This window comes from the organism of the source record quoted next, unplaced genomic scaffold (genome assembly GCF_019419815.1).
Source record: "Pyrus x bretschneideri cultivar Hongxiangsu unplaced genomic scaffold, Pyrus_bretschneideri_v1 Contig79, whole genome shotgun sequence".
Classification (NCBI taxonomy): Eukaryota; Viridiplantae; Streptophyta; class Magnoliopsida; order Rosales; family Rosaceae; genus Pyrus; species Pyrus x bretschneideri.
Genome location: NW_025999819.1, coordinates 700,160 through 772,248, shown reverse-complemented (window position 1 = coordinate 772,248; position 72,089 = coordinate 700,160).

Below are 72,089 nucleotides of genomic sequence, written 5' to 3'. Positions count from 1 at the left end.
AAAGTCGGAGATATGCTCACGAACAGGTTGTGAGCAACGGGTCATAAACTAGTACCTACACACAAGAGCAAACAAGATAAGTAACCCACTTAATAGACACGGCATAAAAACAAAACACATACACACGGTGCAAAAAAAAAAAAAAAAACAAAAAAAACAGAAACCAAACAATTTAAACAAGACTCAAGACAAGGGATTAGCAACTTTGCTAATCCCCGGCAACGGCGCCAAAATTTGATGCGATACGAATGTGACACATAAATTAAACCCTATTTGTGACAATTGTAGTAATGATGCAAGTAGGGATCGTTCTAACCGGGGATTAACTAGGGGTGCTAAACACTTGACTCAAATAAATAAAACTAATCTTTAAACACTTAATTCACTTAACGAAAACTCAAAATATGGGGGGGGGGATGAGCTTTTCACGAAATTCAACTAAAAATGCACAGATTGTAATTAAGGGCAAAATGTAAATATGAGTGTGATGAAAATATGGATGAATGCTAGCTAGAAGGTTCTTCTCCACACATGTTACACTTGCATACAAGATGATTTTCGGTTGGTCTTTCGATGAATTATGAAACTCAACACCCCGGGTTAATTAGGTCCGCTTAAATTAACCGTCAAGTTTTCCTTAAGTTAATGAATTGGATGATTGCATGCGACAACCCAAAGCATTCCCCACAAGTTCCCTACATGAATTGCATAATAGAGATACAACCAAGAATCATTAAGCATCATGAAAACTATAAGTGTTGACGAGGCATTCGTTACTATGATGAGCATGAAACTAGTGCCAAGAATTCATTTAACGCAATTGTTTATAAGCAACCTCCACTACTTGTGAATATAAGTTCATAACTATTAGGTGAAACTCACTTATATTCTAGCGTCATATTCATGCATGAAAATTAAGCGTGCACTCTCAATAAATGTACATAAATAAGTTATCAATCGAATAGTTAAACAAATTGAATTCACAACTCATGAACTTCCAACCAAAGGTAATCAATTCATATTGCAAGCGTAAACATGGTTTCGAATTACCCCCCAGCTAATGGGGGGTTTAGTTCCTCATACGTACAAAACAAAGATAAGTAAATTTAACCATTGAAATCGAGGAAAAGAAACACCTAAAAATTCCAACAACTCAAACTTGAATTGTATGAACGTTTAGGCACTCTTCTCCTCCTCTTTGTTGTCGCACAAGATCTATGGATTTTGGGTTGGTGTTTGTATGGAGGAATGGTTGGATAGTGTTTTGGAGGGTTGGGGAGTGGTGGAAATGGAAGAGAAGAATGCTGGAAATGAAGTTGGGGTGCACGGCAAGCTTGTTGTGTTTGTTGTTGTGTGTTTTGTTTGTGTGAATGCATGGGTTTTTATAGGAGGAATGGGAGAATATGTGGCTGTTTGTTTAAGAATGCATGTGGCTCTTATGATTGAGAGTGCATGTGGCTGAAATAATGATGGAAAAACAGCTAGGAGAAGAATGATTAAAGATGGAATGCATGTGGAATCGCAGCTAGGTTGGTTGGTGGAAAGCTGGAATTGCAAGGGGGGTGCACGACAAAGGATTTGTGTTAGGTGATGGGTGCATGTGTTGGCTGAATTAATGAAGGGAATGCATGTGAAAAACAGCTAGGGTGAATGATGATGAATGCATGTGGATTAAAGAGTGAATGGTGGCTGCAATAATGAAATGGAATGCTGGAAATGTTGAATGTTATGCATGGCAATGAAGGGAGAATGTGGCTGGAAATGAATGTGTTTGCATGTGAATTAAAGCTAAGGTGAATGATGAAGAATGCATGTGGATTAAAGAGGGAATATGGAGGAGAATGTGGTGCAATGAAGCAGTGGGAATGCTGGAAAGTTGAATGGGAGGCACGGCAAAGGGAGATAGTGGCTGAAATGGGTAGGTTATGCATGGCTTGGATGGATTTTTGGGAAGAGAATGGGCTAGGCCCTTTGTTGTATGTCCTAAAGTGCATACAAGGCCTTCAATTTCGTCCAATCCTTTTGCTCCAAGCATAAGCTATCCATTCCAAGCCCAATTTTGTTCCAAAGTGCCCCAAAATGCACCTTTTTGCTTCCTTAGCCATATGAACCTAGAAACACACGAAAATGGCATAAAGGACTAAAATAACTAAAGAAACACAACGTAAATGCATGAGAACAAGCCAATTAAGTCGCATAAATATGCTCCTATCAGGTTAAAATGTTCATAAAATTAATTTAGGATAGTTGATGCGAAATATATAAGCACACAAATTAAAACCCTCTTTTGACAATTGTAGTATATGTATAAGTAGGGATCGTTCTAAACCGGGGATTAGGAGGGATTGCTAAATCACTTGAAAACTGACTCAAAAACATAAAACAAAGGTTAAAAACACTAAACTAGACTCAAAGAACGCAAAACTAACCACTAAAACACTAAAACAAACCAAAAGACTCAAAACAGCAACAAAACACTCAAAACTACCTTAAAAACACAATCTGGGCAGTTTTGAACACCTAACCTAATTTGGACGAATTTGGGTTATAACTTGAATCAAAACACTTAGAAACACAAACTAAGACACTTTCTAACTAAATTGAACACTAAAGTAAAGGGGGATTTAGTTTTTGACGAAATTAAAACAAAGAGCACAGATTGTAATTAAAACAGATTGTAAATACGAATTTGATGAATATATGGATGGAATGTTAGCTAGAAGGTTCTTCTCCACACATGTTACACTTGCATACAAGATGATTTTCAGTTGGTCTTTCGACGAATCATGAAACTCAACACCCCAGGTTAATTAGGTTCGCTTAAAATTAACCTTCAAGTTCTCCTTAAGTTAATGAATTGGATGGGAAAGCGCATACAACAATTCAAAACATTCTCCAAAAGTCCTTTACGTGAAAAGCACAATAAAGATACAATCAAAGATCATTAAGCAACATGAAAACTATAAGTGTTGACGAGGCATTCGTTACTATGATGAGTATGAAACTAGTGCCAAGAATTCATTTAACGCGATTGTTTATAAGCAACCTCCACTACTTGTGAATATAAGTTTGTAACTATTAGGTGAAACTCCCTCATATTCTAGCATCATATTCATGCATGAAAACTAAGCGTGCACTCTCAATAAACATACATAAATACGTTATCAATCAAGTAGTTAAACAAATTGAATCCACAACTCATGAAATTCCAACTGAAGGTAATCAATTTATATTGCAAGCATAGACATGGTTTTGAATCACCCCCTAGCTAACTAGGGAATTAGCCTCTCATGTTCATAGAAAGAGTAACAAAATTGAAATTAAACATAGAGAACAAAAGATTGATTACACCTAAAACGCCCAATGATTCCACTTGAATTTCTGCACGTTTAAGCTCCTCTCTCTTCTTCTCCTTGCTGCGGCAGAGATGGTTTTGGGGATTTTTAGACGTGATTTTGGTTTTTAGATGGATTTATGGAGGTGAAGGGTTGCGGCAAGGGGTGTGAGTGGTGTAGGGAGTTTGGGAATGGTGGCCGGAATGGATGGGAGGCTACGGCAGGGATGTAGAGGGTTGATGGTGGCTGCGGATTTAAGGAAGAAAAGGGATGGTGGCTGCGGATTGAAGGAAGAAAATGGATGGTGGCTGCGGATTAAGAATGGAATGATGAATGAATGATTAGGGAATGCCCTAGGTTGTCTAAAGGGTCCGCTGAGAGGTAGAATATATAGGGTTTCAGAAAATAAAACCCTAAGTTACTTTTATTAACTAAAATTAAGTCAAAGGCTGCTAGAATTAGGAAATTAAATCAGAAATTAAAAAGGGAATTGGTTGCAAGGTGCGGCTAGGGTTTAATTAGAAAGGGAAATAGGTTTAAGTGCATAAATTTGGACCTAAATACCCCCTTGCACGGCAAGGGAAGGAGAGAAAGGGAAAGGCCACAGCAAAGGTGTGTAAGTGGGCTAGGGCATTTGTTTTGTGTCCTAAAGTGCATACAAGGCCTTCAAAGTGGCTAGAAAATAAGGATTTTCAAGATTAGGAAAGGTTACCAAAATGGGAAACCTAGGCTTAACTTTCCTACTTCAAGTAGGAATCCTTGTTGGAGTAGGAATCCTTGATGCGGAAATTATACGCACTCAAATTAAACCCTCTTTTTATCAATTGTAGTAAGTATGTAAGTAGGGATCGTTCTGGACCGGGGATTAGGAGGGATTGTTAATCACTTGGATTTGACTTCAAAAATGTAAAAACAAGTTTAAAACACTATTTGATGCAAAGAATGCAAAACTAAAAATAAGAAAGATTAAGACTAAGACTTAAACAAAATATGGGGGGGGGATTTAGGTTTGGACGAGATTAAACTAAAATGGATAGATTGCAAAGAAAACAAATTGTAAATACGAATTTGACGGAAATGAATGGATGGGAAGCTAGCTAAGGGGTTCATCTCCACACATGTTATACTTGCATACAAAACGATTTCTAATTGCTTTTCAATAAACCATGAATTCTCAACACCCCGGGTTAATTAGGTCTGCTTAAATTAACCGTCAAGTTTTCCTTAAGTTAATGAATTGGATGATTGCATACGACAACCCAAAGCATTCCCCACAAGTTCCCTACATGAATTGCATAATAGAGATACAAGCAAGAATCATTAAGTTCTTTGAAAACTATAAGTGTTGACGAGGCAATTGTTACTATGATTGCATGAAACTTATGCCAAGAATTTAATTAACGCGATTGTTTATAAGCAACCTCCACTACTTGTGAATATAAGTTCATAACTATTAGGTGAAACTCACTTATATTCTAGCGTCATATTCATGCATGAAAATTAAGCGTGCACTCTCAATAAACATACATAAATAAGTTATCAATCAAACAGTTAAACAAATTGAATTCACAACTTATGAAACGTAATTAGAAGTAATCAAATCATATTGCAAGCATAAACATGTATTTCGAATCCCCCCTAGCCAAGGGGGGTTTAGTTCCTCATACGTACAAGACAAAGAGAATTGAAATTAAACATTGGAATCGAGGAAAAGCAACACCTAAAAATTCCAACAACTCAAACTTGAATTGTATGAACGTTTAGGCACTATTCTCCTCCTCTTCGTTGTAGCATAAGGTCTAAGGGATGTTGTTGGTTTGGTGTTTGTATGGAGGAATGGTTGGGAAGTGTTTTGGATGGATGGGGAGTGGTGGAAATGTAGAGAATGATGATGGAAATGCAAAGAAGGCCACGGCAAAGGGATGAAATGGTGTGTTTGTGGTGTGTTGTGTATGAAATGAGGTGTGGGATGAATTCAATGCCAAATGAATGAAGTGTGTGTGGTTTATATAGGGAGAGAATGGATGGAAGAGCATGTGAATTGCAGCTAGGAATGATTAAAAGGGTGTTGCTAGGTTGGAAATGCATGTGGAATTGCAAGGAGGAAAGCTGGAAATGCATGTGGGAGTGCACGGCAAGGAGTGTGTTTTGTGTTGGAAATGCATGTGTTGGCTGATTTATTGAAGGGAATGCATGTGAGTGACAACTAGGTTGGTTGGTGATGAATGCATGTGAGTTAAAGAGGGAGAATGTGGTGAAATGATGAAGTAGGAAGGTGGAAATGCATGTGAAATGCTGGAAAGGGATTGGGAATGCACGGCATTGAGTGTGTTTTGGTGCTTGAAATGCATGTGAATGCATGTGAGTGCATGTGTGTGTGAATGGTGGTAGCTAGGGTGAATTATGATGAATGCATGTGAGTGACAACTAGGTTAGTTGGTGGAAATCTGAAAATGGCATAAGGGATGCACGGCTTTGGGGGAAGTTTTTGATTATTTAAAATGTGGATGCATGATGAAGAGTTAATAAATAATGCATGTAGGGTTAGGAAATAAAATCATAACTTAAAGGGGGAATGATTAAAGGATGTGGCTAGGTTGGAAAGGTGTGGAGGATGGATGGAATTAGGGGGAATGCACGGCAATGGTGGGGAGTTCTTTGGTGATGAATGCAATGATGAAGAGTGAATAAATAATGCATGTAGGGTTAGCTAGGTTGGCTTTGTTTGGGTGCATGTGTGTGTGAATGGTGGTTTTGCATGGCTTTGATGGATTGTTTGATTGGGCTAGGCCCTTTGTTTTATGTCCCAAAGAACATACAAGGCTTCAATTTCGTCCATCCTCTTTGCTCCAAACATAAGCTATCCATTCCAAGCCCAATTTTGCTCCAAAATGCACCTTTTTGCTTCCTTAGCCATTAGGACCTAAAAACACACGAAAATAACATAAAGGACTAAAATAACTAAAGAAACACAACGTAAATGCACGAGAACAAGCCAATTAAGTCGCATGAATATGCTCCTATCAATCCTCGTTGGAGTAGGAATCCTCTTTCAATTCGGGATTCATATTTCTTCAAGTCTTCAACTCATTCATTCCTCTTTTGCTCCAAAAGACTCCAATTTGCATCTTCTTGCACACTTTGGCTTTATTACCTGAAAACACACAAAAGTGACTTTAAACACTAAAATAACTAACGAAACACAACATACGTGCACGAGAACAAGCCAATTAAGTCGCATAAATATGCTCCTATCAATAGTCTACATAAATTTTTTAAGAAAAAAAGTTAATTTAAAAAAAAATAGCCTTAATTCATTCTTTGATAATCTGGGGCTAAAATTTTAAGCCAGAAGGGTTGGAGTAGAAAAGCTGTTTCTGGGCTAAAACCTAAATTTTCTGGGATAAATATTTTTAGGTTTTAGGTCACCATTGGAGATGGTCTAATTCTTCTAAAATTGTCCTCAATTGGACCTCCATCAACTGTGCAAACTTACAAACTCATAATCTTGCGTATGAAAAACAATCATTTCACCAATTACTCGCAAAAGCAATATCCATTCACAAAAATAGTACAACAATGTGTCTAAATTCAAACTACAATGTATGCAGATTTATCTACGAATCGTTGAATTGGAAGTGGATGGCAATACTCGCTTCCCTTGGTGTCCCATCTTCGCCTTGTCTTTGCCTCTCAGTGAAGGAGTCGCCTCGGAGTCATGATCAACATGGGCAAAACCTGTACATCCAAGCTCCAATGTTCCTTCTGTTGAAGGCTCAACTAGATCAAACATACTACTCTAGTAAGCTGCTTTTTTATTTTTTATTTTTCCACCTCAGTGAGAGTAATGGCTGGACAACAAGCTGTATTCAACAAAATCGGTGTTGCATAAGTTAGTACAATCAATTTTTTTTTTTTTTTCTAAATGCAGTAAGTTTATTAAAATTGGAAGAACTTGTTGAGGGATGATATGAAAAGAACATGTATCGTTTGTGAGCAAATATACCCATCTTCAACTTCTTATCTGACAAATTTATATTGGTGTCCCAACGGCAAATCAGGGGCAATAACTCAAGGTTTTCCGTCAACACCCTTGAGTTGTTTTTTACTTTAGGTATGGCCAAGTTTCAAATAACCAAATCTGCAAATTTGAAAGTGATAATGTAAATAAGTTGCAACAAAAACAAATGTACAAGTACATTATACTTATAACAAAAAGGAAAAATGAAATTACCTAGAATGCATACGGAAACCTCCTCAGGTTATAGGAATCTCGTATCCTAGCCCCCAATTTCTCTACTCTTTTTTCTTTATAATGTTGTACCGAGTTAAAGCAGTGATGGTCATGGTTCACATAAAAAATTTGGAAGGACGCAAAACCCCAGGGACAAGTCTGCTATTTTTCTTCATTGTATACCAACTCAAGCAGATGGTAGTCAATGGATGAGTCCTTCTCCTTCCCTAAAACAACAAAGTGGACAAAGTACAGTAGGCCCAACTAGTACATATCGTCTTTGTTTTGGCACCCATTGACTTGGTCCTCCAATTGTTTTAGGGTTTTCTTCTTTCTCCGAAATATGTCTCTCTAATACGACATTCATCTTCCTTTCTGTTGGGAGGATTCTTTGAACATTAGTTCGCTGATTAAACAAAATTCGCAGCTCTCGAAAGTCGCGACATCTTCCCCAAACAGGAAGTTTATGGAATCATTGGTCACACTATCCTTAATAGCTTTAAGGATAGCATAATGGTTGAGCTAGCCAAAATAAGAATGCTCGAATTTCTTGAGCTGATCCTTTGAAAATTGGCCTCTTATATTACACAGACACCCTAAGGTGTATGATAGACAAGAGATATTAACAGGAAATACCTCGTCTGGCAGACACACAAGTTCCAACGAAGGAGAAGATTTGACTTTCGACTTGTAAGATTTTCAACAGCGCCTTTGAATCCAACAAAGAGAAACATAAGGTTTTATAAGCACATCAAATTAATAACATAGCATGAACACATATATGCATAGTATATGCACATTATATGCTCAAATTCAACCAATTCATGAACCAAATTCAAGTAATTATGCCCAACATCTACACATGCACAAAAGATGTACCAATTCGTTAACCAAATTCAATTAACTAGTTTCCAGCAATATTGAAAGCATATGCATAGAATATGTACACGGTATGAACAAATGAAGATCGAACAAACCATGAGTAAAATTAACTTCAAAATACATGCAATTACAAAACCCTAAATACTAATTAATTAATTTCCCCAAATTAAGTGTACTAAACAGTCAATTGCACCCAAAATCCTAAATTCCCAATTTGGAAAAAACTAAGTTCAAATAATGAAAAGCCGATTCTAAACGTACCTCTTTTTTTTTTTTTTAATTTTTTTTTTAATTTTGATACCAACTCGCCTTGGCTGCGAAACTTATAGAAAAGATTGGAAAGTTGGTGTCGGTTGGAAAATAGGACAGGATTTGGGTTGCACCGTTTGGGGGTTAGGGTTCTTCGAGCTGGGGGTCGGGCGAGAGATTTTTAGAGAAGGAGTAAATGTTGGAAAATTGGTCAAAAAATTGGACAAGGATTTCAAATCTTGGCACTGGCAGAAATTGGGTTGTGCCATTTAAGTAAGGGGTTCGTCGAACTGGGGGTTATGGTTTTCGGACAAAGACAATAAATGTTGACTGGGTTGGACGAAATAACCCATTTATATGGGAGTGCAATTTGGTCATCTCATGTTTTAGGAAAATCCTATTTCTTTATTTGTTGTGCATGTCATGTGTGTGGCCTGTGCATATCCCAAAAATCCTATTTTGTTCCCAAGATTAAGGAAATGGCCCGTTTGTGTCAATTTCCCTACAAATAATGAGAGTAATGGAAGATAGTAAATAAAGAAAAGTTAGATACTTGTTAACTGTCGTTGGGAGCTTTTTGGATTGAAGGGTCCTAAAACCATGAATAAAGAGGTGGGCCAAAACCTTCATGTCGTCCATTTTTGAGTTAGCAAGAACTAGGCCCAAATCATCCTGAAGGAAAAGCAAGTCCTAGGGAATGCTTTGTTATTCTTGCAGTAGATCCTGAGTGCTTGGTCTAGTGTCACGTTGAATTCTTCTAGTGCTGAGAAAGTGCTTCCGGCAGCTTTGAAGAGATTCTTGTGGCTATTGAGGTATTTCCCACGACGCTAATGAAATGCTTCCCGCGACACTAATGAAATGCTTCCCTCTACAATTGGATGTTTCTGGGATTGATGAAGTTCTTTCTAGCGGCTTTGGGGAGCTTCATGTGGCTGTTGAGGTGCTTCCTGCAGCTTTTGGGGTGTTTCTCTAACAAACGAAGTCTGAAGGTATTGATCAAAATTATTAACCGAATAACAAATAATGTAGATTGGTATGTATATTGTACATCTAGATTATTGTTATTCAATCTATTTGTTTAGCTCAACAATATTTTTCATGCGAGGCTATGTTTTCTTGTTAGGTAAATTACATGACCCAACTCCTACATTACTCCAGCAAAACAGATTAAAACATATAATTAGCTTCATCATTTGTCCAGGAGACATTTAGTTGAAGAATGGAATGCCAAGGATTCTACCGAGTCCTAATGGAATTTGAATGAATTACTAAAGGATCATACTTAAATGTGGCACAAACAAGTCCTAGATGAATTAGAACCACTAAAGATCATGATGGGTTTTGATAAAATTTGAATCATTCCAAGAATTAAAACTTATGGCAGATCAAATAATGAATGAATTGGGTGTGTAAAGAGACTAGGTTCAGAATCCTAATTCAAGTCGAAAAGGCCAAGACTTGGTAAAAGTAGAGTTTTGGCATGAGAAAGGTTTGATGAGATAATGTCAAGTATATCCAAGATTAGGCCGAGAAATTACAATCCTGGTAGGATTCTACCACTCGGCAAACTTGGTTGGCACGAAATTCACCCCTACATAGAAGTGGTTTTGCAACCTAGAGATGACCTTTCACTTAAGACACAAACAAAGCATTCTACGAGAGCCCTTAAATACTAACTGCTTCACAAACCCTACGTCAACACATATTCAGTTTGGATAAACATCACTGGGTTCACAAATTGGCAACATATTCAGTTCGAATAAATATGATTACAACTGTAAAATTAGTCGGTTTAGGAGTACCTTCAATTTGGATTGACATCACTATTCCTAGTTTAGTTGGATATCTATCCAAGGCTCAACCGGTAAAAAATCTTTGATTCTTTCACCGAAAGAGGTCATTTCATCAGCTTTCAAGCGAAGTGAGGTATTCTATAGTCAGTTACTCACATGTGCATTTCAGAGTTTGACATTCTGACGGTAGAACTACTTTTAATATAAAAACACTTATCTCTTTTGAGTATCATTGTCCTTATAACCTTATTCATGCTCGGTTCATCTACATTCTCATAAATATAGTTAAAACAGCTGACCCTGGTGCAGAAGATTAAATTTCATAGCCAAAGGCATAACCTTATGTTCAACTTTTAGATCTCTAGGCCGAGAGTGTTCCTTCTTTCGCCGATGTTGCTCTGTGCAGAAGTCGATAGTGTGTTTCATCACCACACCGCCATATTCATCTCATTCGCTTAGCTGAGCTCGGTTGCGAAATGGCACCCCTGCATTAATAGAAGGACGTAGTGATAGGAGCATATTTAGGCGACTTACTTAGCTTGTTTTCGTGCATCTATGTTGTTAATTCATAGTTGTTTTAGTAGTTTAAGCCATTTTCGTGTGTTTTTAGGTTCATATGGCTAAGGAAGCAAAAAGATGCATTTTGGAGCATTTTGGAGCAAAATTGGGCTTGGAATGGATAGCATATGATTGGAGCCAAAGTGTTGGACGAATTTGAAGGCCTTGTATTCATTTTGGATATAAAACAAAGGGCCTAGCCCATTCTCTCTTAAACCAACCCCAAGGCCATGCATTTCCTTCCAATTCCAAAGCCCACAATCACTTCAAAAGCCATGCAAAGAACCATCCATTCCATCAAAAACAATCCATCAATTCACATGCAAAACCACCATTAACACACATGCACCCAAACAAAGCCAACCTAGCTAACCCTACATGCATTCTTTATGCAACTCTTCATCATTCCACCATTCATTCTTTATTCCACAAACAAGTCACATGCATTTCCACCTTCCTACTTCATCATTTCACCACATTCTCCCTCTTTAACTCATTTCATTATTCATTCACTTTGCATTCATTCAATTCCACCCCAAATGCACCCTTTATTCTTCATCATTGCAACCATGGCACATTTACACCAACAAAACAACTCCCATGCCATGGCCTACTCATATTCCCATTTCCTTTCCAACATCTCACATGCATTTCCACCTTCCTACTTCATCATTTCACCACATTTTCCCTTTTATTTCCACATGCAATTCTTCATCATTGCAACCACAAACACCTTAAACAAATAGCCATATACATCTCCACTCCTCCTATAAATACCCTTGCATTCATTCATTTAAAAATCATCTCATTCACAACACAACACACCACAAACACTTCCCTAGCTGTGAGTTTCTCTCCCTTAGAATCCAAAAACCATCTTCCATTTCCACCACTCCTCATCCATTTCCATAATTTCCCAACACTTCCATCCCCCCAACCAACTATCCCTAGACCTTATGCTACAATAAAGAGGAAGATAAGAGGGCCTAAACGTTCATACAATTCAAGATTGAGTTGTTGGAATGTTTAGGCGTTTCTTTGATTTCAATGTTTAATTTCAATTCTCTTTGTTTTGTACGTATGAGGAAATAAACCCCCTTTAGCTAGGGGGTGATTCGAAACTATGTTTATGTTTGTAATATGATTTGATTACTTTTAATTACGTTTCATAAGTTGTGAATTCAATTTGTTTAACTGTTTGATTGATAACCTATTTATGTATGTTTATTAAGAATGAACGCTTAATTTTCATGCATGAATTTGACGCTAGAATATAAGTGAGTTTCACGTAATAGTTATGAACTTATATTCACAAGTAGTGGAGGTTGCTTATAAACAATCGTGTTAAACATATTCTTGGCATAAGTTTCATGCAATCATAGTAACGAATGCCTCGTCAACACTTATAGTTTTCATGATGCTTAATGATTCTTGCTTGTATCTCTATTATGCAATTCATGTAGGGAACTTGTAAGGAATGCTTTGGATTGTCGTATGCAATCATCCAATTCATTAACTTAAGGAAAACTTGACGGTTAATTTAAGCGGACCTAATTAACCCGGGGCGTTGAGAATTCATGGTTTATTGAAAAGCAATTAGACATCGTTTTGTATGCAAGTATAACATATGTGGAGATGAACCCCTTAGCTAGCTTCCCATCCATTCATTTCCGTCAAATCCATATTTACAATTTGTTCTGTTTCCAAGTTTCCATTTTTAGTTTAAAGTCGTCCAAATCCAATCCCCCTTTACTTTATTGTTCAATTTAGTTAGAAATCAATTTAGTTTGTGTTTTTAAAGCATTTTGAGTCTTTTGGTTTGTCTTAGTGTTTTAACGTTTAGTTTCACATTCTTTGAGTCTAGTTTAGTGTTTTATCTTGTTTTTACGTTTTTGAGTCAGTTTCCAAGAGATTAACAATCCCTCCTAATCCCCGGTCCAGAACGATCCCTACTTATACTTATACTACAATTGACAAAAAGAGGGTTTAATTTGTGTGCGTATAAAACTTGCATCAAATTTTGGCGCCGTTGCCGGGGATTAGCAACTTTGCTAATCCCTTGGATTGTTTTATTTTCGTTTGTTTTTATTTTTCCAGATTCTTAAATTTGTTTTGTTTCTTGTTTTAGGTACTAGTTCATGACTCGGAGTTCTCATCCGATTCGTGAACATATCCTGGAGTGATTGGGTTCTTCGTCTGGCTGCAAGACGTAAAAGAAAGCGCTTCGTGGGAGGCAACCCATTACAGTGAATAACGCTTGTTCATTGATTTCCGAGTGATTACAAAAAAAAAAAAAAAACATGGTAGAAAGATGGAGCCTTTACAAAGGTTGTGTACGTGAGGCCCCACTACGTGGCAACACTCTCGGAGCAAGAGGCATCAGAGCAGGAGGCATCGGAACAGAAGGTATCGGAGCGAGAGGCATAGGAGCGGGAGGCACCGAAGATATATCATTCAAGGCCCCAAGCCTTGGTGGAACGCTGGATGACCCAGGAAAAAGGTGCCTCTGGAAGAAAGCTGCAAACCGTTGACGGTCATCAAGCTCGTCAAGCTTCCTCTTCATGCCTGTCGAATAATTGTTGGCAAGCACGTGCAAACTTTGGTTCTCGTACTTAAGCTGTTTGATCTTCTGCTTAAGACTCTCCACCTCCGCCATCAAGGATTCAACCTGACGGGAGCGAGCAAGAAGGCGTTGGCCCATGTTGGACACAGAGCCAGCACACTGAACACTCAGAGCCAGGGATTCTTGAACGGCCAACTCATCGGACCCACCTGAAAGCAGCTGACTGTCTTTGGGAGTGAGGAGGTTCCGAGCCACTATCGTAGCCGTTGTGGGATCCGTCATCACAGAGTCCTCATCTGTAAGAGGGCCATGGGAAGATAGGAAAGACGGGCACCATACCTTACCCTGACGAGGCGCGACCGGGTCACTGCTTAGACTCAAATCTAAGCAAATGTTCGATGGGTTGGATGAGCTAGCCGTTGTTCAAGAAGTTAAAAGAAAAGGGTTGGATGGAGGAAAATCTCGACGGGCCGAAGATGATTTTTGGGAAGTCTTCAAAGTGTGCAGATAGAGGTGATCGATCACCTCTATTAAAGGAGATGCGTTCATCGATTCAGAAATGAAGAGACACCACTCTTCAAAACCGGATTTCCCGGCGTAAAGATCGCCAGCTCTTCAGACGCAATCCAGGCTTTTCAGAAAGCGTGTGCAAATTTGTCAAAAGCTCCCAGCTTTTCAGAAGACGCGTGGAAGGCGAGAAATCAGCTGCACACTTTAGCCGACAAACGTGGGTGACAAAGCCGAAAGCTCCCGGCTTTCCAGAAAGCGAGTGCAACTTTGTCAAAAGCTCCCGGCTTTTCAGAAGACGCGTGCCACTTTGTCAAAATCTCCCAGCTTTTCAGAAGACGCGTGGAAGACATTGCCACATCCGCACTGCCATTTGCCATTACAATTCCTATATACATCAACCTTCATGGCAAGGCATACACCCACAAATGCATAATTTTCCTTCTCAGCCGAAAATGTAAGCTGCAACCAACCCTCTCAAACATGCTCAGATTTCTCCTTCTCTTGAGATCACACTTTCAAACATGGATGTATCCCCCAAAGAAGATACCAAATGCCTGCAGTACGAATGAGGAAGAGGAAACGGTGGATCGAAACATGTGGATTCATTCGCTGCCTCTTCGAAAGCAAAGGTATCTCATATCATCAAGGGTGAAAGCAAAGGTATCTCATATCATGCTCTTTCCCTGTCTTCTCCTTTGTCTTTGATATTACTTGCATGGCAAAGTGAAAGAAGCAATCAGCCGGCACTTGGAGTCTATCTGGACTCTATTCCCTGGTTGCTTACCTAGCTTTGCTGAGCTATCCTCTAACCCTCTTCAATACGAATTGGAGAGATTGAACAAAGAAACAGATAAGAGGAGGAAGCTCAGACCTTCAGGGGAGACCAAAGGAAGCCTGCTGCCCAGTTCAAGAGTAGCACAAAGGAAAATCAATGATGGGAGCAGCGTAGTTCAAGAGTAAGCCTGTGGAAACTCAAGATGAAGCCTCACTGCAATCACCAAGGAGAAGATGGAACGAAAACTCCATAACCAGATTTGCATCTCTAAACTCTTCTCTTTTTTAGATACATTCTGCCATGTTTAGTATGTTTAATTGCTGTTTATATGTTTGTTTGTGTTTAGTGTGGTTTTTAACATTGAGGACAATGTTTGTTTTAAGTGTGGGGGAGTTACTAAAGTGTTTTGATGCAAATTCGTAGGGTTTTATTGATGCGAGAATTACACGCACACAAATTAAACCCTCTTTTTGTCAATTGTAGTATAAGTATAAGTAGGGATCGTTCTGGACCGGGGATTAGGAGGGATTGTTAATCTCTTGGAAACTGACTCAAAAACGTAAAAACAAGATAAAACACTAAACTAGACTCAAAGAATGTGAAACTAAACGTTAAAACACTAAGACAAACCAAAAGACTCAAAATGCTTTAAAAACACAAACTAAAATGATTTCTAACTAAATTGAACAATAAAGTAAAGGGGGATTGGATTTGGACGCCTTTAAACTAAAATGGAAACTTGGAAATAAAACAAATTGTAAATATGGATTTGACGGAAATGAATGGATGGAAAGCTAGCTAAGGGGTTCATCTCCACAAAAGTTATACTTGCATACAAAACGATGTCTAATTGCTTTTCAATAAACCATGAATTCTCAACGCCCCGGGTTAATTAGGTCCGCTTAAATTAACCGTCAAGTTTTCCTTAAGTTAATGAATTGGATGATTGCATACGACAATCCAAAGCATTCCTCACAAGTTCCCTACATGAATTGCATAATAGAGATACAAGCAAGAATCATTAAGCATCATGAAAACTATAAGTGTTGACGAGGCATTCGTTACTATGATTGCATGAAACTTATGCCAAGAATATGTTTAACACGATTGTTTATAAGCAACCTCCACTACTTGTGAATATAAGTTCATAACTATTACGTGAAACTCACTTATATTCTAGCGTCAAATTCATGCATGAAAATTAAGCGTTCATTCTTAATAAACATACATAAATAGGTTATCAATCAAACAGTTAAACAAATTGAATTCACAACTTATGAAACGTAATTAAAAGTAATCAAATCATATTACAAACATAAACATAGTTTCCAATCACCCCCTATCTAAAGGGGGTTTATTTCCTCATACGTACAAAACAAAGAGAATTGAAATTAAACATTGAAATCAAAGAAACGCCTAAACATTCCAACAACTCAATCTTGAATTGTATGAACGTTTAGGCCCTCTTATCTTCCTCTTTATTGTAGCATAAGGTCTAGGGATAGTTGGTTGGGGGGATGGAAGTGTTGGGAAATTATGGAAATGGATGAGGAGTGGTGGAAATGGAAGATGGTTTTTTGGATTCTAAGGGAGACTCACGGCTAAGGAAGGTGGATGTGTTTGTGGTGTTGTTTTGTGTTGTGAATGAGATGATTTTTGAATGAATGAATGCAAGGGTATTTATAGGAGGAGTGGAGATGTATATGGCTATTTGTTTAAGGTGTTTGTGGTTGCAATGATGAAGAATTGCATGTGGAAATAAAAGGGAAAATGTGGTGAAATGATGAAGTAGGAAGGTGGAAATGCATATGAGATGTTGGAAAGGAAATGGGAATATGAGTAGGCCATGGCATGTGAGTTGTTTTGTTGGTGTAAATGTGCCATGGTTGCAATGATGAAGAATAAAGGGTGCATGTGGGGTGGAATTGAATGAATGCAAAGTGAATGAATAATGAAATGAGTTAAAGAGGGAGAATGTGGTGAAATGATGAAGTAGGAAGGTGGAAATGCATGTGACTTGTTTGTGGAATAAAGAATGAATGGTGGAATGATGAAGAGATGCATAAAGAATGCATGTAGGGTTAGCTAGGTTGGCTTTGTTTGGGTGCATGTGTGTTAATGGTGGTTTTGCATGTGAATTGATGGATTGTTTTTGATGGAATGGATGGTTCTTTGCATGGTTTTTGAAGTGATTGTGGGCTTTGGAATTGGAAGGAAATGCATGGCCTTGGGGTTGGTTTAAGAGAGAATGGGCTAGGCCCTTTGTTTTATGTCCAAAATGAATACAAGGCCTTCAAATTCGTCCAACACTTTGGCTCCAATCATATGCTATCGATTCCAAGCCCAATTTTGCTCCAAAATGCTCCAAAATGCATCTTTTTGCTTCCTTAGCCATATGAACCTAAAAACACACGAAAATGGCTTAAACTACTAAAACAACTATGAATTAACAACATAGATGCACGAAAACAAGCTAAGTAAGTCGCCTAAATATGCTCCTATCAAACTCCCCCACACTTATCTTTTGCTAGTCCTCGAGCAAAACAGAATAAAAACAAATGAACAAAAGGACACTAAACACGTAAAACACAACCTACACCTTCCAACAATCGTTTCAGGGATTTCCAATGCACATGACAAGTTAAAAATTATTATTCCCACAGAATTTTGCCATCTTTACCCTTAAGTACATTCTTAATCATAGTCACCACATACTAGTTCACAATTAAGCATTTAAAACCATGTTTTGAATGTAGTAACATGCCTTAGAGAATTTACTCAATTCCTTACAAGATATGCACTCAATTTTCACTCAGATTTTCTAACAACACACCCTAATCTAGTCATATGTGAGAAGATTGATGTAAACATGAAAACGAACACTCACATATATGTATCACAAAGAATGTAATTTTTGGAGTTAATAAGCATGTTTAGATTATGATCTCATGAATGGAATTCTACTACTTAGACGCGAGAACCAGTGACACCATATGCTCATACCAAGTTCAAACTCCACAAATTGAAACACATAACACTCAAGATTGAAGTCACGGGTTGTAATGGGGCTTGGGGCGTGTGGATAACAAAGAAGGGATATGGAAAACAAAGGTTCTTAAAGAAATAGTGAGCAAGGCAATTGAATCAACTTAGAATTCACTTTTGAATGAAAACTCAACTTTGGAACAAAAAGGGAGACAATTTAGGGCCAGAATTGGTGTTTTGAGCCCTTACTTCAATCACTCATTCTTTCATTTTTTTCAAGCTCTTTTTTCTTTCTTTCTTTTCTTTTCTGTTTTTCTTTTCTTTTGAAACTCAAAACATACTTAAGAACAAGCATTCCTTCTCCCACACTCATTTTCTTGCATAATGTAACTCAAAAGGAATTCATTTAAGTCATGCTCACTATCTTCTAAGAACAAAGGTGTGGATTGTCCTAAACTAGGCTAGGTGAGGATAATGTGGGTTGACAAAGAATAAAGGCTAAACAAAGCTCAACGGGGGTAAAACTTACAACATATACGAAATATGGGAAGTGAGGTTATTTGGCTATGGTGGCAATTACACAACTTCATCTTGAATATGTTATGTAAATCAATAACATGCTTTGAATGAAATGGGCATGAGTTCTAGCATTTGGAACTATATGATGAAACGCCTTCTAAGTAGTAACCAAGCAAAGAATAATGAGATCATGCAACAACTTTAGAAAACAAGAAATCACAGATTATACTCTCCAAAGAACGTTATAGGCTCAAGTCTCTCAGGGTTGTAGCGTTTGTTTGAGTTCCTTCCTTCAAGCATGTTACATAACTAATTTTTTTTTTCTTTTATGATTGCATGTGAAGTCATACATTATAACCATAACCAAGCATATACCAAGAGTAAATCAAACTTTTCTCCATGTTTATAACTCTTTTCAACAGTCATGCAATTAGAAACCAAATCCTTATCATTGTGTTGGAAGGTGACCTACGACACAAAAACGACTCAAAACACTCTTTTTAGGCTTTTCAAAACATGTTTTTCAAATTTTTATGTGATTTTTGAATTTTTAAGTCAAAACACACTAAACACACTTAAAAACAGCAAGAAACAACATTTGAAGTTATGGTGGATAAAACCCTACGAATTTGCATCAAAACACTTTAGTAACTCCCCCACACTTAAAACAAACATTGTCCTCAATGTTAAAAACCACACTAAACACAAACAAACATATAAATAGCAATTAAACATACTAAACATGGCAGAATGTATCTAACAAAGAGAAGAGTTTAGAGATGCAAATTTGGTTATGGAGTGTTCGTTCCATCTTCTCCTTGGTGATTGCAGTGAGGCTTGGATCTTTGTGATTCCACAGGCTTACTCTTGAACTGCGCTGCTCCCATCGTTGATTTTCCTTTGTGCTACTCTTGAACTGGGCAGCAGGCTTTCTTTGGTCTCCCCCGAAGGTCTGAGCTTCCTCCTCTTATCTGTTTCTTTGTTCAATCTCTCCAATTCGTATTGAAGAGGGTTAGAGGATAGCTCAGCAAAGCTAGGTAAGCAACCAGGGAATAAAGTCCAGATAGACTCCAAGTGCCGGCTGATTGCTTCTTTCACTTTGCCATGCAAGTAATATCAAGGACAAAGGAAAAGACATTGAAAGAGCATGATATGAGATACCTTTGCTTTTGCCCTTGATGATATGAGATACCTTTGCTTTTGAAGAAGCAGTGAATGAATCAGCACATGTATTTGTGGTGCTGTTTCCTCCTGGGTCATCTGTACTCCAGGCATCTGGTATCATCTTTGGGGAAGAAGAAAGAATGGAGTATTTCGAAAGGCTTTGCTGGGAGTGCGCCCTCAGAGGTGAGAAAGAGTTGGGCATTTTCTTCAGTTCTGTCTTGCCAAAAAAAAATGAAGGTCGACATATATAGGGAATTCAATAGCAAGTGGTGATACTGTTCTTTTACCGTTGTCGACAAACATTTTGATCCCGCAAATCCGGCTTTTTGGAATAATGACGACTCTTCGATCTTTGAAGATGCCTCTTCGATAAAGCTGCACGCGTTTTCTGAAAAGCAGATAAAGCGTCGCCGAACTTTGCGCTTGTCGGCTAAAGACGTGTAGTTGCGATGATGGCCTCCACGTGTTGAACGCGTTTTCGGAAAAGCCGAGGCTTTTTGAATCGGTGGACGCGTTGCCTTGGCTTTTTATAGAGCTATCGATCACCGCCAACTTACACACTCTGAAGATTTTCCATTCTTGAAACTCGTCTCCGGCCCTTTGAAAATCTACTCCGTCCACCCCTTCTCTTTTAACTTCGTGAACAATGGCTAGCTCATCCAACCCATCGAACCTTTGCTTAGATTTGAGTCTAAGCAGTGATCCGGTCGCGTCTCGTCAGGGTAAGGTATGGTGCCCGTCTTTCTTATCTTCCCATGGCCCTCTTACAGATGAGGACTCTGTGATGACGGATCCCACAACGGCTACGATAGTGGCTCGGAACCTCCTCACTCCCAAAGACAGTCAGCTGCTTTCAGGACGGTCCGATGAGTTGGCCGTTCAAGAATCCCTGGTTCTGAGTGTTCAGTGCGCTGGCTCTGTGTCCAACATGGGCCAACGCCTTCTTGCTCGCTCCCGACAGGTTGAATCCTTGATGGCGGAGGTGGAGAGTCTTAAGCAGGAGATCAAACAGCTTAAGTACGAGAACCGAAGTTTGCACGTGCTTGCCAACAATTAGTCAACAGGCATGAAGAGGAAGCTTGATGAGCTTGATGACCGTCAACGGTTTGCAGCTTTCTTCCAGAGGCACCTCTTTCCTGGGTCATCCAGCGTTCCACCAAGGTTTGGGGCCTTGAATGATCTATCTTCGGTGCCTCCCGCTCCTATGCCTCCTGCTCCGATGCCTCTTGCTCCGATGCCTCCTGCTCCGATGCCTCCTGCTCCGATGCCTCCTGCTCCGAGAGTGTTGCCACGTAGTGGGGCCTCACGTACACAACCTTTGTAAAGGCTCCATCTTTCTGCCATGTTTAGACACAATTGTAATTTATCGAAAAAAAATCAATGAACAAGCAAAAGTTTTATTTACTGTATTGGGTTGCCTCCCAAGTAGCGCTTGCTTTAACGTCGTACAGCCGGACGATGCTCCCTTGAAGGTTTATGGAACCCCACGGCATGGAGGGGTGCAACTCCAATCTGTCTGACGAACCACTTCATGCTTTGGGTCCTTGAATGGAGTGGGATAATGATCCTTTCTTATTGTCGTGTTTTGCTTTTCTATATCAACACGAATTCTCCCACGACGTTGAATTCGATTAGGTACCTGCACCACACGAGGTAACAACCTATTAGTTGAAATGGGAATCGAATTTGGAATAGGTGGCTTACCTTTGTACGGCAAAGAAGTGGTAGCACAATGGACGGATGTACAAGGGTTGTTCATGGCCAATTGTGGTGCTTTCAAGGTTGGAGCCGTGCATTCCTTGTGCTCTACTCCAAGTTCCTTCTCGGTGGTAGTTCGAGAAACATCCTTCTTGATCCTTGTTGAATACTCCGTCCCTATGTGTTCAATTACATTAATGGCACAACAAGAACGAACATCATTAGTATTCTCAATCGATTCAAGAATCTTAAAGTTAATCATATCATCACCAAAGGTCATAGTGACTGCTCCCTTGGCCACATCAATCTTGGTTTGAGCTGTTTTCATGAAAGGTCGTCCAAGTAAGAGTGGTGATGATGGAGAGTGTGCCGAATCTTCCATGTCTAGGACGTAGAAATCAGCCGGAAAAATTAAATGGTTCACCTGCACAAGCACATCTTCCAAAACTCCTTTTGGATACGCGTTAGAACGATCGGCCAGTTGTATAATTACACCATCTTGTTTTAATTCACCCAAATTCGTAGATGCATAAATAGAATAAGGCATGACATTTATGGATGCACCTAAATCAAGCATGGCATGTTCAAAACGATTATGTCCAATCACACAAGGAATCGTGAAACTACCGGGGTCTTTGCACTTGGTAGGCAGTTTACGTTGCAAAACAGTAGACACATTCTCGCTTACCTTCACTACCTCTTTGTTTGCCCTTCTTCTTTTTGTATTGCATAGGTCCTTGAGGAATTTAGCATACTTTGGAACCTGTTTGATTGCATCGAGAAGCGGTATGTTCACTTGTACCTTCCGGAACGTTTCAAGAATGTCCTTCTCGCTTTCTTCCTTTTTTTCTTGCATGAACCTGCGAGGAAAAGGTACATTGGGCAGATTAGGACGTGAAGTACATGAATTTGAATTTAAATTACCTGATTTGGGCGAGTTAGGGTGATTGGGGGCCTGCGGCATTGGGTTTTTCACTCTTTCCGTGGGTGAGCTAGACATTTCCTCAGGTTGTGTCGTCTCTTCATCTACTTTCTGGGCAGATTTGGGATTGTTTGGCTCGGTCCCAACTTCTTTTCCACCCCTTAGGGTGATGGCCTTGACGGATTCGAATCCTCCCTTTGGATTGACTGTGGTTGAGATAGGAAGCTTTCCTTGCTCTCTAATCTGTCCAAGGAACTCAGAAATCTGCCCTATTTGTTTCTTCATATCCATCATCTCCTTCTCGTTATTTTCTATCCGGTTGTTTTGATTTTGTAACCCCTGCGAAATAGAGGTTAGTAATTGCATAGCTTGATTACTTTCCAATGATGTACCTGAATGAGATGATGCCGAAGGTTGTTGGGATTGTTGGGGTGCATACGGCTTGGAATAAAAACCAGGGGGGTTTGGCCTAAATCCTCCTTGTTGGGCAGCTTGTTGTGGTTCCCTCCATTTGAAGTTTGGATGGTCCCTCCATCCGGCATTGTAAGTGTTCGAGTATGGGTTGTTTTGATTTTGTCCTTGGAAACCAATTGCATTGGCAGATTCCCACCCACCATTCTCGATTAGTTGAGGGCACTTGTCGGATGGATGCCCTTGAATTGAGCACACGCCACAAACTTGGTGTTCTTGTGCTTTTGGACCAATCACAACCTGAGAAACAAGAGAAGTAAGATTAGCAAGTTGTGATTGAATTTCAGAAATAGCACTAACCTCATTTACACTTTGTTGCCGTGGGGCTTCCCTTTGGCCCACTCCTTCATATTGTTGAGCGTTGAGCGCTCGGTTGGCTATGAGAACCTTGGCATCCCTTGGTGTTTTGTCCACCAATGCTCCTCCCGCTGATGCATCAAGCATTTGACGTTCGATAGGAAGGAGGCCCTCATAGAAATATTGAAGGAGAAGTTCTTCCTTCATTTGATGTTGAGGACATGAAGCTACAAGGCCCTTGAAGCGCTCATAATAAGCCGGGAATGTCTCACCATGATTCTGTTGAATACCACTAATTTTCTTCCGTAGGAGAATCACTCTCGAAGTAGAGAAGAATTTCTCCAAGAAAGCACGCTTCATACTCTCCCACGAAGTCACAGTTCCCGGGGCTAGTTCGTAGAGCCAATCTTTGGCCTTGTCCATAAGTGAAAATGGAAAGGCCTTCATCATCAATATACTCCCATCCACAGTGACGGGGGTCATGCTCGAACAAACCACCTCGAACTCCTTCAAGTGTTTGTTGGGGTCTTCCATAGACAAGCCATGGAACTTCGGAATATGGTGTAACAAACTGGGTTTGAGTTCAAACACCTCAGTCTTCCCCTCTGCAGCCGTGGGGTATTGGATACAAAGAGGCAATGCATTATCCAAACCCGAGGCCGAAAGCTCCTTGATGGTTCTATTATCTGCTGCCATGGCTTGTTCTCCTTCAAAAATCTGATCCGTGGGCTTTTCTTCTCCACCTACTTCGTCTTCTTCAAGCCCAGGTTGTGGTGGAGGTTGTGGTGGCTCTTGTTGACTCCTCGTTCTCCTCAAAGTGCGTTCAAAATCACCGTCAAAGTCGGAGATGTTCTCTATAATAGGCCGAGAGCTACGAGTCATACACAGTACCTGAAAAACAAGAAAACAAACAAACTAAGAATCTGAAATAAGAATGCACGAAAAACAAATAAAAATAAAGATAAAGACAAGGGATTAGCAAAGTTGCTAATCCCCGGATACGGCGCCAAAATTGGATGCGAGAATTATACGCACACAAATTAAACCCTCTTTTTGTCAATTGTAGTATAAGTATAAGTAGGGATCGTTCTGGACCGGGGATTAGGAGGGATTGTTAATCTCTTGGAAACTGACTCAAAAACGTAAAAACAAGATAAAACACTAAACTAGACTCAAAGAATGTGAAACTAAACGTTAAAACACTAAGACAAACCAAAAGACTCAAAATGCTTTAAAAACACAAACTAAAATGATTTCTAACTAAATTGAACAATAAAGTAAAGGGGGATTGGATTTGGACGCCTTTAAACTAAAATGGAAACTTGGAAATAAAACAAATTGTAAATATGGATTTGACGGAAATGAATGGATGGAAAGCTAGCTAAGGGGTTCATCTCCACAAATGTTAATTAGGTCCGCTTAAATTAACCGTCAAGTTTTCCTTAAGTTAATGAATTAGATGATTGCATACGACAATCCAAAGCATTCCTCACAAGTTCCCTACATGAATTGCATAATAGAGATACAAGCAAGAATCATTAAGCATCATGAAAACTATAAGTGTTGACGAGGCATTCGTTACTATGATTGCATGAAACTTATGCCAAGAATATGTTTAACACGATTGTTTATAAGCAACCTCCACTACTTGTGAATATAAGTTCATAACTATTACGTGAAACTCACTTATATTCTAGCGTCAAATTCATGCATGAAAATTAAGCGTTCATTCTTAATAAATATACATAAATAGGTTATCAATCAAACAGTTAAACAAATTGAATTCACAACTTATGAAACGTAATTAAAAGTAATCAAATCATATTACAAACATAAACATAGTTTCAAATCACCCCCTAGCTAAAGGGGGTTTATTTCCTCATACGTACAAAACAAAGAGAATTGAAATTAAACATTGAAATCAAAGAAACGCCTAAACATTCCAACAACTCAATCTTGAATTGTATGAACGTTTAGGCCCTCTTATCTTCCTCTTTATTGTAGCATAAGGTCTAGGGATAGTTGGTTGGGGGGATGGAAGTGTTGGGAAATTATGGAAATGGATGAGGAGTGGTGGAAATGGAAGATGGTTTTTTGGATTCTAAGGGAGACTCATGGCTAAGGAAGGTGGATGTGTTTGTGGTGTTGTGTTGTGTTGTGAATGAGATGATTTTTGAATGAATGAATGCAAGGGTATTTATAGGAGGAGTGGAGATGTATATGGCTATTTGTTTAAGGTGTTTGTGGTTGCAATGATGAAGAATTGCATGTGGAAATAAAAGGGAAAATGTGGTGAAATGATGAAGTAGGAAGGTGGAAATGCATATGAGATGTTGGAAAGGAAATGGGAATATGAGTAGGCCATGGCATGTGAGTTGTTTTGTTGGTGTAAATGTGCCATGGTTGCAATGATGAAGAATAAAGGGTGCATGTGGGGTGGAATTGAATGAATGCAAAGTGAATGAATAATGAAATGAGTTAAAGAGGGAGAATGTGGTGAAATGATGAAGTAGGAAGGTGGAAATGCATGTGACTTGTTTGTGGAATAAAGAATGAATGGTGGAATGATGAAGAGTTGCATAAAGAATGCATGTAGGGTTAGCTAGGTTGGCTTTGTTTGGGTGCATGTGTGTTAATGGTGGTTTTGCATGTGAATTGATGGATTGTTTTTGATGGAATGGATGGTTCTTTGCATGGTTTTTGAAGTGATTGTGGGCTTTGGAATTGGAAGGAAATGCATGGCCTTGGGGTTGGTTTAAGAGAGAATGGGCTAGGCCCTTTGTTTTATGTCCAAAATGAATACAAGGCCTTCAAATTCGTCCAACACTTTGGCTCCAATCATATGCTATCGATTCCAAGCCCAATTTTGCTCCAAAATGCTCCAAAATGCATCTTTTTGCTTCCTTAGCCATATGAACCTAAAAACACACGAAAATGGCTTAAACTACTAAAACAACTATGAATTAACAACATAGATGCACGAAAACAAGCTAAGTAAGTCGCCTAAATATGCTCCTATCATTTATCCACCATAACTTCAAATGTTGTTTCTTGCTGTTTTTAAGTGTGTTTAGTGTGTTTTGACTTAAAAATTCGAAAATCACATAAAAATTTGAAAAACATGTTTTGAAAAGCCTAAAAAGAGTGTTTTGAGTCGTTTTTGTGTCGTAGGTCACCTTCCAACACAATGATAAGGATTTGGTTTCTAATTGCATGACTGTTGAAAAGAGTTATAAACATGGAGAAAAGTTTGATTTACTCTTGGTATATGCTTGTTTATAGTTATAATGTATGACTTCACATGCAATTATAAAAGAAAAAAATTAGTTATGTAACATGCTTGAAGGAAGGAACTCAAACAAACGCTACAACCCTGAGAGACTTGAGCCTATAACGTTCTTTGGAGAGTATAATCTGTGATTTCTTGTATTCTAAAGTCGTTGCATGATCTCATTATTCTTTGCTTGGTTACTACTTAGAAGGCGTTTCATCATATAGTTCCAAATGCTAGAACTCATGCCCATTTCATTCAAAGCATGTTATTGATTTGCATAACATATACCAAGATGAAGTTGTGTAGTTGCCACCATAGCCAAATAGCCTCACTTCCCATATTTCGTATATGTTGTAAGTTTTACTCCCGTTGAGCTTTGTTTAGCCTTTATTCTTTGTCAACCCACATTATCCTCACCTAGCCTAGTTTAGGACAATCCACACTTTTGTTCTTAGAAGATAGTGAGCATGACTTAAATGAATTCCTTTTGAGTTACATTATGCAAGAAAATGAGTGTGGGAGAAGGAATGCTTGTTCTTAAGTAAGTTTTGAGTTTCAAAAGAAAAGAAAAACAGAAAAGAAAAGAAAGAAAGAAAAAAGAGCTTGAAAAGAAAAAAGAGCTTGAAAAAAATGAAAGAATGAGTGATTGAAGTAAGGGCTCAAAACACCAATTCTGGCCCTAAATTGTCTCCCTTTTTGTTCCAAAGTTGAGTTTTCATTCAAAAGAAAATTCTAAGTTGATTCAATTGCCTTGCTCACTATTTCTTTAAGAACCTTTGTTTTCCATATCCCTTCTTTGTTATCCACACGCCCCAAGCCCCATTACAACCCGTGAGTGTTATGTATTTCAATTGTGGAGTTTGAATTTGGTATGAGCATAGGGTGTCACTGGTTCTCGCATCTAAGTAGTAGCATTCCATTCATGAGATCATAATCTAAACATGCTTATTAACTCCAAAAATTGCGTTCTTTGTGATACATATATGTGAGTGTTCGTTTTCATGTTTACATTAATCTTCTCACATATGACTAGATTAGGGTGTGTAGTTAGAAAATCTGAGTGAAAATTGAGTGCATATCTTGTAAGGAATTGAGCAAATTCTCTAAGGCATGTTACTACATTCAAAACATGGTTTTAAATGCTTAATTGTGAACTAGTATGTGGTGACTATGATTAAGAATGTACTTAAGGGTAAAGATGGCTAAATTCTGTGGGAATAATAATTTTTAACTTGTCATGTGCATTGGAAATCCCTGAAACGATTGTTGGAAGGTGTAGGTTGTGTTTTACGTGTTTAGTGTCGTTTTGTTTATTTGTTTTTATTCTGTTTTGCTCGAGGACTAGCAAAAGATAAGTGTGGGGGAGTTTGATAGGAGCATATTTAGGCGACTTACTTAGCTTGTTTTCGTGCATCTATGTTGTTAATTCATAGTTGTTTTAGTAGTTTAAGCCATTTTCGTGTGTTTTTAGGTTCATATGGCTAAGGAAGCAAAAAGATGCATTTTGGAGCATTTTGGAGCAAAATTGGGCTTGGAATGGATAGCATATGATTGGAGCCAAAGTGTTGGACGAATTTGAAGGCCTTGTATTCATTTTGAATATAAAACAAAGGGCCTAGCCCATTCTCTCTTACACCAACCCCTAGGCCATGCATTTCCTTCCAATTCCAAAGCCCACAATCACTTCAAAAGCCATGCAAAGAACCATCCATTCCATCAAAAACAATCCATCAATTCACATGCAAAACCACCATTAACACACATGCACCCAAACAAAGCCAACCAAGCTAACCCTACATGCATTCTTTATGCAACTCTTCATCATTCCACCATTCATTCTTTATTCCACAAACAAGTCACATGCATTTCCACCTTCCTACTTCATCATTTCACCACATTCTCCCTCTTTAACTCATTTCATTATTCATTCACTTTGCATTCATTCAATTCCACCCCACATGCACCCTTTATTCTTCATCATTGCAACCATGGCACATTTACACCAACAAAACAACTCCCATGCCATGGCCTACTCATATTCCCATTTCCTTTCCAACATCTCACATGCATTTCCACCTTCCTACTTCATCATTTCACCACATTTTCCCTTTTATTTCCACATGCAATTCTTCATCATTGCAACCACAAACACCTTAAACAAATAGCCATATACATCTCCACTCCTCCTATAAATACCCTTGCATTCATTCATTCAAAAATCATCTCATTCACAACACAACACACCACAAACACTTCCCTAGCCGTGAGTTTCTCTCCCTTAGAATCCAAAATCCATCTTCCATTTCCACCACTCCTCATCCATTTCCATAATTTCCCAACACTTCCATCCCCCCAACCAACTATCCCTAGACCTTATGCTACAATAAAGAGGAAGATAAGAGGGCCTAAACGTTCATACAATTCAAGATTGAGTTGTTGGAATGTTTAGGCGTTTCTTTGATTTCAATGTTTAATTTCAATTCTCTTTGTTTTGTACGTATGAGGAAATAAACCCCCTTTAGCTAGGGGGTGATTCGAAACTATGTTTATGTTTGTAATATGATTTGATTACTTTTAATTACGTTTCATAAGTTGTGAATTCAATTTGTTTAACTGTTTGATTGATAACCTATTTATGTATGTTTATTAAGAATGAACGCTTAATTTTCATGCATGAATTTGACGCTAGAATATAAGTGAGTTTCACGTAATAGTTATGAACTTATATTCACAAGTAGTGGAGGTTGCTTATAAACAATCGTGTTAAACATATTCTTGGCATAAGTTTCATGCAATCATAGTAACGAATGCCTCGTCAACACTTATAGTTTTCATGATGCTTAATGATTCTTGCTTGTATCTCTATTATGCAATTCATGTAGGGAACTTGTGAGGAATGCTTTGGATTGTCGTATGCAATCATCCAATTCATTAACTTAAGGAAAACTTGACGGTTAATTTAAGCGGACCTAATTAACCCGGGGCGTTGAGAATTCATGGTTTATTGAAAAGCAATTAGACATCGTTTTGTATGCAAGTATAACATATGTGGAGATGAACCCCTTAGCTAGCTTCCCATCCATTCATTTCCGTCAAATCCATATTTACAATTTGTTTTGTTTCCAAGTTTCCATTTTTAGTTTAAAGTCGTCCAAATCCAATCCCCCTTTACTTTATTGTTCAATTTAGTTAGAAATCAATTTAGTTTGTGTTTTTAAAGCATTTTGAGTCTTTTGGTTTGTCTTAGTGTTTTAACGTTTAGTTTCACATTCTTTGAGTCTAGTTTAGTGTTTTATCTTGTTTTTACGTTTTTGAGTCAGTTTCCAAGAGATTAACAATCCCTCCTAATCCTCGGTCCAGAACGAGCCCTACTTATACTTATACTACAATTGACAAAAAGAGGGTTTAATTTGTGTGCGTATAAAACTCGCATCACGTAGCTCGCTCAGTAGTTACTCGACACGTAGGTTTTGTAATTTCTAGGTTCAACAACAACGTACCAAACATGACACACCCTGACCCAGAATGTCGATCGAAACTTCGAATCGAGCTGTGCTAGATGACATCTAGAAGGTGACAAATCCATAAAGTGAAGTGATGTGAAAAATATGAGTAAATTTAAACCTAATAGTGACTACATGCAAGAGTGTATATGTGAGCGGGATTGAACCCATTTCACACGTGATGTCAGAGCATAAGTAAAGTACAATAATAGTAAAATAAGAATTATACCATCAGAATTAATCTCCTATATCAACATTTGCCAGGAATCCTCGTTGACACGAGAGCTGTGCCACTAAATCCTAGAATGGTGAAAACAAGGATGAGTGGGCCTAAAAACAAAGCTTTGTAAAACCTCTTCGAAAACGTATAACCCCTTGGCGTAAAACAAGTATAGTTTCCAAATAAATATGCTACGTATAGTAAGAAAACACTTACTACAATTAGTTATATCTCGGCACTGTAGTAATTCACAATATTTCGCATATAAAATATATGACACCCAATGCTCATCGACATATGCTGACACACGAGTTCATGTAGAGATATTCAAACATGAATATTAGTGTAATAATGATTTACGCTCTAGTATTACAATCATGTGAAGATTGGCGCTATACGCATCACATACAAGTCTTAATTGCCTATAGCAATTTAGGACTTGATTGGCACCTACAATGGATCCAAGGTGAGTGTATCGGTGCGATGTAAACATACACGTGAAGAATAACCTTGGCCCCGGTGAGTACAAACACCAGTGTAAGTAGGGGTAGGCAAACGGGTACAAGAACCGCGTGTAGGGGTGGGTAATTTAGGTTCGGGGCGGGTCCAAAATTTATAAACACAAAACGGGGCGGGGCAGTTCGGGTATATGAAATTATCAGGGCGAGGCGGGTTTTGAAATATGAGGGAACGGGCCTCCATCCCGACCTGTTTCTTTTCTCATCCCTAGTCTTCTCGATCTCTCATCCCCGATTCCTTTCATTTCTCTCATACCTCGAGACCTTCTCCTAACTTGTTCCCAGCCTTCCACTATCCTAGCTTCGTACCCCACCACCATCATCGTCAGACCTCCATCTCTCCTAACTCGCTCCTAGCCTCCTGCCGTCCACTATCATCATCATTAGGCCTTGATCTCTCCTGACTCACTCTCTGGAAATCAGTCTCTCTCTGATGAACTCAAAGGGACAAATGAAGTCAAACAACTTGAAACGATGTCTCCTCTGTCCGACTTAGACCCATATCTGCAGTTCACGACGTCTCCTTCATCCTCTTTAGTTTTAAGGTATTACGTTTTAGGCATTTAGGATTGAAAATTAAATTAAGGTTTCTAGATTTAGGAATTTTGTTAGGTTCTTGAACCTTGACCTCTATAATGTTTCAATTTCAAATCTTTTATTGAATTGAATTTGAATTGATTGGGTTTGAAACTTCTGTTGAATTAAATTGAATTTGAGCAGGAGAAGAGGCAGATATGAGTTGGGCAGCGTCAAATCTCATTGTGCGTGGCTATTTGGAACTGGGTTTGGTGGGTTTGGATCTAATGGTGAGGTAGCATGGGTGGAGACAACATTGAGTGGCGGTGGTTCAGGTGGTGTTTTTAAGTTGCAGAAGAATACGAAGGAGGGGTGTTGATGTGATAAATAATAGCACTCAAATTAAACCCTCTTATTGACAATTGTAGTAAAGATGTAAGTAGGGATCATTCTAGGCTGGGGATTAAGAGGGATTGCTATTCTAATAAAAACTGACTCAAGAATACAAAACTAGGCTTAAAAACACTTAAATAAACTCAAAGACTCTTAACTAAACTTATATGACTCAAAAGAACTAAATGACTCAAAACAACACAAAACAATCAAATAGACTCAAACTAGACTCTAGGACTTACTTTGCACAAAAATTGAATTAGTTTTGACTCAAAACTCTTAAAAACACACAATAGGACAGATTCTAGCTAATTTGACACAACAAAGTAAAGGGGATTGGGTTTTTGACGAATTTAAAGTAAAAACAAGTAATTTAAAGGCTTAAGCAAAGTTTGGACGAATTTGGGGAAAACTATGGGTGATAAGCTAGCTAGAGGGTCCTTCTCCACACATGACACACTTGCATACAAATTGATTTCCAGTTGCTTTTTCAATAAACCATGAACCTTAACACCCCAGATTAACTGTGACATCACTAATTAACCCTCAGATTTTCCTTATGAAATCACAACTGAAAGTAATCAATTCATATTGCAAATATAATCATGGTTTTGAATTCTCCTCTAGCTAAAATGAGTTTAGCCTCTCATGTTCACAGCAAAACAAAGAAAACTTAATTTAAACATTGAAAACAAAGATTGAATACACCTAGAAACGCTCCAACAATCCAACTTGAATGGCCAAAACGTCCAAGGGTCTTCTCTCCTTCTTCCTTGCCGTGGCACAAGGGTGAATAGGTGTGAAATTGGGTTGTGGTGGATGGTTGGTTGAATGGTGAAGGGAAGTTATGGAATTGTGGTGTGGAAAGGAAAGATGATGGCTGAATAGGTGAATGTGAGTGAATATATGTGTGTATGGGTGCAACCAAAGTCTTAGGGAAGATGAATGAGACTTAGCTATTTTGTCCAAAAGAATTAAGGGTCAGAATCTAATCAAAATAAGTAAGATCAGAAATTAAATGTAATAGGAAGGTGACATACGGCAAGAAAAGGGAAGGAAATATTAAAGCTAGAAATTATGAGAGAAAGGGAATGTAAGGTGAGGCATTGACTAGGATTAAAAGGGAATGTGATCTTGGGACACAAAATAGGGACGGAACAACCCCCTTGCACGACAAGGACTTAGAATAGAATAGGAATGTGTTTTAAAGCTGAAATTAGGTAAGGATTTAGGCTACCTTGTGTGGCAAGGAATAAGGAAAGGGAAAGTAGGTGCGGCAAGGGCTAGAATAGTGCAAGGAACCTTTGGTTTATGTCCTAGAATGCATAGGAGACCTTCAATGTTGCTGGAACTTAGGGACATTTAGGATTAGGAAAGGTTAAACCAAAATAGCAAACCTTGGCTTAACTTTCCTACTTCAAGTAGGAAATCTTCTTTGATTAGGAATCCTTCTTTACGAGCAACAAGATTTGCCTTGGTTGGGATAAAATTATTGCACAAGTCTCCAGATGCACACTTTCACCTTTGGTGGGACATTGGCCTGCCAAACCTTGAGCCAAATTTGTGAAACAACCGTAAACGAGGATGAAGCACCATTGTTCATTGGTTGGATCCCCAATCTAGCAACGTGATATCCACATTATTGCTAGCCCATTGTGAGGTTAAGCCCACCCCTCCCTTTTCGTTTGTTTAAAAAAAAAAAAACAAAAAAAAGATTGTTTTATTCATACCTCATAACTTTTTTTATACCCTACTTACTTAGTACACCCCATATATGCTTTTTAAATAATAATTTTTCTTAAGACACCATACTTATTTTCCAATACTACCTCACAACCCACACTAAACAATACATACACCCCCACTCTCCAGTTGACACCACATCAATTTACTGTCAGCCAACACATCACGGCCTCGTAACTTGTGTTATTGCGGGGTGTGTCAGTTTGATGTGGTGCCAACTGGAGAGTGGGGGTGTATGTATTGTGTAGTGTGGGGTGTGAGGTAGTATTGGAAAATAAGTAGGGTTTTGTAAGATAAATTATAATTTAAAAAGTATATATAGGGTATACTAAGTAAGTAGGGTATAATAAAAAAATGCGAGGTGTGAATAAAACAATCTTTTTTATTTTTTTTTATTTTTCAACAAATGATATTATCTATACTAAGGAGGAGGGATAGGCTTAGCCTCACAATGGGTTAGCAATAATGTGGTTCAAATTCGCCTTTGGGGAGAATCGAACATAAGACCTCTCACTTACAAGTGACGACGAATACCACTAAACCATAGTACTAAGTGTCTACTTGATAGAATTATGCCACCTAAGCGTGAACATACTCCTATTCTGAGGTTACAACAATTAACTGAGGCATAGCCTAACTGATTCCTAATGCGAGTCATGGTTGCACTTAGGCAGAAATTGTTGTGATTCATGTTGCCTACTCTCTTGACAATCGTGGAGCCGGGGAAGAAGTAAAATCTTGGTTGGAGCATATGGATGATGTTCTTGAAGTTGTGAGATGTCCTGTGAACCAGAAAGTAAGCACAATGACTTTCTTTATGGTTAACAGTGCCAAGAGTTTGGTTGAAGACGGAGCGTCTCGACCTTTGAGCTGATGAGGTTTGGACTTACAATTTCTTCAAGGAGTGGTTTAAGAATAGTTTTATGAGCCTTGAGTTTCAAGCTATCAGGAGGCAGAAGTTCTTGGCTTTCAAACAAGGGGACATGGCTATTGAAGACTATGAATGAGAATTTTAGTGCTTGGTCGAGTATTGCCTTAGTATTCATGATAATGCCGATGAGAAGAGGAAGCAGCTTATTTTGTAGTCTTTAAGAACAAGCGATTAATCGGAAGAAGGTAAAACATTTAGCAAAAGGTAAACAAGCGAGCACTAGTGGTGGTGGAAAACAGTTTGGAGGATTTAAGAGTAAGTTCAAGGAAAAAAAATATTAAGGATACAGGTCTATGGGTAGAGTGAAGAGTAAGATGACTTTTAAGAAGAAGGGTTAGCCTTCTAGATCTACTACTAGTGGTGGATTTAACAATACTACACCTCGTGCCAGCAAGGATTCTAATGGTAGTGGTCGATTCTCTGGTAGTGAATCTTGGGGTGGGTTTTTTCCTAAAGATCCTATACCTCTTTGATTATTTGCTTCATGTACCATGAGGGTGAGTGCAGAGTAGGTGTGGGAGTTTGTTTCAATTGTGGTAAAATGGGACATTATTGGAGAAATTGCCTTAATCTGAGGCAATATTCGGGGATATCTTATGGGATGACTCAGCCACTTGAGCCTGAAGTTCCGGATAATCCATATCAGCAGTTTACACCATATCCTACTTATGGGTAGCGTTTATTTTAGCCCAATTCATATTCTTATCCTCATATTCACTAGTTTCCTCAGCCTGTTATGCCTTTAGTTCCACAATCTACTTTACAGTTCGTTCAGCAGAATACTTCTCAAAGACAGTCCAGTGGTGGAGCCTTTGGTAGTTGGAGTCGAAATAACCAACAGGGTCATGAGGTTCACACTCAGAGATCTCGTGACAGACGTACTTCTGGTGATTCGGGTGGTGCAGTGCAAAATCAGATGTTTATAATGAATCGTCAGCAGGCCGATGAGGATCCTAATGTTATCATCGATACGTTGAATGCTTTTGGATATCTTACTCGGGCTTTAATTGATCCAGGTGCTACTTATTCTTGTTTATCTCCTCAATTTGCTCGTATGGTGAATGTTCAGCCTACTCTTTTTGATTATGAATTTGGCCTATCTATCCTTACGGGAGAAACCATTCGAATAAGTTAGGAATTCAAAAATTGTCTGATCTTCGTGGGTGTAGTACTCATGGAAGCGGATCTTGTACCCCTGCATATGGTAGATTTTGGCCTTATCTTGGGTACGAATTGGCTATCGAGACATCACGCTCATATTGAGTGGACCCCTTCGAAAACTAAACGTTTTTACGTTATATATATATATATATATATATATGTTATATCGGATGCATATTACTATGTTGGTCTTTGATGAGACTTATGATAATATTTGACAATATTTTGATATTATTGGTGATTTATTTTCACCACATGGTCTCTTATATAGGTTGTGTAGCTTTCTCTGGCTGTATATTATGTGCAGGTGATATGTTATCCTAGTAGATGCTAGTGTGAACACGAAAGTTCCTTGAAACAAGAAACAGGAATAACGTGTACAAAATAATATTTTTGTGTTTAATGATTTTGGGGTTACGATTTCTTTGTAATTTGATCCTCTGATTCTATCTCCGTAAGATGTAGATTTGTTGATCCAAGGGCCGTCGAGGCTTGAGCTTGGATGAACAGTTGTAAGTTTCTTCAAGGGCCTTCGTGGCTTTGATCTTGAAGGTTGATGGAAGTTTCTTCAAGGGCCTTCGGGGCTTGATCTTGAAGGTTGATAGATAAGCGGATCTTCAAGGGCTTTTGGGCTTGATCTTGAAGAATGGGTGTCTGGGTTTGTTGAGGTTGTTGATCCAAAGGGCCGTTGGGGCTTGATCTTAGGATGAACGGATGATGAATGATGAACACTTTCTTCAAGGGGCCGTCAGGGCTTGATCTTGAATTGGTGGGAGTTCTTCAAGGGCCGTTGGGGCTTGATCTTGATGGTTGTGTGGATTTCTTCAAGGGCTTTTGGGCTTGATCTTGAAGGTTGATAGATGAGCGGATCTTCAAGGGCTTTTGGGCTTAATCTTGAAGAACGATTGGATGTGTGGATTTGTTGATGTTGTTGATCCAAAGGGCCGTTGGGGCTTAATCTTAGGATGAACGATGAACACTTTCTTCAAGGGCCGTCGGGGCTTGATCTTGAGTTGGTGGAAGTTCTTCAAGGGCCGTTGGGACTTGATCTTGAAGGAGGATTTGACGAAGAACGAAGAGTGCTTTCTTGATCCTTCGGGATTTTCTTGAGAGCTTTAGAACTTTAAGGCTTCAAGGTTTTGGTGTGTGTGGGGAGTATTCTCTTCCATTTTGGGAGTAGAGAAATGTATTTGTGAATTCCTTGATGCTTGATACCTTGATGGAGAAGCCTATTTATAGGCTTTGAGAATTAATCACCACCACAAAAATATTTCTTTTCCTTTCCAAGCACCATTGCCTAATTTTCCCACTTAATGCAATATTGAAATTGAAGTGGTGTAACTTATGGCCTAATTTCCCACTTAATACCATTTTAAACTTGAAGTGGTGTAACTTATGGCCTAATTTCCCACTTAACACCATTTTAAACTTGAAATGTGTATGCTTTGTCATTGCCCAAATGAGAAAAACTTGCTTTGATCCGTAATGGATTGAAGTGTGCTTGCCTTGTCATTGCCCAACATGAGAAGAAAAACTTGTTTTGATCCTCAATGGATTGAAATGTACTTGCCTTGTCATTGCCCAAAATGAGAAGAAAAACTTGTTTAATCCTTCAAGGGTATTTCTTCCTATTTTGTTGAGTCACACGCCATGTGTACAATTTGTACAACACGTGGCGTATGCCATGTATGCCTTGACACGTCAAAACTTTAATGCATTGGTGAACATTTGTTTTACTGAAATTTCAATGTCTACAAATGCCCCCACTTCAAGGCGGGTCGTAGACATGTGCTTGACACGTGTAGAAGATGCGTTTTGAAGTCCCTTAATGTAGATGTCAACCCAAGGGCCGTCGAGGCTTGATCTTGAATTGGGCTGGAAATTTCTTCAAGGGTCATTGAGGCTTGATCTTGAGTTCGACTGGAAGATTTTCTGGTTTCCTCCAATCGTTGATTTTCCACAGGCTTAGTCTTGAACTGGGCTGGAAATTTCTTCAAGGGCCATTGAGGCTTGATCTTGAGTTCGACTGGAAGATTTTCTGGTTTCCTCCAATCGTTGATTTTCCACAGGCTTAGTCTTGAACTGGGCTGGAAATTTCTTCAAGGGCCATTGAGGCTTGATCTTGAGTTCGACTGGAAGATTTTCTGGTTTCCTCCAATCGTTGATTTTCCACAGGCTGAGTCTTGAACTGGGCTGGAAATTTCTTCAAGGGCCATTGAGGCTTGATCTTGAGTTTTACTGGAAGATTTTCTGGTTTCCTCCAAAGACCTGAACTTACTCCTTTTATCTGGAGTTGAATTTGATTCAAGGGTGGAGAACACTTGATTTCGAATCGGGCTTGTGATTTCTTCAAGGGCCATCGAGGCTTGATCTTGAATTGGGTGTAGGATTCTTTTGGTCTCCTCCACTCGTTGATTTTCCTTTGTGCTACTCTTGAACTGGGTAGCAGGATTCTTTTGGTCTCCCCCGAAAGTCTAAGCTTACTCCTTTTTTCTGTTTCTTTGTTCAATTTCTCCAATTCGTATTGAAGAGGGTTAGAGGATAGCTCAGCATATGCAGTTGTAGCTTGTCTCCACATGCTTCAATGTATCATTTTCACTTGCCTTACTTACTCCCCTTTGCAGAAGTGGTCCCTTCTCTGGAAGTGTATCAACCGTTGAAGATGACTACTCGAGAGCAACGTTAGGTAAGCAACCAGGGAATAGCTTCCAGGCAGTCGGTAGACTGACTCCAAGTGCCGGCTGATTGCTTCTTTCACTTTGCTATGCGAGTAATAACAAAGACAAAGGAAAAGACAGGGAAAGAGCATGATATGAGATACTTTTTCTTTTGACCTGGATGATATGAGATACTTTTGCTTTTGAAGAAGCAATGAATGAATCAGCACATGCTTCAATCTACCGTTTCCTCCTGGGTCATCTGTACTCCAGGCATCTGGTATCATCTTTGGGGAAGAAGAAAAAATTGAGTATTTCGAGAGGTTTTGCTGGGAGTGCGCCCTCAGAGGTGAGGAAGAGTTGGGCATTTTTTTTTTTTTTTTTTTTTTGCAGGTCTTCCTTGCCATAAAAGATGAAGGTAGACATATATAGGGATTTCCCAATAGCAAGTGGTGGTACTGTTTCTTTACCATTGTCGACAACTGTTGGGTAATTGAACAGTAAGATTCACGCGTTCTCAACTTTGTCAGAAATCTTTGACAAAGTTGCCCGTGATTTCTGCAAAGCTGGGGTTGCATATGAAGGGTGATGACAAATCTGGAAGAGCCCAGCTTTTGAAATTCAGAGAGTGATGACTCTTTGATCCTTGAATAAGCGGCCCAGCTTTTGAGGTTTGGAGGGTGTTACCTCTTTGATTTCTGAACAAACGCTTCTTCGATTTTTGAGCAAGCGTCTCTTCGATTTCTGAACAAATGCTTCTTCAATTTTTTGAGCAAGCGCCTCTTTGATTTCTGAATGGCAAACAGTAGTGCGGATGCGGCTTTGTCAGAGATCTTTTGACAAAGTTGAACGTGTTTTCTGAAAAGCCGAGAAAGCGTCGCCTAACTTACGCCTTTTATCTGGCTTTTGAGATTTTGAAGAGTGTTGTCTCTTCCATTTTTGAATCGGTGGTCGTGTCGCCTCTCCTCTTTATAGAGGTATTGATCACCTCTAACATGCACACTTTGAAGGTTGCTCATTCCTGAAAATCATCTCCGGCCTTTTGAGTTTTAACTCCATCCACCCATCTCTTTTAACACCTTTGAAAAATGGCTAACCCATCGAACCTTAGCTTAGAATTGAGTCTCAGCAGTGATTCGGTTGCGTCGCGTCAAGGTAATGTATGGTGCCCGTCTTTCTTATCTTCTGACGGTCCTCTTACAGGTGAAGACTCAGTGATACAGAATGCAACAACAGCTACAATAGTAGCTAGGAACCTCCTCACACCAAAAGATAGTAGGCTGCTTTCAGGACGGTCCGATGAGTTGGCCGTTCAAGAGTCCCTCGCTCTCAGTGTTCAGTGTGCGAGCTCTGTGTCCAACATGGGCCAACGCCTGCTTGCTCGGTCTCGTCAAGTGGAATCATTGATGGCAAAGGTGGAAGATCTTAAGCAATAGATTAAACAGCTTAAGTACGAGAATAGAAGTTTGCATGTGCTTGCAAATAACTATTCGTCGGGCATGAAGAGGAAGCTTGATGAGATGCAAGAATCTCAAGGTCGAATGCAAAGTGACCGTCAAAGGCTTGCGTCTTTCTTCCAGAGGCACCTTTTTCCTGGGTCATCCAGCGTTCCGCCAAGTATTGAGGCCTCGAATGCTCTATCTCCGATGCCTCTTGCTCCGATGCCTTCTGCTCCGATGCCTTCCGCTTCTAGAGTTTTACCACGTAGTGGGTCTTCACGTGAACAACCTTTGTGAAAGCTTCATCTTTTTTTCTTTTTTTCTTTTTTTTTTTTTTTGTACGCACTTGTAATTTCTCGGAGATCAATGAACATGCTTTATTTTATCAGTGTATTGTGCTAAATACAGATAAAACATATACATCACCAAGATGTGTTATTTCCCTTTTTTTTTTTTTATTTTATTTTGATGATGTGACTGTACTTGAAGTTTTGAAGTTTCAAATTGCCTATGTACCCTTGGTTGAGGAGGGATCAAGTCATGACGTAGTTCAAATGAGTGATGGTTTTGATGATGATTTTGCCGTACACAGTTTATGCTCTTGCGGGCCAGGAGCGTGATACATGGAAGACTTATGCTGCTTGAACTTGTATTTGTCGCAAAGCTCGTCCACGAGTCGGTTGGAGAACTGCTTTCCGTTGTCAGTGATAATGTAGCAAGGCACCCCATATCGGTGGATGATATGCTACTTGATGAAACGAACAACAGTTTCCTTTTTTACTTCCCTTAAAGGGATGGCTTCAGCCCACTTGGAGAAGTAATCTGTTGCAGCTAGGATGTAAGCTTCCCCTGCAGATGAATTTGGCGTAATTGGTCCTACAACGTCCAATCCCCATGCGTCGAACGACCATGAAGCAACTGTAGGGTGTAATGGTTCAGGCGGTTGATGTATGAAGTTGGCGTGGAATTGGCAGGCTTGGCACCTTTTGGCGTGTTCCAGGCAGTCCTTCACCATGCTCGGCCAGTAGTAACCCATTCTTTTAAGCCGGAAATGTAGCTTTGGTCCAGACTGATGTGCCCCACACACACCTGAATGTGCTTCTTCCATGGCTAGATTAACTTCTTCCTCACCTAGGCATCTCAGGAGCACTCCTTCAAAAGAGCGTTGATAGAGTGTTCCTTTGTAGTAAAGGAAGCGAGGTGCTCGTCGACGTATTTCGGAACGGTGTCTGAGATCATCTGGAAGCTTTCCGTGCTCTAAGTAGTCGATCAGCGGCTGTCTCCACTCTTCAGCATCGACTGGAAGTACTGAGATGACATTTGTATCATCTAGTGACATTTCATTAACGAGCGGAATCACCCATCTTTGGAAAACTGGCACGTCTGCAACTTCATCTTTTCCTAGTGTCATACTCGAGGCTAGATTGGCGAGAACGTCTGCCATTTGATTTTCCTTTCTTGGCACATGTTCCAGTGTCACAGCTTCGAACTTTTGTAGCAGTTGGGTCGCTAGCCGGAAGTATGGGACGAGATTATCTTTCCTCACCTCATATTCAGTTAAGAGTTGATTGATTATGAGCTTGGAATCGCCATATACCTCAAGAGCTGTGATTTCCATGTTGATCGCCATTTGGAGCCCGATGATCAATGCTTGGTACTCAGCAACATTGTTGGAGCATAGCTCATTCAGTTGGAAGGAGTAAGGTAGTATTTGCCTTTGTGGCGACATGAATACTACTAATGCCCCCGCTCTGTCTGCTCGTGCGGATCCGTCGAAGAACATCGTCCATGTTGGGAAGATGTCGATGTAGAACACCTCCTCGTCAGGCAAGTCGTCTGAGATTTTCCAATCAGCCGGGATTGGATGATCGGCAATGAGCGTTTGGTGCTATTTGCAGTTTTAGCTCGTACAGGCAATGAGCGTTTGGTGCCGTTTGCAGTTTCAGCTCGTGCAGGCAAGGAGCGTTTGGTGCCGTTTACAGTTTCAGCTCGTGCAGGCAAGGAGCGTTTGGTTGCTGTTTGCAGTTTCAGCTCGTGCAGGCAAGGAGCGTTTGGTTGTCACCTTTTAGGCTCGTGCGAACGAGGAGCTTTGGTTGTCGCCTTTTAGGCTCGTGCGAACAAGGAGCTTTGGTTGTTGTTGTGGATTTGTCAAGCGATCTGGGAGAGGCGTTCCTTGCAATCTTCATAGGAAGGAGCCTTGACCGAGTAATTGAAGAAGTCTTCTGGGAAGAGGTCGCACATTGTGATGGGGATGGACGATCTTTGTGTCGAAATTTCATTATCTCCAGCACTTTCACATTGTTCTGGAGGTTGACAAGAGCTGTTTCGCCCTATTTTCGACTGATAAACTTGTGGACAAGATGGTTGCTGCTTGTCCAATTTCTTCGAAGCGATCTTCGAACTGCATTCCTCACAATCTTCATAGGAAGGAGCCTTGGTCGAGTATTTGAAGACGTCTTCGAGGAAGAAAAGATCCCGCAAGAACGATCTTTGTGTTGTAATTTCATCATCCTCAACATTTTCATGTAGCTTTGAAGGTTGACGGTAGCTGCTTTGCCCCCTTTCCGATTGGTGCACTTGTGGAGAAGACATATGTTTCTCATGCAGTTTCTTCGAAGCAACATGAGTCCATCCTTCAATTTCACTTGACTTGGAGCATGCCCCCAACAGTCGAGGTGAAGACTTTGAGTTGAAAGAGCCAGAAGTGACATCTTTCTTAGGGATTTCATCTTCAGTGCCGTCCTCTTGGGTTTGTTGGCATGAAGATTTGCCAGTGTGGACGATGATGCGCCTCCTTACCTTCAGTGGTCCTTTTGTGTCGACCTATAGGATTGCTTGGCGCTTCATCCTTGAAGGAATCAAGCTTCGAACGTCGCATTTTTCTGCTAACCCATCGAACTTTTCTTCCTTTGGTGTTGTCTTCCTCTTTCCAAAAGGCTTCTCATTATCTTCAAATCTTTCCGAAGCTGATCGTCGCAGAGGAGAGATAGCTGTGTTGCTTTGTTTCTTAGGCTTTAACAACCTTTCAAAGACAGAGCTTTGGGATGTTGGCGCGCTAAGCCTCTTGAAGACAGAGGTTCAGCCTTGACTACCAATGCGATTAAGCGCTGAAATTCTGGAGCTTGAATGGCTCATCCTATCGAAGACCGACGTCCGAGGGGCGGGTTTAGGCTCTTTTTGGTCTTGTTCAATGCTCACGCTGATGTGTTGAGCGCTAGCTTTCTTCACTTTGCTTGAAATCTTCACAGGTGCATTTGGTGTGAAGCCAAGTTCGGCTTTGTTATTGTCAACTCCGTAACCATGCTCCTTCAACTTCTTTTGAGTTTTGGTGAGGTTACGTTCTTTGTCATTGACGGTGTTTGAAACCTTCTTTCCAAGATTTGAAGAGGAAGCAAAGTCATGCCTAGCCTTTGACATGAGTTCGTAGGCATTTGGGTTAAAGCCTTCTTCGGTCTTCTTAGTTGGAAGAGAGCTTGGTTTCATTTTGACGCCATGCTGTGCCTCCAGACGGTTGATGAGTCCGGCGGTTTGCAAGTTTTTCTCCTCTGCAGTCCGTGTGAGCTTTGTGATTGCTTCATTCATCTGAGCCAGCTGCTCCTCGATTGAAGTTACTCCAGTGGTCATGACTTGCATGGTTGTACTGTCGCTCGAATCAGCGTCGGAGAGTAGGGACTCTGAGTATTTCCTCAGGTTTTCCCCTCTTGATGCCCTTAGCGAGGCTAGGGTGATCACATGCTCGTGCCTCAGGTGCTTTTGTTCCTTTGACAGAGTTAATGCAGGGGCGGAAGCCGCGGCAAAAAGAGCTCTTGCCTTACTTCGGGTTATGGTGCCCGAAATATCACCACTTGCGGCGATGATGTTCTTGTTCTTTGCTTTGATTGCAGGAACAGCTTGATCATTTCTTGATGCCATTTGCGTTTTTCGATGATTTGAGGATAGAGATGAGAGGTAGAGATGTCCCACTGGGCGTGCCAAATTTGTGAACACGAAAGTTCCTTGAAACAAGAAACAGGAATAACGTGTACAAAATAATATTTTTGTGTTTAATGATTTTGGGGTTACGATCTCTTTGTAATTTGATCCTCTGATTCTATCACCGTAAGATGTAGATTTGTTGATCCAAGGGCCGTCGAGGCTTGATCTTGGATGAACAGTTGTAAGTGTCTTCAAGGGCCTTCGTGGCTTTGATCTTGAAGGTTGATGGAAGTTTCTTCAAGGGCCTTCGGGGCTTGATCTTGAAGGTTGATAGATGAGCGGATCTTCAAGGGCTTTTGGGCTTGATCTTGAAGAATGGGTGTCTGGGTTTGTTGAGGTTGTTGATTCAAAGGGCCGTTGGGGCTTGATCTTAGGATGAACGGATGATGAATGATGAACACTTTCTTCAAGGGGCCGTCGGGGCTTGATCTTGAATTGGTGGGAGTTCTTCAAGGGCCGTTGGGGCTTGATCTTGATGGTTGTGTGGATTTCTTCAATGGCTTTTGGGCTTGATCTTGAAGGTTGATGGATGAGCGGATCTTCAAGGGCTTTTAGGCTTAATCTTGAAGAACGATTGGATGTGTGGATTTGTTGATGTTGTTGATCCAAAGGGCCGTTGGGGCTTGATCTTAGGATGAACGATGAACACTTTCTTCAAGGGCCGTCGGGGCTTGATCTTGAGTTGGTGGAAGTTCTTCAAGGGCCGTTGGGACTTGATCTTGAAGGAGGATTTGACGAAGAACGAAGAGTGCTTTCTTGATCCTTCGGGATTTTCTTGAGAGCTTTAGAACTTTAAGGCTTCAAGGTTTTGGTGTGTGTGGGGAGTATTCTCTTCCATTTTGGGAGTAGAGAAATGTATTTGTGAATTCCTTGATGCTTGATACCTTGATGGAGAAGCCTATTTATAGGCTTTGAGAATGAATCACCACCACAAAAATATTTTTTTTTCCTTTCCAAGCACCATTGCCTAATTTTCCCACTTAATGCAATATTGAAATTGAAGTGGTGTAACTTATGGCCTAATTTCCCACTTAATACCATTTTAAACTTGAAGTGGTGTAACTTATGGCCTAATTTCCCACTTAACACCATTTTAAACTTGAAATGTGTATGCTTTGTCATTGCCCAAATGAGAAAAACTTGCTTTGATCCGTAATGGATTGAAGTGTGCTTGCCTTGTCATTGCCCAACATGAGAAGAAAAACTTGTTTTGATCCTCAATGGATTGAAATGTACTTGCCTTGTCATTGCCCAAAATGAGAAGAAAAACTTGTTTAATCCTTCAAGGGTATTTCTTCCTATTTTGTTGAGTCACACGCCATGTGTACAATTTGTACAACACGTGGCGTATGCCATGTATGCCTTGACACGTCAAAACTTTAATGCATTGGTGAACATTTGTTTTACTGAAATTTCGATGTCTACAGCTAGGATTATTTATTTTTATCGGTAGTGAGCTAGCTGGTTAATGCTAGCATGGTTAGCTGGTTGATGCTAGCATACCTTGCTTGCTAAACTTAAGTTACTAGACGCTAGTATGATTGCTTGAGCAAGGGTATGATTTTTGAATTAAGGAATGGGTCATAACAAAAACTCTATATGTTCGTCCCACGGACTCGTTCTCTTTCATCTCAAATCTCCAACTAAATATATAATAATTTAACTTGAGTTCAATGTAATCTCTTGTTTGCTATGTATAAATGTATAAAATATAGCTTTAGTTCTTGGGCAATCACCGCCATTTCAAGGAAGATAATGATTGCCATTATTAATTCAAGTACATCTTGCAAAACCTAGCTTTTCTTGTTTCTCAATTACACTACTCTATAAGTTTATCGCACAATCAGTTTCTCGACCTATTCTAAAATGAAGCAAGCATATTGAAATCAAATGGGATTTTTCGTCAAATGGTTTGATCAATAAGATTCTCAAACAGGTTAAGTTCAGCCATGAAACCCCTATTTGGAATCATCCAATTATAACGAGAATAGAAGAGAATTTCATCACCGTAAATTTGGGGGTGCATTTAGAAAATTTATTTTTTAAAATAATCATATTAGCTCCAAATAGTCATTTTATAATTTACAATTTCTTGGGTGGTGTGTTGTATTGAACGTTATGTAGAGCGCTACTAAAAACCCTATGTTTAAATTTAGTTATTGTTTTTTATTTGCATTATTTTCAATTACAAATAAACCTTGATTCGTAATTCGTTTTCGACATAAAACTAGCATATGAAAATAAAGATACCCACTCAGAAACAAAATAGTCATTTCATATGTCTCGGGAATGCAATACAATATGTTAAGGAACGGATCATAACACGAACTCTGTTTGTTCGATAAAAGATAATTGTGTGATCGTCCCACAAACTCATTTTCTTTCTTCTCAAATCTCCAACTAAATATATAGTAATTTAACTTGAGTTCAATGTAATCTCTTGTTTGCTATGTATAAAAGTATAAAATAGAGCTTTAGTTCTTGGGCAAGCACTGCCATTTCAAGGAAGATAATGATTGCCATCACTATAAGAAAAAGGCCTTATTGCGCGTCAGATAGCACGGCCCTCGCAAATAACACAAAATATGCGCGCTAGATGGTGAAGCAAAAATAATTGCGACGTTGGCATTAGTTATCACATCCCGGCCCAGGACGGATCACTTTCCGGACCCGCTCCACTCCCGTAACACGATATTGTCCGCTTTGGGCTTACCATTCCCTCACGGTTTTGTTTTTGGGAACTCACGAGCAACTTCCCAGTGGGTCACCCATCATGGGATTGCTCTAGCCCCCTTCTCGCTGAACTTCGGAGTTCCTACGGAACCCGAAGCCAGTGAGCTCCCAAAAGGGCTCGTGCTAGGTAAGGATGGGAATAGGGCGATGTGGGATGTCACAATCCACCCCCCTTAAGGGCCCGACGTCCTCGTCGGCACACACGCGACCAGGGTTAGGCTCTGATACCAAATTTGTCACATCCCGACCCGGGGCGGATCACTTCCCGGGCCCGCTCTACTCCCGTAGCACGATATTGTCCGCTTTGGGCTTACCATTCCCTCACAGTTTTGTTTTTGGGAACTCACGAGCAACTTCCCAGTGGGTCACCCATCATGGGATTGCTCTAGCCCCCTTCTCGCTTAACTTCGGAATTCCTATAAAACCCGAAGCCAGTGAGCTCCCAAAAGGCCTCCTGCTAGGTAGGGATGGGAATATACATTAGTAACGTCGCAATTAAAGTTGTAAAAAGATTAGAAATAACAATCTGTCGTCTTCAACATAGGGTTTGCGACGCCCTGAAACTAGGCCTGGCAAACGGATCTGTCGTATTTGTGTAACAACTGTTATCTTAACGGGTCGTGTCGTGTCACACCCGTAATCTTAATGGGTCCTTAACAGGTTGGGTCACTTTACCCAACGGGTAAAGTGACCCGACCCGTTATGACCCGTTAAGAAAAAAAAATATATTTTTTTAAATTTGCACATACCACACATTGTCACATAAATATTACTTCAAAACATTAAAACATTTGTCGTTTAAGTACTATATCTACACTCAAAAATAAGAGCCTAACAAAAAAATAATACATACACTACTAATCTATTACAAATATTAAATGTGCAAGGATATGCAAAATGAAAGAGTTTTTGATTTCAAGATTGTAAGTCTTTCTCAAAAGTTTACACGTCCATTTACAAAATCTTCAATTTATATCGATCATCATGAAATTGTATTGGAACTTTGGCTTGATCTATTGCCTTCAAGAGTTATGTTGAAGATGTTTTCAGTAAGGTTTTCCACGTCACAACTCTGTTCCGCATAAACTAAGTATAGAAAAACCAAACATTAAAAATCATTCAAATTATGAGAAGTTTACCAAAATAATTATGAAAAGAAATAAAATAATAATACTATACCATATAAAAATATATTACCTCCTTTTCCAAATAGCCAATCTCGTGTGCACAACAAAGCTTGAATTGTTTCTGGTAACAATGAACTACGATAGTGATCTAGTACTCTACCCCCAATACTAAATGCATATTCTGATGCAACAGTTGAAATGAGAATTGTTAACACATCTCGTGCTAACTGAATAATATTACTTGATCCCTGAATGTTTGTTTTTTGCAATTTTTTGCTAATGTGATCTCGAAGTATATACAAACAAGTATGACGGTTTGGATCGTTGAAATTAGTTTTGGAGAATTCGTATCCCATCAAAATGATAGATTGACTAACACTTAGAGTTTATTTATATTTTCATTAAGTATAACATAAGATTTTGTGGTATCCACTTGTGTAAATATTTTAAATTGAAGATCAAATTCATTCATTGTATTCATATAGGATCAAGGAGTGTAGCTGTAAAACATCATCAAAATTGGAGTTAAAATAACCATTAAATCGTGATTTTTCGTTTATAACCGTCGAAAAACTTTGTCCCGTTACTTGATCTATGAATGTTTGTCTTTTGTGATTTTTTGCTGATGTGATCTCAAAGCATATACAAACAAGTTTGACGGTTTGGATCGTTGAAATTAGTTTTGGAGAATTCGTATCCCATCAAAACGATAGATTGACTAACACTTAGAGTTTATTTATACTTTCATTAAGTATAACATAAGATTTCATGGTATCCACTTGTATAAATATTTTAAATTGAAGATCGAATTCATTCATTGTATTCATATAGGGTCAAGGAGTGTAGTTGTAAAAAGTCATCAAAATCGGAGTTAAAATAACCGTTAAATCGTGATTTTTAGTTTATAACCGTCAAAAAGCCTTGTCCCATTACTTGATCTCTGAATGTTTGTTTTTTGTGATTTTTTGCTGATGTGATCTCCAAGCATATACAAACAAGTTTGACGGTTTGGATCGTTGAAATTAGTTTTGGAGAATTCGTATCCCATCAAAATGATAGATTGAGTAACACTTAGAGTTTATTTATACTTTCATTAAGTATAACATAAGATTTGTGGTATCCACTTGTGTAAATATTTTAAATTGAAGATCGAATTTATTCATTGTATTTATATATGGTCAAGGAGTGTAGCTGTAAAAAATCATCAAAATCGGAGTTAAAATAACCGTTAAATCGTGATTTTTCGTTTATAACCGTCGAAAAGATTTGTCCGGTTACTTGATCTCTAAATGTTTGTTTTTTGTGATTTTTTGCTGATGTGATCTCCAAGCATATACAAACAAGTTTGATGGTTGGGATCGTTGAAATTAGTTTAAGAGAATTCGTATCCCATAAAAACAATAGATTAACTCACACTTTGAGTTTATTTATACTTTCATTAAGTATAACATAAGATTTTGTGGTATCCACTTGTGTAAATATTTTAAATTGAAGATCGAATTCATTCATTGTATTCATATAGGGTCAAGGAGTGTAGCTATAAAAAATCATCAAAATCGAAGTTAAAATAACCGTTAAATCGTGATTTTTCGTTTATAACCGTCAAAAAGCTTTGTCCCGTTACTTGATCTCTGAATGTTTGTTTTTTGTGATTTTTTGCTGATGTGATCTCAAAGCATATACAAACAAGTTTGACGGTTGAGATCGTTGAAATTAGTTTCGGAGAAATCGTATCCCATCAAGTTCCAATGGTGTGTGTGCGTGTATATATATATATATATATATATATATATATATTTATTTATTAAGTAGATTTAAATCTATTTATTTTGTACGTATAATTGACTGGTACACGAAGTAGTACATCTCGTGTGTCATTATAAAAATAGTGAGATATGTCATATGTGTCATAAAAAGTTAATAACTTAAAAAAAAAAAAAAATTCTCACCACTTCTATTAATTTTCATTTTTCCCTCTCTTTTTTGTTTCCTTTTCAACTTTTCTTATAATTTTCACTTTTCCCTCCAGCATCTTTCCCTAATTCCCTCACTTTTTTGTTTTCATTTCAACTTTTCTTATCATTTTCATTTTCCCTCCCTTTTTCTTCAAAAAGGGCGGCAGGAATGGAATGGAATCAAATCCATGGATGCATCATGCATATTAATTAATAATTATTATAGTTTTTATAAAATTTAATTCAAAATTTAATATATATATATATATAATTATTATAGATAGTTAATATTTTGGAGGTATAATTATTATAGTATATATAATTATTATAATTATTATAGACTTTATAGTTAATTTAATATATATATATATATAATAGTTTTTAGGGGTATAAAATTGTTAAATTAATGTATATAATTATTACAGTATTTTTTTAGGGTTATAAAATTATAAAAATAATATTCTTTTTATCGTGTATCGTGTTACCCACGTGTATACCCGAATCAACCCGTTATCTTAACAGGTGCTTATCGAGTTACCCGATAATGACCCGATTCGTTATCGTGTCAACCCGAACACCTGTTAATTTCGTGTCGTGTTGTGTCGGGTTATCGGGTCGTGTCAGGAGTTGCCAGGCCTACCCGAAACGACGGAATTAAATTCAGCGCTCAAATTTTTATATACGTGCTCAATTTTCAGATGAAATTGCTCGGCGCACATTTCCTTTTCCTTTCTATCCGAAAAAGAAAATTCTTTTTCTCTCCCTCAGCTGTTTCTTTTCCCTATTCGACTGAATGTATGGAGATCCTCTCGCCCTAATCCATCCAATTAGAGATTCAATCGGAGATTCTAGAGCTTAATCGGAGATTCTGGAGCACAATCGGAGTTCTTGTAAGCCACTACAATCATCTCCATCTTCTCTCTTTTCTTATTCAATAACTTTTGTGAAGTGATTCTAGGGTTCCTCTCAAATTTGGAAGACAATTGTTTTTATTAATATTGGATTGATTTTTCTAATTGTTGTTAATATATTTACCTGGAAAGATTATGTACTTGAGATCCCCTCTTTTCTTATTTCCAATTTTTGTTGTCGTTTGGTTTCAAGTGAGTTTTGAGAAATACAAGGAATTATTTTTCGTTGCAGTATGGGTTGTAACAGAATTTGATCTGGAACTTAGTAGATTTTTGATGCGAGAATTATCCGCGCACAAATTAAACCCTCTTTTTGACAATTGTAGTATGGATGTAAGTAGGGATCGTTCTGGACCGGGGATTAGGAGGGATTGTTAACCACTTGGATTTGACTTCAAAAACGTAAAAACAAGATAAAACACTAAACTAGACTCAAAGAATGTGAAACTAAACGTTAAAACACTAAGACAAACCAAAAGACTCAAAATGCTTTAAAAACACAAACTAAATTGATTTCTAACTAAATTGAACAATAAAGTAAAGGGGGATTGGATTTGGACGACTTTAAACTAAAAATGGAAACTTGGAAACAAAACAAATTGTAAATATGGATTTGACGGAAATGAATGGATGGGAAGCTAGCTAAGGGGTTCATCTCCACATATGTTATACTTGCATACAAAATGATGTCTAATTGCTTTTCAATAAACCATGAATTCTCAACGCCCCGGGTTAATTAGGTCCGCTTAAATTAACCGTCAAGTTTTCCTTAAGTTAATGAATTGGATGATTGCATACGACAATCCAAAGCATTCCTCACAAGTTCCCTACATGAATTGCATAATAGAGATACAAGCAAGAATCATTAAGCATCATGAAAACTATAAGTGTTGACGAGGCATTCGTTACTATGATTGCATGAAACTTATGCCAAGAATATGTTTAACACGATTGTTTATAAGCAACCTCCACTACTTGTGAATATAAGTTCATAACTATTACGTGAAACTCACTTATATTCTAGCGTCAAATTCATGCATGAAAATTAAGCGTTCATTCTTAATAAACATACATAAATAGGTTATCAATCAAACAGTTAAACAAATTGAATTCACAACTTATGAAACGTAATTAAAAGTAATCAAATCATATTACAAACATAAACATAGTTTCGAATCACCCCCTAGCTAAAGGGGGTTTAGTTCCTCATAACTTTGAAATCAAAGAAACACCTAAACATTCCAACAACTCAAAACTTTGAATTGTATGAACGTTTAAGCACTCTTTTCTTCCATTTCTCATACGTACAAAACAAAGAGAATTAAAATGAAACTTTGAAATCAAAGAAACACCTAAACATTCCAACAACTCAAAACTTGAATTGTATGAACGTTTAGGCACTCTTCTCTTCCTCGTTGTTGTAGCACAAGGTTTAAGGATAGGTTGGTTGGGGGGATGGAAGTGTTGGGGAATTATGGAAATGGATGAGGATTGGTGGAAATGGAAGATGGTTTTTGGATTCTAAGGGAGAAAGGAATGTGTTTGTGGTGTGTTGTTGTGTTGTGAATGAGATGATTCTTGAATGAATGAATGCAAGGGTATTTATAGGAGGAGTGAAGATGTATATGACTATTTGTTTAAGGTGTTTGTGGTTGCAATGATGAAGAATTGCATGTGGAAATAAAAGGGAAAATGTGGTGAAATGATGAAGTAGGAAGGTGGAAATGCATGTGAGATGTTGGAAAGGAAATGGGAATATGAGTAGGCCATGGCATGGGAGTTGTTTTGTTGGTGTAAATGTGTCATGGTTGCAATGATGAAGAATAAAGGGTGCATGTGGGGTGGAATTGAATGAATGCAAAGTGAATGAATAATGAAATGAGTTAAAGAGGGAGAATGTGGTGAAATGATGAAGTAGGAAGGTGGAAATGCATGTGACTTGTTTGTGGAATAAAGAATGAATGGTGGAAATGTGAGTGAATGATGTGCATGTGTGTGAATGCATGTGTTGATTTAAAGAATAGGTATGCATGTGAATTAGTTTGGAAAGAGGTGGGTGTGCATGTGAGATGAAATGCATATGTTTGAAATGTGTAGATAATTATGAGTATGATAAGTGATAAATGAATGATATGTGGTGAGTGATAAGTGAATGGAAATGATAAGTGATAAGTGAATGGAAGTGATAAGTGAAAGGTTTGATAAGTGATAAATGAATGATATGTGGTGATAAATGAATGATATGTGGTGAGTGATAAGTGAATGGAAGTGATAAGTGATAAATGGACTAGTTTAAAGGGCTAGGGTTTAAGTACATAGAATGGGCCTAAAATAGGTTGGTTTGCATGGCATAATATGTTTGATTGGGCTAGAGGTTTTCCATGGCTCAAAGGATTTGTTTGATTGGGCTAGGCCCTTTGTTTGATGTCCCCAAAGAGCATACAAGGCTTCAATTTCGTCCATCCTCTTTGCTCCATGATTAAGCTATCCAATCCATGCCCAAAAGTGCCCCAAATAGCCTCAAAATGCACTTTCTTGCTCCCTAAGCCCTTAGAACCTGAAAACACACAAAAGAAGCATAAAGGACTAAAATAACTATGAATTACCAACATAGATGCACGAAAACAAGCTAAGTAAGTCGCCTAAATATGCTCCTATCAATTTTGCTAAAATATATATTTTTAGTTAAATTCAGATTTGTGTTTTTTTTCAACTGGGTTTTAAGTTTTAGTAGAAACATAGAACCACTTTAGGTGTAGCTAATGTGATTGTTTAGTGTGGATGCAAATTTCTTCCTTCTTGATCTTAGACAAAATTACACCTACAAAACAAATAACACTTTAGGTCAAAGCCAAGAGCCTCATGAGCCCACAATGAATTAGGATGGGGGGGCGGGCAAAACACCTTAGGTCAAAGCCAAGAGCCTCATGAGCCCGCGATGAATTAGGGAGGGGACTTTGGCTGAAGAACCTCCGATGCCAAAGTTAGAATTTTGAGGGAAAAGTGTTTGGAGAATTTAGAGAATTTAGCAAGAGAATTGGAATTGAGTTTTGGAAAGAATGAGGTAGTATTTATAGGGGTGTGGCCGGCCCCTTTAGGAGGAGGAGGACCGGCCACTTGGTTGGTATTTTGGGTGAGGTTCATGATTTGTACTAATTAGGGATAATAGAATAATTTCCTAATTGATTAGCTAATTAATATGATAAAAGAGGAATGATTTGGGAGTTGCCTTGTGTAGAGGATTTGATGAGGATGGATGAAATAGGTTTTGAATTATTACCTATTTTGGGCACTTTTGACTTGGTTAAAGGATGATTGCTCACTGCTTGCGCATAGGAATCCCGGTGTGCCTCAAGGGTAATTTTGTCCTTTTCACCCAAAAACCCACGTGTTGCCTTGTAATTATTTTTGGCTCCACAAATGCCCCTACACCTGTTGGGCTGTTAGCAAGAAAGGGCATCAGGTGTAGAGATCTCTAGCTGTGATGCAGATTTTCAGGTGGTCATGGAATTAAATTCTTCTAGGAAAGGGAAATAAATCACCTATAAATTGTATTTAAGCCTACCTTAGGTAGGGGATTAAATCAACTTCGGAGGGCAGTTATTTATTACTAGAAGAAAAAGAGAAAACTAGAGGATATTTGTTCCCCCTCCCCTAGCATTCTTCTTTGCTTGCCTGTGCAAAGAATTGTCTTTCGTTGATTTCTTTGTCTTCTCCGTGCCGCATCAATGTAAGAAAACTTAATTCTCTTTGTCTTCTTTTTGGGTAGTGTTGTCGTGGGGCAGCCGGTGGGGTGGTGCGGCACATCGGCTGGTAGGGGACAGGAATTAGCTTGGCCTGGGCCAATGAGGTGGCTGGCATGGGCCACAGTTTGGGCTGCCTCGTCTAGGCTGGTTGCCAAAAATAAGGAAACTGCTTGAGTTTGATTTCTCAGCTGCTATAGATGGAGCAATCAGATAAGTGAACTATTGAGTGCAAAGTGGCTGCTGCCCCATGACCATTCGCTGCTTAGTTGATCTCCAAGCATTCGATCTTTTGAGCTATGTGGCATTCTCGCATTGGAGAGCTTACCCAGATGGGTGTCGGAGAATTAGTTTACCCTCTTACACTGGAGAGCAATTGGTTTATCCTCTCGCACTGGAAAGCAATTAGTTTACCCTTTCGCACTAAAGATCAATTAGTTTACCCTCTCGCACTAGAGAGCAATTGGTTTACCTTCTCGTACTGGAGAGTAATTAGTTTACCCTCTTGCACTGGAGAGCAATTGGTTTACCCTCACACTGGAGAGCAATTAGTTTACACTCTTACATTGGAAAGCAATTGGTTTACCCTCTTGCACTAGAGAGTAATTAGTTTACCCTTTCGCACTGAAGAGTAATTAGTTTACCCTCTCGCTCTCTCACTGGAGAACAATTAGTTTACCTTCTCGCACTGGAGAGCATGGAAGTCGTTGTCATGAGTGCAGCTGAAGAAAGCTGGACTACTGGATAATTAAAATAATCCTTAGCCTGCGAGGTCTTGTTTGGCGATCTGCTTGAGACTTTGAACTGCTTGTTTGGCAGGAGCCACATGGAAAGATTGATGAGGCTGGGAGCCATGATGTAAGATTAGCACAGTTATGAGCCATGATGATAGATAAATAGTTGCTGGGACCATGGAGCAAGTAGGCGCGGCTATGAAATCAGGGCTTGGGCTAGGTTGTGTATAGCAGGAGGAATTAGACCACTAGGTCCGTGATGCTCAGCTACTGATGATGTGTTGCTTCAAGATTGAGTCGTCTAGAGTGTTGAGAACAAGACCTGCCCCCAGTTCTTGATAGTTGTGTTGGTGTGTCCTTTTGGTACTTGTTTGCCCCCATGCGTTATTAGGCTGAGCTGCTGCATTTGTCAGAACAAAAGTAGTCTTTGTATCCGGCAATTTATGTGGGGTAGTCCCGTTTTCTCGATCTTGTCATTGAAAGATGACCCATTTATGTTGGTCATGTCTCATCAAAACTCATTGTCAGTAGCTTCATTACGCTGGAAATCGCATAATCACTCGATTAGGAGCCTCTTTACTTCTTCCTAAATTTGCCTTTATTAGGGTAGTAGAGCTCTCGGTTGCCATTGGTCGTGTAGGCTGTTTTTCCATGTGTTCGGCTTGTCTATGCCTCGCCTGCGGTGCATATGGTATGTTCCTAGTAGACGAGCGGGCAACTCGCAGGCTGCTGCTTGAACTTGAGTCGAATTGAGTGATAGCTTCTCTCTGTCCGTTGTGCTGCCTACTTCAATGTGAGGTAGATTATGTTCCTTGCGGGCTTTGCCATCAATGAACACTTCGCCTGGAAGGTTACTCATGTTGATTATCTGAGTGTGGCCTCAACCGTGAGTGTATGTTCGTCAGTGGGCCTAATTGAGAGTGCACACTCATCCGTGTGCTAAGATGAGAGTATACGCTATCTCGGGGCCCAATTGGGAGAGCGTTCAGTTTGTGACTAGTCAAGTGGTTGCTTGTTGGGACGTTGCTGGAAAGGTTTGTTATCTGCTCGTCCTACTTTGGTACACCTCGCCGGGGCACGTTGTATCTCAGTGCGCTGCAAGAGCTGATTCACCAAGGTTGTCTGTTGTGTGAGGGCACTCGTCAAATAACTTGTCAAAGCAATTGTTGTTCTCCATTTGGGTTGGAATAGCTTGGGCGGAATGCGTCTCGTTGAGTAGCGGAAGTGTAGTGGATTTCGGGTGCAAGATTTGAGTTGGGAAATGCCAAAATTTCCCTTGTTTAATTGTTGGTCTAGAAATTTGGAGTGGGGACGGTTGAATTGGTCTTGGACTAGCTTGGGCAGCTTGAGACACCACAGGAGTGGGCTGTGGGGTGTGTGCATGTTGGGCCTAGGCTCCCACTGGCTTTGGGCCCGTGAATGCTAGGCTGTTTCTCTTGTCACAGCTATTTGGGCTTATGCTGCTGAGGTAGTGGCTCGGGCCGGCTCGCGCTAGGCCTGGCTCGACTGCCTTGCAGCATAGGCTGTAGATTGGGTCATGTGCCAAGTGGATGAGGCTTGGACCTGCGCTGCTGGGGCAACGGCTTGGGCTGTTTCTAGCACCTGGGCTTGCTGGTACAAAGTGGCATGGGCCTAGGCTTATGGCTGCCTCATTGCTCGCTACTCACCGTGGGCTTGCTGCCATGGAGCTGGCCCCATCCCTACTGTTATGGTGGTCCCTGTGGCTGCCATGGTGATGGTGCTCTGTGGTGGCAAAGTTAATCATTTTGCCAATGCTTGGAGCCTCGTGGTGGGGCTACATCTCATCCTCTATCATTTGATCTGGATCTTTGAACGTAGGAAGTTTCGTTCGTCGTGGTTTTTGAAAAGTTGATCATTTTCCATCGCTTGGAGCCTCGTGGTAGAGCTACGTCTCATCCTCTATCATTTGATCTGGATCTTTGAACGTAGGAAGTTTTGTTTGTTGTGATTTTTGAATTTCCCGTCATTGTATTTTTTCCTCACCTCTATTTAAAGAATTAAAAAAATTCTATGAATAAGAAAGTATGAAAAATTTACAAACGAACAAGAAACGAGAAACTTTGAATGCGAGAGTTTTCTTCGAGCGTGTGAATCAAAGTCTCAATAAAAGCACCAATTTGTGGATGGGTGGGGGCTTTGGCCGAAGAACCTCCGATGCCAAAGTTAGAATTTTGAGGTAAAAGTGTTAGGAGAATTTAGAGAATTTAGCAAGAGAATTGGAATTGAGTTTTGGAGAGAATGAGGTAGTATTTATAGGGGTGTGGCCGGCCCCTTTAGGAGGAGGAAGGCCGGCCACTCGGTTGGTATTTTGGGTGAGGTTCAAGATTTGTAGCTAATTAGGGATAATTGAATAATAAATCAATTAATTAGCTAATTAATAGAATAATTTCCTAATTGATTAGCTAATTAATATAATAAAAAATGAATGATTTGGGAGTTACCTTGTGGAGAGGATTTGATGAGGATGGATGAAATAGGTTTTGAATTATTTCCTATTTTGGGCACTTTTGACTTGGTTGAGGGATGATTGCGTACTGCTCGCATATAAGAATCCTGGTGTGCCTTGAGAGTAATTTTTTCCTTTTAACCCAAAAATCCACATGTTGCCTTGTGATTATTTTTGGCTCCACATTTAGTTTTGGATTAGTTTGGAAAGTTGTTTAGCTTTTGCGTAGCTAATGGGACCTTGTTGTGTTGAATAAGTTTGAAAACTTGTAAAACTACAGGGAATATGAGTTTGGTAAATTTAATGAGTCTTTGAGTCTTTATAGGGTACAATTTCCCGCACTTTTTCATTTGGAATAAATCTGCATTTATTGGAAGTATAAGTCTTGTCCTACCTACACACTTGTATCCCTTAATTTAGGGTGATTTGATCTTGTTGTCTTGTTGTCTTGTTGTCTTGTCCTTCCCGTGTTTCATGTATATAGATCCTTGTAATCTTGTAGAGAAATATAATGAGAAAAAACATTCTCTTCCATATTTTCCACATGGTATCAGAGCCGGAACCTTAACCGGCCTAACTCCATTGTTGTCCCTTCTCTTCTTCTGCACATTCGTTTCGATAATGGCAGAAGATAATCTTTTTGGCTCAGAAGTTGAAAGCTTCACAGCTCCTCGCCCTAGTTTTCCAGAAGCTGAAGTTAACCCAAACCAATGTTTGTGTTCTGTGTTGTTAAATGAGTTTAACTATCTTCCATGGTCTAGATCAATATCTCTTGCCCTTGGAGGAAGATCCAAACTTGGATTCGTCAATGGAAGTATTGAAGCACCTGACGTCGCATCGCCGGAGTATGAAGCATGGCTATGCAAAGACCAGCTGGTCATGTCGTGGCTCCTCAACTCCATGGATCCTAAGCTGTCTGAAATTTTCAATTTTTCAGAATCCTCTAGTGCTCTTTGGAAGGCAGTCAAGGACATGTATGGAAATCAAAACAATGCTGCTCGAGTGTTCCAACTTAAGAGGAATCTCGCAAGTCTTCAACAAGGTGATAAATCCTTTGTTCATCATCTCGGTTGCATGAAAAACATGTGGAACAAACTAGATATGTATCGACCACACACTATCGATGTTGCCGTACTGTTAAAAAGGTCCGAGGAAGACAAAATCTTTCATTTGCTTGCAAGTTTGGGTTCTGAATATGAAGATCTTAGAAGCCATATTCTAATGAATCCCGAACTTCCATCATTTGCAAGTGTTTGCACTACTATCCAACGAGAAGAAGTACGCAGAAAAGTCATGAATGTTGATGTAAAACCTAGTGTGTCTGAGGCTAGAGCTTTTGTGACAAATCACAAGTCATTTGGAGATAAAGTATACAAGGGAAAAATGCCAGATCTGAAGTGTCTACATTGTAATAATGTTGGACATCTAATAGATCGATGCAGGATATTGCACCCTGAGTTGAAGCCAAGGTTTGAGAACAAGCCTTTAAGAGATCATAAGGGCTCACACGCTAGACCACATACAAACAAGTACCATGCTGCTGCTGCTACATCCATCGGTGGGTCGATGAACTTTACAGTCAATCCGGCTGACTTGTTGAATAAGTTCTCAACCTACCTTCAAACCAGAAAAGGAAGCACAGGTGAAACGTCGACTGGGGAAAGTCAAACTGCTCTTCTTGGACAGTTTACAGGGTTCTTAGCTGAATCTGGTCATGTACCTCAAGGAGACATTCCAGGTATCATGTGTGCTCTTTCAACTGCTCTAAATGTTAGTCACTCTCATGATTTTTGGATTATAGACTCAGGTGCCACAGATCACATGACAAATCAATATTCAAAGTTATACGATTTTGAAAACTACACTAAACCATCACTAGTTTCTATAGCAAATGGTAGAGGTGTGCCAGTTCTAGGTAGAGGGAAAGTTAAACTGATCTTAGAAACTGTTGAGTCCACAGTGTTATATGTTCCATCCTTTCCTTTTCAATTATTGTCCGTAGGAAGGATTACAAATTCTCTAAACTGTCGTGCAATTTTTTCCCCCCACAATGTTGTTTTTCAAGATCTAGCCACCAAGAAGCTGATTGGTGAAGGTCACTACCTAAATGGGCTGTACTATTTTTCAGAGGACCTCAATGTTCCAAAGGGGTTCCAAGTCAGCTCAAACCTAGAACATCGGTTGTGGCATCAACGCCTAGCACATCCCTCAGAATCTGTGTTGTCTACGTTGTTCCCTAGTTTATGCAAATCCTCCCTTGTATGTGAAATTTGTCATTTGTCAAAATCTACTAGACTCCCATTCAATTCTTCCATGTCTAGGACTAGCAAGTTTTTTGAGATGGTGCACTCCGATGTTTGGGGACCTGCACCTCTAGAGTCTTTTGATGGTTATAGGTACTACATTATCTTTGTTGATGATTTCTCAAGAGCCACTTGGTTGTACCTCCTAAAATTCAAAAGTGAACTTATGGATGCTTTCAAGGACGTTATCTTGTCATGAACCATTTTTCGTCCCAAATCCACATACTAAGGTCTAATAATGGCACTGAATATACATCCAAAAATATGACTAACTATTTGAGCACCCATGGAATTATACATCAAACAAGTTGTGTAGGTACTTCTCAGCAAAATGGAATTGCCGAAAGGAAGAATAGGGACCTACTTGAAAAAACCAAGGCGCTAATGTTGCAAATGAATGTGCCTAAGAGGTTTTGGTCTCAAGGAGTTCTTGCAGCCACCTACCTTATCAACAGACTGTCTAGTCGTGTTCTGGATACAAAATCACCATCTGAGGTTATGCAAAACAAAAAAATTAATCTTTCCCATCTGAGAATCTTTGGATGTACCTGTTATGTTCATATTCAATCCCATCACCGAGACAAGCTTGATCCCAAAGCTGTCAAGTGTGTTTTCATGGGATACTCCTCCACCCAAAAAGGGTACAAATGCTACAATCCGTGCTCCAGGAAGATGTTTGTCTGAAGAGATGTACGGTTTGATGAAAACCAACCATATTTCAACAAATCATCAGATCAAAATCGTCAGGGGGAGCACTTCCTAGATCTCTTCCCATTGCCAAATCCAGTCGAACCAAGTGACTGTGTCCATTCACTACCTCACAACCGGGACTCTCATGCAACCCTTAATGACAACCTGCTTATTGGAGACGACACTGAAGCCTCAGAAGCACAAGTAGTTCCCCATGACCATAACACAACATCTATACAAGAGAGTGGAGCTGAACCTATTGTGATCCCAGCTCAACCCCGCAGGAATTCGACTCGAGATCGACATCCACCATCAAGGCTGCAAGACTATGAAACTTACCATGCAAGGTACCCTATTCACAAGTTTGTAAATTACTCCAAAGTCTCTCACTCTCATGCAGCCTTCCTCAGTAAATTGTCCTATGAAAGTGAACCAAGGAACTTTCAAGAAGCCAATCGTCAAGTTATGTGGAGGCTAGCCATGGAAGAAGAACTCAAAGCCTTGAATGAAAATAAAACCTGGAGTGTAGTTCAACTTCCCAAAGGCAAGAAGGTGGTAGGTAGTCGGTGGGTCTATAAAATCAAGTTTAATTTTGATGGCTCAATTGAACGACACAAGGCAAGATTGGTGGCTCGCGGTTTTACTCAAACTTTTGGAGTGGACTATAATGAGACATTTGCTCCCGTGGCTAAGATGAGCACAATAAGGGTTTTGTTATCTGTTACAGTGAACCATGAATGGCCATTGTACCAAATGGATGTAAAAATGCTTTTTTACATGGAGACCTCGAAGAGGAAGTCTACATGCAACTACCCCCGGGTCATCCACAAGCACAGAATTCAGGTATGGCTTGCAAGCTTCATAAGTCAATCTATGGCTTGAAACAATCTCCTCGTGCCTGGTATGCCAAACTGAGCTCGGTACTTGAAAATTTTGGGTTCAAGAGAAGTCATGCTGATTCCTCCCTGTTTGTTCGAATAGGATTAGTTGGCAAATTAGTTGTACTAATCTATGTTGATGATATCATCATCACAGGTGATAACATTGATGAGATTCAGACTCTTAAACATTCTCATCATCAACAATTTGCCATTAAAGACTTAGGAGTTTTAAAATACTTCCTTGGGATTGAACTGGCCACTTCCCCCAAGGGACTTTTTTTGAGTCAAAGGAAATATGTGATTAACTTACTTCAAGAAGTGAAGATGATGGATTGCAAACCAACTCGTACTCCTCTTGATAGCAAATTGAAGTTGGACTTGACAGGAGAACCTATCAGTGATATCAGTTACTACCAACGATTGGTGGGTAAGCTTATATATCTCACCATCACCAGACCGGATATAACTTACGCCGTCAGTCTTGTAAGCCAATTCATGCATGCACCCACTGAAGCTCATTTAAATGTTGTTAAAAGAATTCTCAGATACCTCAAAGGCTCCATTGGTCGGGGAATCATCATGAAAAACAATGGTTATACTCAAATCATTGCCTACACCGATGTTGACTGGGCAGGGAATGCTATTGATAGAAAATCCACTAGTGACTACTGCACGTTGGTTGGAGGAAACCTCGTGACATGGAAGAGCAAAAAACAAAATGTAATTGCTCGCTCAAGTGCCGAAGCTGAGTATAGAGCCATGGCTTCCACTGCATGTGAACTCATTTGGCTCAAGGGCCTTCTCTCAGACTTGGGGTTCTCAATCAACACACCTATGTCTCTTTTCTGTGACAATCAAGCAGCTATGCATATTGCCTCCAATCCGGTGTTCCATGAACGCACCAAACACATTGAAGTTGACTGTCACTACGTTCGGGAACAAGTCCAGTCCAAGGTAATTCAAACCACATTCACTCGAAGCCAAGATCAACTTGCTGATATTTTCACGAAGTCTCTTGCTTCTCCTCAGTTTCAAAGTCTGCTCTCCAAGCTTGGATCAATTAACCTCCTTGATCCAGCTTGAGGGGGAGTATTGGAAGTATAAGTCTTGTCCTACCTACACACTTGTATCCCTTAATTTAGGGTGATTTGATCTTGTTGTCTTGTTGTCTTGTCCTTCCCGTGTTTCATGTATATAGATCCTTGTAATCTTGTAGAGAAATATAATGAGAAAAAACATTTTCTTCCATATTTTCCACAGCATTGTTCCTGATTTTAGGAGTTTTAGCAATGTTTGTTGCTAGGACATTATGAAGTTTTGTTTATGATAGATTCATCAACATGCTTGGAATCTTTTTGGAGCTTGGAAATTAAGATTTTGAATCAGATGTAAGCTGTGGAAGTTTTTGTTAAGGTATGATCAGTGTTCTAGTTCATATACTTTGGATTCACAACAGAGATCAGAATAGGGTGCTTAATACATATTTTGGTAATGAGTTTGAGAGTCATGACTCTTATGTCTAAGCATCAAAGGATTGCATATGCAGACCTATACCAGGTGATTATAGTTCTGAATAATTTACTCAGCCTATTATATCAATTTAGCTCATCAAATTATTTGCAAATGAAGAGCTTGTACAAAGACCATCACAGGCTTTCCTAAAATACATGGGAGATAGCATGGATTCTTCAATGAAGACATCAATTAAGGGCCATGATTACTTGTATTTTTAGCTTGCTAGTGTGCTGCAGTTGAGTTCACTGCTCTGCCATTGATTTTTCTCCGGGCAGGAAGGTATGCTGTGTTCACTAATCACTTATTTCAAGAACACAGAGCTAGTTTCCATATCACTATTTACAGTTTTCATCTGTTTTTTTGTACTTTTTCTTAGGATTCTAAAATTTCTCCTAAGGAAGGATGACTTCCAGGTGCTAAACGAGGTTTATTCAAATACTTAATATATCTTCTTCAAGTTTTATTTTTCCCTATTTTAATATTTCTCATATGCTAGCATTTTAGTTGGCTTATAATTCATAAATGTTACGCGTTTCGGTATTAGATATTTAGAAGTTTTTTATTAGACTAGATTAATTAGAAGTTCTCTACTAATGTCTCTATTAGTTTATATGTGCTTGTGTATCCTGGCTTTCTTAATTCATGCTTGCTTGTGTATCATTTTCAATTAAATTGTTTGGGAGATGAAGTTTTTTGTTGTTCATTAATAAAAGTTTAATTTCTTACAGGTGTGTTCTATCTTTTGATAATAGGTGCACCGCATTTTAGGGAAAAGTTCTATAGAATGGGGCTGTTTGACAAGGATATTTTTGCACTATATGGGGGTGATACATTTGTAATTCTCCCTCCTTGCACTATACGGGGTTGATACACTGGGGGTTGCTGAAACTTCCGACCTATGCGGCTTTAGTGGAGGATCCTGAGTTCCATAAATATATTGATATGTATGCAAAGGTAATTTGAGTTCAGGCTTCTTTCAGTTCTATTTTGCTGGTAAACAGTTGGATTATTTATCACTGCTAGTGCTAGATTATACCTACAGATTTACTATATTTGTTAATTTAGAGCTACTTTAATATTGTTGGTTGGCACTAATTTTAACAAACAATCAAATGTGGCTCACCCATTTTCTTGTGGTGCATGATCTGATCAACTCTGACTTATCAATATAATATGTTTTCCTGCATCAGTGACAAAATTTGTAATTTGTAATTTGTTTAGTTCCTTTGGGTTTTCATCTCATCTTGTTTTTCTAGCGCATGCTTAGTGGTCTTTGTACAACTAGTATGGTTAATACCCTGATATGAGATCCTGTTGGTGCTTGGAGTTTTGCCATATTAAAATTCATCTATTTCTAGTTTATCTGTTTTCTTCTTATTGATATGAAACTGTGATTTTTGTAAAAAATTTCATACATTATTGATGGTTCCAAAAATGTCGCTTGTTAAAGGTTTTGGCCAAAGACTACATGATGCCATGGATGTATAATGTATAGGACTATTCAACTAACTTAAAGTAAAAGTGGAGCATTGCTTTCTTAGTTTTGGTGGTACTTGTATATGATAATAAACTATATAACGATTTACATTAATTATAGTGCATTATTAATAACAATTCTTCATATCTAGCTTATAGATATTTACATAATTTATAGATTATTTGTAAAATCCCACATCGTCTAGGGAAGTGGATTCTGTAAGCCTTATATGTATATTACCATCTCTACCTAGCACGAAGCGAGTTCTCGCGAGAGGCCTTGTGCTAGGTAGCGATGGGAATATACATATAAGTCTTACAGGATCCACTTCCCTGGGTGATGTGGGATGTTACAATCCACCCCCTAAGGGGTCCGACATCCTCATCGGCACACTTTCGGCTAGGGATTGGCTCTGATACTAAATTGTTACATCCCGGCCCGGGCCTCCACCACATCCCAGGCTCGACTCCACTGTAGCACGATATTGTCTGCTTTAGGCCCCAACCACGCCCTCACGATTTTGTTTTTAGGAACTCACACGAGAACTTCTCAATGGGTCACCCATCCTGGGATTGCTCTCGCGAGAACTTGCTTAACTTCGGAGTTCTGATGGAACCTGAAGCCAGTAAACTCCCAAAAGGCCTTGTGCTAGGTAGAGATGAGAATATACATACAAGGCTTACAGAATCCACTCCCCTGGATGAAGTGGGATGTTACATTATTCATTTATTTAATTATTAATTCTAGTTTATAAAATTAAATAGAATAATTTGTATCTGGCGTCAGATATGACGTTAGATTAATTCTTTTTTTGTTTTGTTTTGTTTTTTCCACCTGGCATCTATTATTAATGACGCTTCAGATAGTGTTGCAAGGTTGTCACAAATAGTACTTGCGACAATCAAGTTGCGCTGTATGTGGTGTCAAAACATTTGCGACATAGGTTTATTGCGACACGTCCATTACTGTCGTGAGGTCGTCACTAAAAGCTTTTTACGACTTTTTTAGCATTTTTTGCAACATTCCTGTTTCGTTGAAGAAGGCCCTTTTTTTTTTTTTTTTTTTTTTTGGTTTTTTTAAGTGGCATTATTAATTCAACTACATCTTGCAAAACCTTGTTTTTCTTGTTTCTCAATTATACTATAAGTTTATCGCAAAATCGGTTTCTCGACCCTTTCTAAAAAGAAGCAAGCATATTGAAATCAAATGTGATTTTTTTGCTCAAATGGTGGGTTTGATAAATAAGACTTTAAAGCAGGTTAAGTTCAGCCATGAAAACCCTATTTGGAATCGTCCAATTATAATCAGAATAGAAGAGAATATCACAGTAAATTTGGGGGTGCATTTAGAAAATATATTTTTAAAAATAATCATATGAGCTCTAATTAGTCATTTTTGTTGCATTTATATTTAGAATATGAATGTGATTGTGTAAATCCTAGTGAATCTAGGAATATCTCTTGTATTCCTATTAGGAGTTGATTACCTATTAAGAGTAATAATCCTAAAAGGGTAAGGATTTTACCTATCCTACTACTATAAATAAATGCACAATGGGGTGATACAATACACACCCATAATTAAATCTTTCTCTTCTCTCTCGCACTACTGCCGGCCTCCCTCTCTCTGTTCCCTTAGAATAGCTTAGTTAAATAGGCCTACAACACGTTATCAACAAACTCTTGCCAAAAGCTGAGGAATTGACGGATCGTAGGAGGAGGCTATCTTCTACAAAATTCAAAGGCTCTTATTTGTTTTTTGCCAATCAGGTACGCTTAAAATAAAGGAAGATATTGAAACGACATTGAAGCATGAAAACATTTCCCATGATGCATGAAACCCCCCATGTTTATATTTTCGTTCCGATATATACATTGTATATGTTTCATATATTTGTCAATATATATATATGTTTCCTGCATTATGCAATTATATTGCTATACGGAATTTGTGAGTCAAACATATAAATAAATTAGAAGCAGTTCTAGGGTTTTTCAAACCCTAATTTAGTCGAAAAAAAAATATTATTGGGCACGGTAAGGCAGAGTCGCCGCACCATCATCGTGGCATCACCGTAGTCCTCCGTGCTGGCCTGTAGCCCAGCCTCCTTGAGCATGCCACTTGGATGACGTCGTTTCAACGTCTAGACCATAGCAGCAACCCTTTGGGCTTTGCTGCAACCACACAGACATACTTGGCTTTCGGCTTGGTTGGCTACCTCAGGCTCGAAGCCCAACCTTTTGTATAAGGAAGCCCGCAACCTTCCTTGGATCTGTCCATGTTTCCTTGGCCCAAAATACCAGCAGCAATAAGTTGCTTGGCCTTGTCCTGCTCCCCGACCTGCTTACTCGCAGCTCTGTCTGCTAGGCTTAGCTCACCCTGACCTAATAACAATGAAACCCAGCTTTGTTTGGGCTCCACGGACTAAACCCAAGGCAGCTTTTGATGGGCCTACCCGTGTCCACCCATTCGACCAAACACCAGTAGCTGCTGCTTTTAGGCTCCTCAACCTCGGCCCGTGGCCTGCTTTTTGGGCTTTGTTTTTTCGACCTGAAGCTATTATTTTGCATTTTTTAAAATAATTTTGACCTGAATGTTATTATTATTTTTTCTTCCACGATCGACCCCGTTTGGTCCCGATTTATTGATTTAATTAAAAGTGACTTGCAGTCCATTAATCTGATAATTAATCCAAAATTATTGACCTGAAGATCACTTTTGGACATTAACGATTTAATAATTTATTTGTATACTTTGAACCGTTGACATACTTTTGTAGTCCCGAAGCACTCACACTTGAATTCCTGAAGAAACTCAAATCCATTACACTTAAATCAGCATATTGCATTCTGTGTTTCTTGCAGGAACCTCTTCTTTATGAACTAATCGTTCATAAAACTAAATTGAACCTGTAGTTTCATATTTAGTGCCTTTGAAACCCGAAGTTTTCATTCAAAACTTACCCCATGAAACCTGTAGTTTTCATGCATAAATTAAACCAATACATGTTTATAGAACCCAAATATTCTACTAAATATGTCTATGGATCACCATATGACTAACCATGCGTTTGTTGTACCCTCCATTTTAAGGACATGTCAAACTTGAACAAGCTTGATTTCACTGCTCTAGAAGTATCTGGAAGAAACTACTTGAAGTGGGTTCAAGATGTGAAGCTCCATCTTACTGCAAAGTGTATTAGACCCACCATCAAGGCATCTACCAGCGACAAACCTATCGATGAAGCTCAAAAAGCTAATGCAATAATCTTCATTCGAAGACACATCCATTATGCATTACAGACCGAGTACCTTGCTAAAGAGGACCCACGCACCTTCTCGCTTGCTCTGGTTGACCGTTTCGATTACCAAAAAGATATCTACTTACCTGAAGTAAGCCACGACTGGCAGCATCTTCGCTTCCAAGACTTTAAGTTCGTGAATGAATACAACTCTAAAGTTTGTAGAATCCGATCACTTCTGAAGTTCTATAAAGTGGAACTAGCTAAATCATATCTGCTAGAAAAAACCTATTCAATATTCCAAGCCACCAATATTGTCCTGCAGCAACATTATAGGGCACAAAAGTTCACCAAATTTTTTTTTATTTGATCTCTGTTTTACTTTTTGCTGAAAAGCAGAACCAGTTTTTGATGAAGAATCATCAAGCTCGACCGACTAGATCGAACGCCGCTCTTAAAGCGCATGCGACAAATTCTAGCAGCTACAAACGACAAAAGAATCATCATGGCAATGGCAATGAGGGCCAAACCCCACCATGGGCCTAAGGTCAATAGAACCAAGGCCCACCGAAGGGAGGAAATATGACCCAGCAGCGCCAATCCTTTGCCCCTAAAGCCCCAAACTTCAAGAACAAGGAAAAAGCTCTCGTTTAATGGGCTTCCACTAAAATGGACATGTGTTACCGCTATGGATCAAGGGATCACTGCTCACGCGTATGCCGAGCTACCCCCAAGGCCATTGCTAAGTATTATTCCCGTCATGAGTCTAACTTTGCACACGTGGATCATCCGGAAGATGCTACTACATCCATGGAGATATCAAATTTTTCAGGAGGCATCAGCTCCTATGGATGAATAAATTTTAGACATGTTTTAGTGCGTTTTACCCATAATGGCTAAACCCACTCGGAGTGGCCAGACCCTCCCTCTTATTTTACTAGGTTTATGGTTTAATTTTGAATGATTTTTCCAAGTATTTGGAATAATTTGTTTGGTTTTGGTTTGTTTTGAATAATGGGTTGTTATGTTAAGGATATTATTTCTCGAATTGATTAATTGAATGAATGGAATTATATTTATGCATGTGACCAATTCAATCAATTTATTTCTAGGTATATGTCTAGTAGGGAAGTTAGTTGTCTGGCTGATAGTGCTACCACGCACACTATATTGCATGAGCGACACTATTTTACTGACGTTGTAGCTAAGAAAGCACCTCTGACAACTCTCTTAGGGCTATCCAAACTGATTGAAGGATACGGAAAGGCCCATATCATGTTGTCCAATGGTATTGTCTTAACCATTAAAGAGGTCCTCTATTCTCCACGTTCCGAAAAAAATGTTACTATGTTTTAGAGATATTCGAGATAATCAATATCATATTGAAACCACTGAAGATAATGATTATGAATTTCTTTGTATCACTTCATACGAATATGGCCAGAAACGTATTCACAAGAAGTTGGAATGTCTCCCAAGTGCGTTGTACATCACAACCATTCGCGGCATAGAAGCCCACCATGTGGCCGACCCTATGCATAAGTTCCAAAAGACTTTATTGCTTTGGCGTGACCATTTGGGACATCCCGGACGTGACATAATGCACCGTATCCTCAAATCATCGCATGGGCATCATTTACCTCCATATGTTGGATTCCGCCATGCAAAGCGTGTTATTTGGGGAAGTTGAATACTCAACCCTTGATTACAAAGATTATTCACAACCCCCTAAGTTTCTTTAGAGGATTCAAGAGGATATTTGTGGACCTATCCAACCAACGTGCGGATCATTTAGATATTTTATGGTGTTGGTTGATGCATCGACACGATGGTCACATATTTGCCTGTTATCCCCATGGAACATTGCATTTGTGAAACTCCTAGCACAAATTATTAAGCTAAGGGCTCACCACCCTAATTATCCGATCAAGTCAGATTGACTGGATAACGTTAAAGAGTTTACATCACAAACTTTTGACGATTATTGCATGTCAGTAGGGATTGAAGTGGAACATCTTGTACTTCATGTTCATACCCAAAATAGCCTGGCAGAAGCTTTCATAAAGCGCCTTTAATTGATAGCTCGGACTTTGGTTATGAGAACCAAACTGCTAGTATCTGCCTAGGGCTATGCAATATTGCACGCAGCTATGCTGGTCCACTTGAGGCCCACCACTACCCAACCTCATTCACCGTTATAGTTGGCTATTGGATATGAGCCTTACGTCTCGCATTTACGTGTGTTTGGGTGTGCAGTTTATATGCCAATAGCGCTACCACTACGCACCAAAATGGGTCCTCAGAGAAAAATGGGAATCTATGTTGGTTATGATTCACCATTAATTGTTTGCCATTTAGAACCCTTGACAGGAGATCTCTTTATCGAACGTTTTGTAGATTGTCACTTTGATGAGACAGTCTTCCTGTCGTTAGAGGGAGATAAGCATGCTAACCTTCCTGGAGAACGTCGCGAATTGTCGTGGTATGCTCCCACTATGTCAGATTTAGATCCCCACACTGCCCAATCTGAAACTGAGGTGTGACGAATTATAAATCTTCAGAGCATTGCTCAGAGCATGCTAGATGCTTTTATTGATTTAGCTAAGGTGACATGATCATAGATACCTGCTGCAAATGCACTGCAAGGACATATGTACCCTGCGTACATCATAATCCTGCTTGGGAAGGTTGGACTTTCCACGTGGCTCGGTACATTAGCAGTTAGCCAATCATCTGCTCCGATCCTGAAGCATGGCAGACCTCTTATTCCAAAGGATTCATAACCCCGGAAGAGGAAATTGGCACCAACTAGTGACCTTAGTTTGAATCTGACCATCGTTCATTCATTTGTTCGAATGCATGAAGTCATTCTAGATTACAGCAATGTCTTAGATGAGACAAACCAGCCTCTCGAGAATTGCGAGATTTTGGTCCACTATGCAGTATCAGATGAGGTTCAGATTGGAATGAGATGATCGTCGATGATGCATTTGTGTACACAGTAGTTACTGACATCATACTTAGCGATGACATTGAAGCACATTCCGTTGATGAATGTCAATGCAGAACATATTGGTTAAACTAGAAACAAGCAATCCAGGTCGAATTCAATTCGCTTGCGAAATATAAGGTGTTTGAGCATGTAGCTCCTACTCGACTACATGTGAAGCCCGTTAGCTACAAGTGGGTTTACCTGAGGAAGCGTAATGAGAAGAATGAAATAGTCTGATACAAAACATGCCTCGTAGCCCAAGGTTTCTCTCAGCGCCCTGGGATTGATTATGAGGAAACGTATTCCCCCACAATGGACATTATAACGTTTTGTTACCTAATCAGTTTAGTAGTTTTTGAAAAACTGAATATGCAGCTTATGGACGTGGTAACTGCACTATCTCGATTAGATTAAGGAGGTCACTCTACGGATTGAAACAATCAAGGTGGATGTGGTATAACCGTCATTTGACAAGTTAGGGATACTTGAACAACGAATTATGCCCATGTGTGTTCATAAAGAAGTCACATTCTGGATTTACGATTGTTCCAATTTATGTCGACGACACGAACCTCATTGGAACTCTTGCAGAGCTTGAGGAAGTTGTCGCGCACTTGGAATCGGAATTTGTGATGAAAGATCTTGGGAAAACTCGATACTGTCTCGGCCTGGAGATTGAGCATTGTTCAGATGGAATCTTAGTACATCAATTAAACTACACCCAAAAGGTGTTGCGTTGTTTTAATAAGCATAAAACGAAGCCTTTGAGTACACTTATGGTCAAGTACACCTATGGTCATTCGAACTCTAGATTCTAAACAAGATCCCTTCCGTCCAAAGGAGGATTAGGAAGAGATTTTGGAACCCGAAGTTCCATACCTAAGTGCAATTAGGGCTTTATTGTACTTGGGTCAATGCACTAAAATCAACATCTCCTTCATTGTTAATCTTCTGGCTAGATACAGCAATGCGCCCATGATGTGGTAGAAACTAACACACAAATTAAACCCTTTTTAGACAATTGTAGTATACGTAAGTAGAGATCGTTCTAGACCGGGGATTAGAATGAATGCTAATCAGCACAAATTAGACTTAAAAACACAAAACTAGACTCTAATGATTCAAAATTGACCAGATTGACTCAAAACAGCGCAAAATAAACAAATTGACTCAAAACAGGAACTAAAGGGTGATTTGGATGAATTCTACACTGAACTTGACTCAAAATACTAACGGGGGACAGGTTTGAACGAATTTTAAAACTAAACTCACACGACACAATGGTGGGGGGTTTGGTTTGGACGAAATTTAAAACTAAAACTAAGTAACTTGCAGAAAACAAACTAATTGATACTAAATTGGGGTGAATGAAGAGGGTGAAAGGCTAGCTAGAGGGTCCTTCTCCACACATGACACATATGCAACATAAATCGATCTCCAATTACTATTCCTATAAACCATTAATGACAATGCCCTAAGTTAATCGTGAATTGCACAAATTAACCATCAGATTTTTCTAAATTCATTGAATTGGACTCGGCGACGCAATCAAATTATTCTTATCAAGTTCCCTATATGAACTGCATGATTGAGATACATATCAAAGATCATTAAGTTTTATGAAAATCATAAGCATTGATAAGGCATTCATAACTATGAAAAGCATGATAATCCTGCCAGGAATTTACTTAACACAATCATGACTAGTGATTTTCACTACTTATAAATATAAGTTTATAACTATTAGGTGAAATTCCCTTATATTCTAGCATCAAATTCATGCATGCAAACTAAGTAGGCTTCCTTAATCAACATACAAGAATAAGTTATCAATCAAACAGATAAGTAAATTGCATTCAGGATTTATGAAACAATAACTGAATGTAATCAATTTATATCACACATATGTTCATGGCCTTGAATTCACCTCTAGCTAAAATAAAATTAGTTCCTGTCTATCATAACTGAAAACCAAATTAATACAAACATTGAACTAAAAACTGAAGACAGATACACCTAGAAACATTCCAGCAAT